The 70,183-nt window shown below is 54.4% G+C and overlaps 1 protein-coding gene across 3 annotated transcripts; it reads right to left on the reverse strand.

Annotated features, from left to right (window-relative positions):
* Positions 1-8,607: 8,607 nt before the first annotated feature.
* On the reverse strand, positions 8,608-48,732 carry LDAH (lipid droplet associated hydrolase). Of its 3 annotated transcripts, none has more exons than XM_056814987.1 (7): positions 48,626-48,732; positions 39,975-40,130; positions 36,423-36,569; positions 25,071-25,240; positions 17,240-17,480; positions 10,410-10,492; positions 8,608-9,218 (listed from the first exon to the last, which is right to left on the reverse strand). In XM_056814987.1, the coding sequence occupies exons 2-7, from the start codon at positions 40,126-40,128 to the stop codon at positions 9,021-9,023; spliced, it is 993 nt and encodes a 330-aa protein (XP_056670965.1). In that variant the 5' UTR covers positions 40,129-40,130; positions 48,626-48,732; the 3' UTR covers positions 8,608-9,020. The 3 variants fall into 3 exon arrangements, with proteins under 3 accessions (XP_056670965.1, XP_056670984.1, XP_056670975.1); XM_056815006.1 differs by lacking the exon at positions 48,626-48,732 and adding an exon at positions 48,405-48,606; XM_056814997.1 differs by lacking the exon at positions 48,626-48,732 and adding an exon at positions 48,389-48,606.
* Between the last annotated feature and the right edge of the window lie 21,451 nt (positions 48,733-70,183).

The raw sequence follows: 70,183 nt of genomic DNA on the forward strand, positions 1-70,183 counted from the left end.
CATCCTCAGTCCCAGGAGGCTGCCTCGGCTGCGGCCGGTCCGTGGGTCTGACCTTGACCTGGCTGTGAGGGAGCTGTGATGGGCCATTGGTAAAGCTCTGCGGGGGACCACAGCGCGAGGCGGAGCCCGCAGACAGTACTCTGGGCACGTCGGGGGCTGCCCTCCCTGCTCTGCCCTTATCTGCTGGCTGCTACTAACGGGCTGGAGCGCTCTGCTCCCCTGGGTGTCCACTGACAGGCGGCAGGGTACAAGGCAGCAGCTCGCGCGCCCGGTGCCCTCGCCTCCCCCTCCCCACCCCGCTCCGCGCTCTCGTCCTTTATCTCGGGCACGCGCCAACTCTTAGTGGCCCCTCTACCTTGGAGAGCCGCTGCGAAGCGCCCAGCCCCGTGCTAGAAGCCACAACTACAAAGGACAGCGAAGCCCCTCCTGCCCTCAAGGGGCTCCCAGGCGAGACAGGCGGGTGGGAGGAGCCGCCCCACCGTCCTCAGCGCCCTCAGTGGCGGGGCTGCGAGGCGCCAAGACCTGCGGAATGAGCCACCCTGCGCGGGGGGTGGGGGGGGGGGGAGGGAAACAGCTTTCCTTGACCCGGAGCTCAAAGAACCCCCAAACGCCCTCCCCACCACTCCCTTCCCGTCGCTGGCTCGGGGCAGGGGGTGCCCCAGGGCTCTGGGCCTGGAGTCCAGCAGACTGGAACCTCCGATCTGGCTGACTGTGGGGCCCTGGACAAGTCACTTAACTCTGTGTGCTTCAGGTTACTCATCTGTAAAATGGGGAGAAGAGCACCCACCTCAGTGGTAAGGATCAAATGAAGTACTGTTCAGTGTTTAGCCCCGTGCCTGGCACACAGTGGGTGCTTTCTTACTAATGCTTGTTTCCTTGCTGTTGGATCTCATCTTGTCATTTTGATCAGGATCTGGCCATTCCCATACTCTCCAGGCCAGTGATGGTGGATCTTTAGACATCCCATACCTGCCTCATCCCCACCTTACCCCGGGCTGGGGTGAAGTGAGGGCATTGGTGGAGAGGGGAAGGGCAGGCCTGAGGGCTCCATTCCCCTCCCAGCTCTGCCACATGTGAAACACTCCCATCGGACTGCTGGGCAAAGGGGCAGGGGCAGGGGCAGGGGAATGGGAAGGGGGAAGGGGAAAGAGGGAAGGGGAAGGAGGGAAGGGAGCAGCTCCCTGAGGCCCTCTGCTTTTCTAGTAAAGAACTCTGCTGGGCAATGGCTCACACGCCCACAAAGAGGGCTCTGCATGCCCTTTTTGGCATTTGTGCCACAGGTTTGCCATTACAGTTCAAGACTGTCTGATCCTGCTTAGACTGGAAGCCACTCAGCCAAAGCTACAGAAGTATTGAGACCCAATGCCATTATTCTTCACTTTCCAGATGAGCCCAGCAGAAGCACCAAGGTCTAGAGCAGGGCCAGGCCTGACCCCAGGCAATACTCCTTGGCCACTTGGGCACCATCCTCCTCCTCCTCAGGCCCCACTTTCCCACAACCACTGGCTGGCCCATCTCCTCCTGTAGCCCCTCTTGGAGGCTCAGCCTTCGATTGGTTCATCTCTGTCACCCACCATTCAGAAGACAAGGATTCTCTGCCCTCTCTTCATGTTCCTTTCTTCCCATTCCCCAGTCTCACCCCCATCCCTGTCCCAACCCAACCCTGTGCCCTGAATTCAGCCCCTCTCGCCCTGGGGGTCTCCTTCCTGGTCTTCCCAAGAGCTGCCTCCCTTGGGATGACTGGCCATGGCCAACGCTCCTCTGCTTGCCAGCACTGGCTCTGCCCAGTCTATCATGAGCGGCCTCCTCTGATTGGGAGAATTCTCCAAACCGGTGCCAGCCTCTTGGGGTGATCTCTGAGCTCCACCCGCACTTCTCCACTGGCCCAGTCAAGCTGGGCATCCCAGAGATGTCCAAAAGTCAACATGTCTAACGCAGAACTGCTCTTCCTCTTTGGAAAAACGTCCATTGGATTTGGGTTTCAAGCTATTCTCCATCCTCCCCTTCTTGGCCTTTTCTCTCCCTCCTCCTGCCGCCCCGAAAGCAAGAAAAACAAACTTCCTTGTTACAAACACGTCTAGTCGAGCAAAACAAATCCTGCCATTGGCCCCGGCCAAAGAAAATATCGGAGTCCTGGAGAGCCTATCACCTCGGGAGGGGTGGGGGGAGTGTTTCATCACTCTTCTTCCCTTCTTTCTTCCAAGCTCCCACATGGCCATCTTCATTGTTTCCCTGCTTAGTCACTGCAGGGGTGTCACCCCCCCCAGTGCTAACAAGGGGCCACAAGGCTTCCTGCGTCGGACCCCAGTTTGTGCCTCCTGTCTCATGCTCGAGCTGGCGCTCCACACTGTTCAGCTCCCAGAGATCTGCCTAGAGCGGTGTTGGTGAAGATGTGGCACACGTGCCCTGGCGGCATGGAGGGGGCTGCTTCGTTCCCCCCTCCACTCTGCCTGAGGACAATGTTCCCATGCCCTGCCCCTCTGGCAAGCACATCCTCCCTTTGCTCTCTGGGGTACTGCGGGGGGGTTCACAGTGGCTTGAAGGTGCCATTTGGGCATGTGCTCTCTAAAGCGTTAGCTGACGCTGCCCTAGTGAGCTCTCACCATCTCCCTCTCCTTCTCAGGAGGCTCCAATCACTCCCTGCTGCCTCTGAGATAAAGAATCCTTGGTCCTGGGGAGCTGGGAGAGCCCCCTCCGCACCCTGGCTCCATCTTTCCTTTCTGGCCTCATTTCCTTCCCCAGAGGGGTTTCCAACCACAGCCCCGGGTTCCTCATCCACCTTCGTGGTCCTCCCCTGTGCCTGGGCTGCTCCCTCCTGAGCTGGGCATCCCAGAAAGCCCAGGCACAAGCACCACATGCAGCACAAAGCCTTTCCTGATCCCCAGGCTGGCGCCCTCCAGAGCCAGCTTCCTTGTCTGTGACAACCTGGCACGAGCTTCTGTTCCTGCTGCACAGATTCTTGTACGGATTGGTTGTGTCTGGAATGCCCTATCTGTGCTCCCTCAAGCCAGCACAGAGCCTGGCACACAGAAGGGGCTCATTGAGCTGCGGATCCACTTGCCCAGCTTCCAAGTGTTGAGGACCAAACGGGAACCCGGACAATCCTACCTCCGAGTCTGGCACGCTTGCCACTGGGCATCACTCTCTCTAAGGCCTGGGCAGGGGCTGCACCCCAAGAGGAGCTGAGAACCAGGGGTGGCCTGGCCCAGGTGTCCCTGCATTTTCTAGGCACAAAGATCCTGCTTGCTGGCAGCTTCGGAGCCTAGCTTGGCCTCATTGCCCAGGACGCCATGGGCAGCAGGCACACGCTGCCGCCTGGAGCCCCTCAGCGGCCTGCACAGGAAGGTAAATACATCCAGCTGGGCCAGAGAAAACAAACAGGTCTGAATGTGAAGGAAACCGCTTCCCCTTGAGAGCGCAGCAACAATCTGGCTCGGTCTGGTCATTCCAGATGCCAGTGACGGCCAAACGGTGCTGCCTGCCCCGAACACGGATCTGGCTTCTTTGGGCTACTGAATGCCCTGGCCCGGGGGCAGATCCTGACCCCTGAGCCCCACTGGGCACTGACAAGGATGGGACGAAACCCACATCTTCTCCCTCCTGCCCCCTGGTAGTGCCCCTGGGCTGGCTGCCTCGCTGGCACCATCAGCCCCTCTTCAGCCCATCTCCAGCCTTCTAGGAAACACGTGTTTCCTTGTAGATTAAGGGAGCATCTGGCTCCGGGCCATCCCCATTCAGCAGTTAGTGGCCTGTTCCCTTCTTCCCTCTGGGTGGGCTCCTGGCTGTGGGGGGCTGTGGGGGGCGCAGAATGCAAGGTGTGCAGCCGCTTTCCCCAGAGCCTGATTCCTGCCCCGAAGGCTGGGGTGCTGGTGCTACTCCCCCCCCATCTGCTGCCCTCCCAGCCCTCCCAGTGGGCTCCCGCCCTGTTGATCTCCAATTCCTTTGAACAGCGGCTGGGGTGGGAAGGAGGAGCCGTGAGGTCCCTTCCAGCCGAGGCTCTGGGGATGGCAGACACCCCCAATCCAAAGTGGCTGCTTAAGCAAGCCTGGCACCTCTGTGGGGGCCAGGGAGAGAGAAGCCAGATGAGGGGCTGGCAAGCAGGGGGCTCCGACGCCTCCAGAAGAGGTGCCGTAGGTGCCGCTGGCACTCCCCGGCTCACATTCCCAGCCGAGTTTCCTCTGTCTGTCTGTCTGCGGGAAGGGAGGTCCCTGGGCACCTTCTGCCAGGATGCCCCAGTGGACTTTCTCTGTTGTAGCTCACCCCCATCATCTGCCCATCCAGCCATGGGTTGGCCCCCTCGAGGACTTCCCGATCGAAGAACCGAAGGACCAGACCTCCCTCACGGCCCTCTCTGGCTCGGCTTGGCCCGGGAGGCCTCCCAGGCGCTTCCACCGAGGCTCATGGCTGATTTGAGCTTGTTTTCCTCAAATAATAGTCGGGGACCCCACCCTTCCCTCCTCGGCTATGGGGACCCCTCTGGGGCGAGGAGTCTTGTTCCTGTCCAGTAAAGGCACTGTGGGCCCCCCGAGTGCCCCAATGCTGAGTGGGGCTTCAGGCAAACTGGCTGACTTACTTGGGAAGTGATCTGGCTCCTCCCCTTCCTCTGGGCTCCGTTGAGGGCCACGGCATCCCCTGGGAGGCCTCCAAGCCCTCCTCCGGCCCCCCCTGGGTGCCCACCCCCTGCTCCCCCCGACCTCCCCACGGCCCGCCAGGGCTAAGCTCCTTCTGCCCGTTCCTGCAGGGGAAGCCTTCACCGGCTCCGACGCCTCGCAGGCCCGTCTGCCGCCACGGTTGTGCCGATGTTGGCTGCTGGGTGAGCTGCCGCTCCAGCTGCCCACCCTGGGGATGAGCGTCCCTCCCAAGCAGCCCGGACATCCCAGGGAGCAGGCTGGAAGGGCGTCCACATGCGCGATCCCAGGCCAGAGGCGGCCCTCTCCGCCTGTCTGTCCGTCTGTGCTAGCAGGAGGCTTTGGTGCTCCTGGCGTGGGGGCTGCTGGACCCTGGCCCAAACCTCTTGGCTCGAGGCCACTTCTTTAGCCCCAGCCCCTGCCCAGGGGGCTAAAGCTGGGCCTCGCGGTCCCGAGTGCCCAGGGTGGGGGCCCTGGGCTTCGGCGGGGGATGCTTCTGGCCGGCAGTGAGACCCTCCTTCCCTGGCAGGCCCCCCCCAGGGTGGGGGTCCTTGTGCTGGGCCCCAGATCTACATGCTGGCTGGTTGGCAAAGGAAGAACACAAGACACAAATAGACCCATCGGAACATTTATTTCCTTTAAAATTGTCTTCTTTGATGAACAAAAATGGATTCCCCCTTCCCTCCCTCAACTGCGGGGGGGGGGGGGGCGGGGCGGCTGCAACACTCCTTCCCGGAAGCCCCAACCACAAGGCTGGGTCCTGTCCACGGCCACGTCTCCAGAGCCAGGAGTTCAAAGTCGACCTGGAAATGATGCCGGTCTTGGGCCCCAGCCCCGGGCTCTCCTGGGGTTCCCTCTCTAAGGAGGGGGCGCACCACTGGGCCAGGCCTAATCTGGCTGGCCTGGGGACCCGAAGAAAGGCCAAAGCAGCGGCTGCCCTCGAGGAGGCCGCGGGAAAGCGACCTGCCCTCCATAATGGGGCCACTGGAAGGCACTGGGGGGCCAGGGAGGACAGACGGGGGATCTGAGCCGAGGAGGGGGGCATTCTTGGCCCCTGCAGCCAGCAGGCCAGTGTAGGGGGGAGGAAGGGCCCCAGGGAGAACCACGATGATTGGACACCTTAGAGCTGATAAGGATGTCCGCCCAGGGCAGAGTGCTCCTGGGAACCCCAGAATGCCTCTCCTTCGGCAGTGACCAGTGGAGAGCTTTCTTCCCTCTGTTCCAAATGGCCACCCTGACAACAGCAGCTTCCACAGAGGGGGCCTCACTTTTTTCTCGCCGAACAAGCTTTTCTCTTCTCTCCCATCCTCCGGTTTATAAGATGAAGAAAAAAGGAAAACCCACATCCTTGTGGCCCATCGGTGAAGGCTTTCCCAGGTTTCTCTGAACCGTCCCTTTGCCCACTTCCTCAGGCTCACCAGACTAGACTGCGAGCAGCTGGAGGGCAGCAGCCATCCTTTGCCTTTCGTGGCATCTGCAGCACTCGCCTGGCACCCAGAAGGCACTTGCTGGATGTTTGCTGACGGACTTCCGAGCCCCCTTCCTTCCCGTATCTTGTTATCTGCCTTGAGGTTCCTGACTGTTTGTTCCTCCAGACTTCTAGGGCCATTCTCCCTGGCTTGATAAAGTAAGGCTTGAGTAATAAGTAAATTAACCTAGTTTGCCCTGCCATTTTTGTTATGTTGGCTCAGCCTATCCATGAGCAGTTACTGTTTGTGAAGAGCTTTGAGCATCAAACAGAGGATGTGACGCTCCACTCTGGCACTAGGAAAGGCCATCCGTTGGTCAGGAGGTGACGTGGGCAGCCCTAAGCCTTGGGATAGTGTCTTTGGGAGCTGGACAGGAGCGGGGGGATCCCTGAGGAAGGAGGGATGGAGAGACACTACTGCAACAGTCTGGGGGAGAAGGGCTGGGGTTTTACACTCCAGCACGGGCTCTGGGAGTGGAGAGAAAGACGAGGGAGATGCTGGAGGGAAAGAAGAAACAGCTGGATATGGGGGGGGAGGCGGAGAGGGAGCCAAGGACGACTCCAAAGGACTCCAAGGTGGCCACGCAGAGTGCCCGAAAGAACCATGGGAAGCCGGGCTCCTCTCCGAGGCCCCCATCCGGAGCTTCCGCATCCCAGCTCTGACGATCGCTTTACAGACCGACAGAGTGGACAGCCGAGCTCTGTGCTCGCACGAAGCCATGGGATGTGGAGGGTCTCCTCTGGCCTTACTGGCACTGACCAGGGCTACCCTGTGGTCGCTTCCAGCTTGTAAACAGGCTCCTTCCCACTAGACAGCGGCCGCGCTTCTTCCTTTACAGAATGACTTGGGGTGCTTCACTGACTTCCCTCCCTGGACGAGAGAAGCCTTCGCTGGACAGGCAGAGAACGCAAACGCACAAGCCCCGGCGTCCACGCTTCTCTGCACGGCTTCCTTCCCTGGCCGTGGCCACTGGCGGCTCTTCTAACAGGCTTTCGGTTGCCGTAGGGAACGTCCTGTGGGTCGGGCTCCTTCCGCTCTCCCTAATGGCATGAGGGTCTTTCCTTGATTCTTTGAAGTGAACCCGCTCATCCTTCCCTTCTTCCAGCACGGCGGCAGCCCATCACCAAGGTGCGCCACCACGGGTCCAGCCATTCTGACCGATGGGCATCCCGCATCGGTTCTTCATCAGCACCGAGCTGCTCCTCCTCCTCCTCCCCATTCCCTAGGACCCAGCCCAGGGAATGGCACTCGCTGGGCGTCATTCCAGAGTGCCCCCCCCCCCCATGGCTGGATTCGTTCCCAGGCCACCGACGGCATACCGGCGACCCTCGTTTTCCACGTCCCCTCCTTAGCCAGTCTGATAGGTGTGAGATGGCACCTTGGAGAGGTGCTGCTTTGCATTCCTCTGTTAATAGTGACCTAAAGCATCTCAGGACCGCATGCAGCTTTGGTTCTTCTGTGCGTGCCCTTTGGCCATCCAGAGCCACGTACATTTGGCCAAGTTCTCCTCCGCTGCGGGAGGCTTCTCTTCAAGAACAGGGCCTGATTTTCCCCCAATCCTGGCCCCGTGGGCTGTGGAGGAACAACCCCCTTTGGATGTCCTGCCGTCAAAACCACTCCTTTCCCACCTCTCCCAGGGCTGCCTCACTGGCTCCTCAATTCCTCTCCTCTCCCAGGTCACGTGTGCATGTTGACTATCTGGGTAAATGGGGGAAGATATCGGTCTAGATCTACTTTCTGCCACGCGACTCCGTTTCCCCCCACATTTTTACCAGATAGTGAATTCTTATCCCCAAATCGTGGATCTTTACATTTGTCAAACACAACGTTACTCTCGCCTTTAACACGTTTCAATAATGATTGCCTCACAGTAGTTTAATATCTGGTCCTACAGTCACTCTTATGTTTTTCATGAATTCTTTTGTTATTCTTCCAAATGAATTATTTTTTCACGCTCAATAAAATAATTTTTTGGTCATTTAATTGGGACGGCACCGAATAAGTAGAAGAGTTTGGGCCCGGCTATCATTTTTATCATTTTGGCTCTGCCCGTCCATGCACAATGATGACTCTAGTTATTGAGCTCTGACTAGAAAGTGATGGTTATGAGGCTCGTGTAGTTCTTGGGTTTGTTTCGGCGGGCACAGTCTCAGGTATTTCATTCCATCTCTGGTCATCTTATTTTTAAGGGTTTCTTGAATTAAAATGTCATTTAATTTAGAATATTTTTGCACGCTTACAAGAATCACGTCGCCCCATCGTGGCTGACGCACAGTTCTGCCGGGCTGGACACGGAGCGCCGATGAAGACCTACTGCCTACCGCGGATACTACCCGGCTACCTCAGCGAGGCACCTTTGCCGGCTCTTCCTGCGGGCCTTGCTTCGGTCTACGCAGGCACGCGAGCGCTTTGTGTGGTCTACTCTGAACTCTACTCTGACAAACGCCGCCCGGTTCTGACTAACCTTCTGGCGGAGTCTCGGCGTTTCCCACATAGACCATGACACCATCGGCAAAAAGGGAGAGTTTATTCCCTCCGTGTGCCCAGCGCTTCTGTGGGCGGCCATTTCTGCCGCCCCCGGAGGATGCTGCTGCAGGTGGCCCCCTGTGCTCGGGGCGCACACCGGTCTATTTCGAACTCGGGACCCTAAGAATGATTTCCGCCCTCCGTGAATGGCGCTGCGTCTGTGGCCTCGGCTCGGATGGGGGCTCCCTGAGACCCGGGGGGAAGCTCGTGGAGGCGGCGAGGCCGGGGTCGGCGAGACTCCTGGGCGCGCCGGCCTCCACGGCTCTCCCACGGGGGGGGCCGCCCTTCCGAACGCCCTTTCCTCATGTTGCTCCTTTCCCGATAAAGTCACCCAAGGAGATGGCCGCCAAGCCCGCTGGTCCGTCTGTCCGTCCGTCCGTCCGTCCGTCCGTCCGGGCTAGAGTTCGGACAGCTCGCCTTGGAGCCAGTCCCTAATCATGGCGGCCATCTCCTGGCTGGAGCTGAGCGAGGTGACGAAGGCGTGGTGGATGCCCTTCTGGCACAGCCTGATGTCTCCGCTGGGAAAGTCCTTCTTAATATCTTCATAGTACTGGACGGGGCACCACAGGTCGGAGGCTCCGTAGTAGAAGGTCAGCTGGAGGGGCGGGCGGGGACACGGGGTTAGAAGCGGCCGGCCCAGAGGCCCCGACAGCACTCTCAGGGAGGGGCCCTGCCCCCCCCCCCCACAGCACGCTCAGGGAGGGGCCCTGCCCCCCCCCCCCGACAGCACGCTCAGGGAGGGGCCCTTCCCCCCCCCAGTGGCTGCCCGCCTCCCCCCCCCCCCGTGACTCCCCCCCCCCGGCTGCCCACCTCCCCAGACGCGAGAGCCTCGCTCCGCCCCCCCGGCGGGGCCCTCGGGCTCCTGGCTCCATCCGCGGCTCTCCTCCAGGCCTTGAAGGGGCCCAACGCGAGCACGAGAACCGCCTCACCATCCGTGCCTGCTCCGGCGCCCACGTCCGGGCTCTGGGCTTCCACGCGGCTCTGCTGCTCCCTGCCCGAAGGCCCCGGCCTGCTCCAGGAGGCCCGGCCGGCACGGATGCCTCCGGGAAGGGAGCAGCAGATCCTGAGGGCGAACGAGTGCCAGGGAGCCGGCTACGGGGGGGCACCCCAGGAGGGCCCCGGAGGAGGGTGGCCAGGAGGACTCCCGGGAGGAGGCTGCCCGGGAGGAGGATGCCCCGGAGGAGGATGCCCAGGAGGACGCCCAGGAAGAGGCTGCCCAGGAGGAGGATGCCCAGGAGGAGGCTGCCTGGGAGGAGGCTGCCTGGGAGGAGGCTGCCCTGGAGGAGGCTGCCCGGGAGGAGGCTTCCCCGGAGGAGGCTGCCTGGGAGGAGGCTGCCTGGGAGGAGGCTGCCTCGGAGGAGGATGCCCAGGAGGACGCCCAGGAGGAGGCTGCCCGGGAGGAGGCTGCCCGGGAGGAGGATGCCCAGGAGGACTCCCGGGAGGATCCTGCCCTGGAGGAGGACGCCCGGGAGGAGGCTGCCCGGGAGGAGGCTTCCCCGGAGGAGGCTTCCCTGGAGGAGGCTGCCCAGGAGGACGCCCGGGAGGAGGCTTCCCCGGAGGAGGCTTCCCCGGAGGAGGCTTCCCCGGAGGAGGCTGCCCGGGAGGAGGCTGCCCGGGAGGTGGCTTCCCCGGAGGAGGCTGCCCGGGAGGAGGCTGCCCGGGAGGAGGGTGGCCAGGCACTGGAGGACACCCCAGAGGAAGATGGAGGACAGCCAGGCCAGGAGGAGGACGCCCGGCGACCACACAGCCCGGCCCCACGTCCGCCCGCAGCCCCGTCTGTACTTGCCTTCTTCAGGTGCTTCTGGATGGTCGGGTTGTCTCTCTCCAAGACGGTCCTCATCTCTTGGCTGCCCAGGTACATGGCGTTCGCTGCAAGGAAGCACACGCCGCAGATGAGCCAGTGAGCTCGCTTTCCTTCTCTACATTCTCACCCTCCGCTTTAGATCAAGGCAAGGGCCAGGCAGCGGCGCTAAGCCGGGCGGCTCCGGGGCTGCTGTCCCTTGTCTGGGGTCTTCTAGTGAAGCTCACAGAACCGGGCTGGGGGAGGGGGACCGGGCTTCTCAGCCCAGAACCCACGCAAGCCCGCAGCGAGCTGCAGGGACCCGGAGATGGCCGGTGAGCCCGCAGCCCCAAAGGCCGAGCGGCTCTCTGCGGCCAGTGGCAGCCCCGGCTGTGGGGATGCAGACAGGCAGAGCCCGAGAACCTCCGGTCTCCTCTCTCTAGACCGGGCCACCTGGCCTTGGAGGGCCCCATACAGGGCCGGAGGGGACCGAACCTGGGCCGGACAAACAGGGTCAAGGAAGCCCTTCACAAATGCTTTTTCAGCAACTCAAAACAAATTGGGGAAAAGTCAGAAATGAGGGAGCAAAGGGGAGGCTCCCTTGTAAGGCCGGAGATAAGGCAAGAAGGCCGGGAAGGGCTTCAGGAGGGAGAACCCCAAGTGGAGCCTGGATGACTCCCGGATTGCTCTGAGGCTCCGGGGGCTGCTTTCCCTTCAAGGAAGGACATGGGGGATGTTTTTCCAGGGATGGCTGGCATGGAGGTTTTCACTGCTCTCAAAAACCAGATTGGAGCTGGAGGAGGGCAAATGACTGAGTCTGGAGAGTAGGAAAGGCCAAGAGGATGCTGGGAGCTTAAAGACAGGGATAAGCTCACTCCGAAGAGCAGGGAGCTGCCCAGACTCTGGAGGTCTTCCAGGATATTCCATGTTGGGGGCCTGAGGGATGCTTGGGGACACTGAGGCAGGTATTAAATGGTTGAGGCCAACAGTCTTCCTACAGACCTAGCGAAGCAATATTCTGACTAAACCCAAGTTAGCAACGAAGACCTTGAAGTATTTCAGGGGCGCAGGAGCCTCCCTTCTGTCTCTGATCCTCCATAGTGAAGGAGACGAGAACCCCGGTTCCCTGATTCTTCTGAAATAAGAGCCCCGCATCACAACTAGTCAGCACTTTGCCCCAATAAGCGATTAACCTGGGGTGACGCTTAATGAACAGAATTCTGCTGAGACAAATAGAAATCTAGGAACTCTTTTGTGAAGGAAAGGTCCACACTAGGCAGTAAATGCAGCCTTTTCCTCCTTGCAGCCTAACCTGGCATCTGCAGCAGGTGTGATCCCTCAGAGAAGCAGAGAGCCCCGAGCCCCAAAGGCAAGTCGGGTGGGGGCAGTGGGGCTTGGAGACGCGCTGACCCCTCGTCCATCCAAGCGTATTAGACCAAGGATGGCTCTACCCAACGGGGCTCGCCGAGAGGCTGGCACCCCCTCAAGCAGACGGGCAGCACCCCAATGTGGCTAGAACGTCTCCCTGCCGCCCACCGTCTCTCCTTGGGGCTGCCTCTGGGGTGGGATCTTGAATGATGTAAGTTCAGGGTATATAAACAGGGGAAACCCCCCCATTCAGCACTCTTAGATTCTGAGGGAAACCTGATGTGTTTCAGATTGGCTGAAGAATATTTGCTGGGTCAGGCAACAGCTCCGGCCATTTTGGCCCCTGGAAGCCGATCACGGCAAATGCTTGGTGGAATGCTGGGGCCAGTCCACAGTTCTACCAGAGCCTCAGGGTGCCCACCTCGCCAATGGCTGGCGGCGTGCTGAAGCCTCAGGGCTGTTTTCTGGGCACTGGTCCTCTTCTGACCACTTGAAGCAGCCTCTGCCAGCCTTCGTTGGCATGGTGTGTTCATGTCCTCTGGAGTTTGGAGGAAGGACCGGAGACCAGGGGCTCCAGGTCTGTGCGGCGAGCCAAGCCAGGGGCTTCCTCCTGAGGGGCACAAATGGGAGCCTTCTGAAGAGCCCATGTGGACGCCGAGGGAACTTGCCAGCCCATGAGACGGCTCGAAGGAAGCTGGAGGCGAGGCTGGGGAACAGGGACGGATCAGAGAAGAGCAGGGCACGTCAGGGCACGTCAGGGATGCTAAAGCTGCGAAGGCTCCTCTCCCCCGGCCACGCTACACGGATGGACGGATGGACGGACAAAAGAAGCAGCTTCCACGTGCCTAGCACTCGCTCACTGCTGAAGAAAGAAGTCGAAAGAGGGAAGCGCCATCTCCCCAGTGAAACGAGATCGTGGCTCCGTGGCTTCCTGCTGGATGTGGAGTCCCCTCTCTCGCCCAAGGATGATGCCTGGCACGCGGCAGGCACCTACTAAGTGCCGGATACCTGATGAGCGGCAGAGGATCCGGAGGGCTGAACACCGGGGGGCCAGCGCCGACGTGGGGCAGTCCAGCTCTGTGCCCGCCTGTCCCTGGCCCCACGGGGCACTGCCACAAGCTAGAGGAGGGAGAAGCTGCAGAAAGGCTGTAAGGCAGGCAGCAGGAGGAAGGTCTGTCCTGAGAGCCCCCCTAGCCCAGAGGGGCTGCCTTGAATGGGAGGGAGGGAGGCGGCAGCTTCTTCCCCCTCTTTGGGGCCTTCGACCCTGATGGATGACTGGCAGAACCTAGAATGTCTTAAGGTGGGGGCCGCTGGGGGCCCTTCCAGTCCTTGGGTTTGGGTCTGTCGCGTCTTCAGCAGGAAAACCAAGTCTGTGAAGAGATTCCTGCCTTGGGCGAGATGCCGGGGCAGAGACGGCCGCCGTGAGGAAGAGACCCGCCAGGAGGTGCTCCTGAGCGCAGAGCCTTCACCTTCTCCGGGCAACGGCCCGTTCTAGGTCACGCCCTGGAGAAGGGTCGCGCCGCGCAGCAGCCGAGGGGCTCTTCCCTGCGGAGGAGCTTCCTGGTCTCACGGGACTGGCGGCCACCCAGGAGCCGGGCCAAAATGGCGCCATGACGGCCCGCCTTCTCCCTGCTTCTGCCATGACCGGAGCCAGCCCGGGGCCTCGGCCTGGCGCGAGAAGGCCACGAGCGACAAGGCGTCCAGGCGGGCATCATCCGAAGCCTTGGAAGGAGGCCTCAGAGGGCGGGCGGTGTCCGGGCCTTCCTCGGTGGGGCGGAGAACGTGCGGGGCTTCCGCCGGGGGACGCTGTGGGCTGTGCAGGGACTCTGAGGGAGACAAACGCTGGCGGAGGCAGCGGCCAGGCTGGGGGCGGCTCTTCCTTCTTCTCCCGGGGCACAGACTGCCGGGGGGGCACGGTCCTGTGTCGGGGCCTCCCGAGGCCTCGTCGGGGGCACGGGCTGCTCGAGGGGGGGCGCTGTCCGGGGGGACGGGGCGCTCTGGGGATCCTCCCCACTCTGCCAGCTCACCCTGGGCCAGAGCGCCCGAGCTGCCGGGCGCGTGCAGGAAGCGTCGCCCCGATTCAGAGCAGCCCCGGGAGGGCGCCCGGCGCACAACGTGCCCTGCCCGGCCGGGGCGGCGGCCGCTCTGGGGAAGGGCGACGCGAGGCGGGGGAGAGCCCGACGCACGGCGGGGAGGCCCCGCCCGGCTCTGTCCTTACCAAGGAGGGGGGACGTGATGGCCAACTGGGGAAGGGCAGCGAAGCGGCCGGCGCGCTCAGGCACCGGAGGGAGCAGGAGGGAGCCCAGAGAGGGGCACAGACGGCGAGGCGCTGGCGAGCAAGAAGCGCGCCCCGGCTCGCTCCCGGGGGGCCTCCTTTCCCTTCCGGGAAGAGGGAGATTCGTGGGTGCTGCCCGCCGTCAACTCCATTAACAGGAAGAGGCGCATCAAGGGAAGGCATCGCCCGCGGTCTGTCTCAAAGCAAGAGCAGGTGCTGGCAGCAGGACCGGCCAAGCTGTGCATTCTGGGTGAGCGGGGGCTATCTGGATCCCAGGCGTCTGCTGGGAGAGAGCGATGAGATCCATGGAAGCTGAGGGGGGGAGGGGAGGGGAGAGGGGGGAAGGGGGGAGGGGAAGGGGGAGAGGGGAGGGGAGGGGGAGGGGAGGGGAGGGGGAGGGGAGGGGAGGAGAGGGGGGAGGGGAGGAGATGGGAGGGGAGGAGAGGGGGGAGGGGAGGGGAGGGAAGGGGGGAAGAGATGGGAGGAGAGGGGGAGGGGGAGGGGAGGAGAGGAGAGGGGGGAGGGGAGGAGATGGGAGGGGAGGAGAGGGGGGAGGGGAGGGGAGGGAAGGGGGGAAGAGATGGGAGGAGAGGGGGAGGGGGAGGAGAGGAGAGGAGAGGAGAGGAGAGGAGAGGAGAGGAGAGGGGGGAGCAGGCCGCCTCCTGGGCCGCCCGCCTGATCCCTCCCGAAGGGTCCAGGAGGCCTCGGAGGCACCGCGATGAAGCTCTGCCTGCCACGGCCTGTCCTCCGAGGAAGGCCGGGCAGAAATGGCAGCCCACACGGGCCGGCCTGGCCTCTCCTCGTCTCGCCGCACCCTCGGACGCCTGGCCGGCTCCCTCCACAGCGCGGCGCAGCGGGCACGGACAAGACGGGCCCCTGCGGGGGAGCCTGAGGCCCGGCCCAAGGGGGGCTCTCTGGGGTGGGGCCGGGTCTCCTCTCCTGGGCCTGGACTCGGGCGGGTGTCCGAGAAGCCAAGCCGGGGGAGCCGGCACGCCTGTCTGAGGCCCCCTCCGGGGCTCCTCCGGGGTCCTCCTCGCCTCCCCGCCAGGCCGGGCACTCGGCGCTCTCCCAGGGAAGCGTGTTTGGAGCCTGTGACGGGGCGGCCGCCTGGCGGGCCCAACCCGGAGTTAGACCCGAAACGAGTCGTCTCGGCCGCGGGGGCGGCGGCGCTCCGGTCCAGGCGCCCTGCGGGAGTCCGTGTGGAAGGACCGTCTGTCCGTCCGCTCCGGCTTCTGTCGTTCTTTGGTTCAAAAAGGACCCGGACGTCCTGGGGCGCGGACTGGGGAGCCAGGAGCCCCTCCCCCGCCGGCCCGCGCAGGACGCCGCCGAGAAGGCGCCAGCAAACACGGCCCGATTTGTTCTGACCGACGCCCGCCAGTCTGGGAGAGCCGGAGCTCTGCAGCCCGAGGAGGCCTGCGCCGGGCTGAGGCTCTGCCCGAGGGCTACCGTGCGGCGGGACAGGCTTCCGGACCCGGACTGTGGGCGCGCGTGTGAGACAGACAGGCAGACAGACAGACACAGAGACAGAGAGACAGACAGACAGACAGACACAGACAGACACACAGACAGACACAGACAGACACAGACAGGCAGACACAGACAGACACAGACAGACACACAGACAGACACAGACAGACAGACAGACACAGACAGACAGACACAGAGACAGACAGACAGACAGAGACAGGCAGACAGACACCCACCCACAGACAGGCAGACACAGACTGACAGACAGACACAGACAGACAGACAGGCAGACAGACAGACACACCCCCACAGACAGGCAGACAGACACAGACAGACACAGAGACACACAGACAGACACCCCCCCACAGACAGACACAGAGACAGACAGAGACAGACAGACACAGAGACAGACAGATAGACACAGACAGAGGGCCGGAGGGCAGGAACATTGGCCTGCAGCTCCTCCACACAGAGCCCCGGGTCGAGCCTTGGACACGGCCTTTGGCCGTCTGGCTGGCCAGGCCGAGGAGGACCCGCCATGCCAGCCGAGAAGTGGTTCTTGATCCCAGAACGGGCTTTCCAGACTCGGGTTCCGGGGCTGGTGAGGGCGGACGGCGGCACGCAGCAAGCGCAGCCCGGCCCAGACGCAGGGAAGGCCGACGCGACGAGGGCCCCGGAGGGGAGGAGGCTGAAATGGAGACCGTGGGGGGGGGGGGGGGCAGGGCCGAGGCTTTTGGCTGAAGGGGGCATCCCCAGGACCCCTGCACGGCCTCCAGGGACCCCCCGGCACTGACGTTCTACGTTCTCTCGGGCCGCCGGGCTCCCCACTTCTGCACAGCAGTCCGGCCAGGCCCGCCCCCCCAGATGCCCTGCAGCCAAAACTCTCTCCCCTCCATCGTTGGCTCCGAGGCCGGCAGTTCCAAGCGCAGACCCGGCCGCCTGTGCCGTGTGGCCGTCGGAGCCCCTCCCCCGTCGGGCGCTCTGTGGCCTTCCTGGGCTCCCCGTCCCACTTGGGCCCCGGAGGCCCGCCTTCCCCCGCTCCATCTCGTGGCCTCCCTCGCGCCCCCCAAACTGGACGTGTCTTCTTGAACCCTCCCTTCTGCCTTAGCAGAATCAAGCCTGTGTGTCGGTCCCAAGGGGGGGGGCGGCGAGGGCCGGGCAGTGACTGCTGCAGGGTCACACAGCCCCCTTCCTACGCCGTCTCCCCTGAGGCGAAGGCTTCTTTGTATCCCTGGGGCTGGGCACAGGGGTTGGCACAGCAGCTCTTGCTGGAGAAAGAAGGCCCAGACCTGGCGTTCCCCTTGGCATTGCAGCGCCCAGTCAGGAAGTGCCACTCTCAAAGCTGGCGACAGCTTCCCGGTACCTCGCCGTCCCGGAGACCCGCCGGATGGGTGGTGATTGGGGGGGGTCTCCAGGGGCAGAGGGGGGGGCCTGCCGAGGAAGGAATGTGGGGCAGACGGCTGGGGATGGGCTGCTGTGGAGTCGACTTCTGCCCCTTGCCCTTGCCCTGGCCATCCAGCGGCGCCCAACACACACGCGCGCGCGCGCGCGCACACACACACGCACACACGCGCACGCGCACACACATGCGCACACACGCATGTGCACACACACGTGCACACACACGCACACACATGTGCACACACATGCAGTGCACACACACGCAGCGCACACATGCGCACGCACACGTGACACGTAAATGGAGAAACCTCCCTAATCTGCTCACCGACGCAGCTCATGTTAAGTGAATTCATCAGCCGTGCGAGGACCGAGTTCTCCATGTCTACGTTTTGAAGAAACATGCTGGCCAGCATGGCCTTGAATCTCACTGGCACCAGGCTGAGCCCAATGAAGAGTGGCACGTAGAGGGCATAGCGAAGCCAGCAGAGCAGCGGCGTCACCACCCTGCCGTTGGGGGACTTGGCCATTCTCTCGATTGTCGGGAACAGCAAGAAGGCCCGGAGAACCTAGGAGCAGAGAAGATGGCGCCATGAGCACGGCATCCCAGCTTTGGAAGGCCCAAGAACAGTTTAGGAAGCGAGCTGACCACCATTTCCACAGAAATACCATCATAGAGAGCCCCCCCCCCCCCGACCGCCCCCCCCATGGGGTCTGGCTCTCCTCTGGGGCTAGTGGGGGGAGGGTCGGGGGTCCATCTGGCGGGGTCTTCCTTGTCGGGGAGAAGCCAATCCCCCATGCCGAGGAGGGCAGGTGCCCCCCCAGATGCAGCATGAATGGGAGGGCAGATGTGGAACCCAAGGGCCTGAAGGGTGGCCTCATGTGTAAGAGGCCAATTAGGAATGTGGGTGATTCACGGCGGGGCCACAAGAGGGCAGCACACCAAGCAAAGAGCCGGCTTCCTCTCTGGCATTGCTGCTCTGCTCCGGTAGGCTGGAGATGAGGATGCAAACCAGTGGGCCGCTGTGTGTGAGTGTGTGACCAGAACTCTGTCCCTGGAACAGGCTTCAGAGAAAACAAAGCCTTTCAGTGGATTTTGCATCCTCTCTCACTGCTGGGAGTCCCGAGTTTGGGCAGGGCCTCTCGCTGCCTCCGCCGCCGCCGCCCGGCACATGTGGGCCCGTCCTTTCAGTGTGGGGTTTGGAGTCCCGTTAGAGAGGCTAAAGGAAGCAGCAGGCTTGATTCGGTCGGCCTTCTCTCCCAATTCCTCCCCCTGGGACAACCGTACATTCAAGGATCCAGAGGCGGTGGGAAACGCTGAGGGAGCCGCATGGCTGCCCAGGCCCATGAGGTGCCGACCTTGGAAGGACCACAAGAAGGAAGGAGACGACTGGACGTTGTGGGCCACGTCGGAGCGTGCAATGGGCAAGCGTGGCTCGTCTTCATTGCATCCTCACAGTTCATGGCGCCTTGGTTGGGACCCTCCAATGGAACAGGGATCCCCTGGCCAGATTCGTACTCGCACCCCCTCCCCCCCCACTGCATCCTAAGCCTAGCTTGTTCCAGCCCAGGGGCCCACATGGAGAAGAACCCAACAGGTGCTCTCCTTTCTAGCATCCTCTCCCTCCACGGTGTGACAGAAACAGAAGCAAAGGCCATTCCACCACACGTTAACATTACAGGTGTTCTGGCAGCACGTGGCTCAGGGGACAGTGCCGGGTCTGGAGTCAGGAGGACCCGAGTTCAAATCTAGCCACAGCCACATGCTCGCTGTGTGACCCTGGCTAAGTTACTTAACTCCTCTTTGCTTTCATCCACCAAAGAAGGAAATGGCAAACAACCCAGAATCTTTGTCAAGAGAAGCCCTGGGTGGTCTGGTCGCAGGCTCACAGACAACAGCACACGTTCTGTCACATCTTCATCTACTTGTCAAACGTCTCCCAACAGCACCAAAATCGGGTCAGCCCCGAGGACCCCCCCGGACGCTTCGGCTGCCCTCATGGCCTCTGCAGGAAATTCTTTTCCTTCCTCCCAAAGGCTGTCCTTTTCCAGACTGTCCTTAAGCAGCTGGCAAAGAAATAAGCTTGTGCGTGAAGTCGTTCCTAAGAGAAATGCAAATGAAGCAACATGCGCCCCCCCCCCGCCCCCCCCAGAGCAGCCAGAAGAACCAGAAGGACAGCGAGCAACGTGGGAGGAGCTTCGGGAGTTGGCCTGTCGGGGCAGCGGGGACAGCTCTGGCCCTTCTGGAAGGTGCGGTGGAGCCCCAGGGCCCGAGAGGCCGTATCTTGGGGGGCCCGAGAGGCCGTATCTTGGGGGGCCCGAGAGGCCGTATCTTGGGCCCGAGTGGCCATATCTTGGGGGGCCCTAGAGGCCGTATCTTGGGGGGCCCTAGAGGCCGTATCTTGGGTCTGAGAGGCCGTATCTTGGGCCCGAGAGGCCGTATCTTGGGGGGCCCGAGAGGCCATATCTTGGGGGGCCCTAGAGGCCGTATCTTGGGGGGCCCTAGAGGCCGTATCTTGGGGGGCCCGAGAGGCCGTATCTTGGGGGGCCCTAGAGGCCGTATCTTGGGTCTGAGAGGCCGTATCTTGGGCCCGAGAGGCCGTATCTTGGGGGGCCCGAGAGGCCATATCTTGGGGGGCCCTAGAGGCCGTATCTTGGGGGGCCCTAGAGGCCGTATCTTGGGGGGCCCGAGAGGCCGTATCTTGGGGGGCCCGAGTGGCCGTATCTTGGGCCTGAGTGGCCGTATCTTGGGCCCGAGAGGCCGTATCTTGGGGGGCCTGAGTGGCCGTATCTTGGGGGGCCCGAGTGGCCGTATCTTGGGTCTGAGTGGCCGTATCTTGGGCCCGAGAGGCCATATCTTGGGGGGCCTGAGTGGCCGTATCTTGGGGGGCCCGAGTGGCCGTATCTTGGGCCTGAGTGGCCGTATCTTGGGTCTGAGTGGCCGTATCTTGGGGGGCCCGAGTGGCCGTATCTTGGGTCTGAGTGGCCGTATCTTGGGCCCGAGAGGCCGTATCTTGGGGGGCCCGAGAGGCCGTATCTTGGGCCCGAGAGGCCGCGATGAGGCTTGCAGTGGGAAGAGGTCAGAGAGGAAGGCCCACCGAGCGGCCTTTTGGTAGTTTCCAAGGATGAGAATGGAGACAAACGGTGATGGGGGGGCAGCTGGTGAGCAGGACAATGCGACAGAGAATGCAGAGGACACACCTGGGAAGGCTTATGTGAACGGACGCAGAGGGAGGGAGGGGGGAGCGCAGAAGCGGGAGCACAGCGATGCCATGGCGGAATTCTAAGGCAAGGGGACTTCGCAAGGTGCAGAGCGCCTTCCTCTCGTTCCCAGGGGCTCTGGGGCTGGCGGCGGCCCTTCTTGCGCTTGCTCTTGGGCACGCTCGTGCCCCCCCGCCGTGGCCGAGGGCCCGACTTCTGCAGGCTGTGAGCTCCCCCTTCTCCCCTCCTGCCCCTGGACAGGGGCCCAGGACGCTTCCCTCTGCCAGGGAGGCGGCTACGAGCCCCCCGCCCAGCCCTGCGCCATTTCCCGGCGCTCTCGGCCCCTGTTCGGTCGCCGGCTTCTTCTAGCTGCGTTGTGTCCGCGTGTCTCCGATCCATGCGGGATGGCGCCGCTCCTGCCTGGGCCACACGCTCCTCCGGGGCTCCGCTCCGCTCTCGGCGTCAGTCTGTCCGGCAGCCCCAGGCTGCGGCCGTCTGCCTGACGCTTCTCCGGCATCGGGGCGCCGCCTGCCCCGTTGTCCGGAGAGCTGCCTCGGCGGCACACACGGCCGCGCTCCGGCTTCCACTTCCTTTCCCAACTTCCCCGGCCACTCGGCCTTCAGAGCGCGCACACCTCCTGCACATTAGAGCCCCCTGTGACACAGTCTGGAAAGGGGGGGCCCTTTTTGGGGTACACGGGTCGCCTCAGCCACGTGCCTGTGAGCCGGGTAGGGCGCCCCTTTCTGTGGGCACTCGGGCTGTCCGTGCACAGTTCTGCGCCTATTGAGACGCGGCTTCTCCCCGGCGAGACGCGCCGGGGCCGGTGGCGGCGTCCTTCCGAGAGCCCACGGGCAGGCGACGTCGTGGTTTCAACGAACGTTTTAGGGGAAGGGCGGGCGGGCGGGCGGGCGCCCCTCCGCAGGGGCCGCCCGTGTGTCCGGGCCGAGGCTGGCCATCCAGCGCTGTCAGAGGAGCGCGGCAGGGACGGGCAGCCCGTCGGGCCGCTGCTGCTGCTTCATCCTCCTCCCGCGCCCTTTATCAGCCCAAGGAAAGGCCTGGGCTTTGCCGCCCACAGAATTCCGCCATTTGCTCGTCTGGTCACGAGCAGGCCGAGCGTGGGTTTTCCCGAGTCAGTCAGTCTGGGATTTCTGGCCTAACCCGACGCGCCGAGCACCTTCTCTGTGCCGCCGAGTTGGCCTCTGCCGACTCCTTCCGGATTTCTGAGCGCGTCCACGAGCCTTTCCCGTCGGCCTCCGTCTGAGCATCGCCGCGTAGGAGGCCCCGGGCGGGGTCCGCTGGTCACTCGCCGCCTGAGGGGTCCACGCGGGCGTCCAGCGGCCCGGCGCGCCTTTCTTTGGGGCTCCCTTTGCAGACGGCGGCGCCTAAGCGGGCGTCTCCTGCTTTTGTGGGGCGGAGCCTCTCTGACGGAGCCTCCGGCCCCCTCCTCTCCATCAGACGGGCGCCCACTGTCAAGCGCGGCGGCTTCTTCCTGCTTCCTGGGCGGGGAGTTGGTCCGTGCTCTCGGATGGGCGGGAGGGCTCTGCTCGGCGCTGCCCCCTCCGTTCCCCTCTTCAGCCCTCCTTGCTAGCGGAGAGTCGGTGCCGCTCCGGCGGGTGTCCTTGGCCAGCCCCAACGGGCGGTTCCCAACAACGTCCAGACCCGGAGCGGCCGGGGCGACAGACCCCGTCGGGGGCTCCATGGATGCGCCCCAAGCTCATGGCCGACTTCCGGCCCAGCCCGCGCCGCTGCCCTCTCCTGGAAGGGGAAAAGGGACGCGGACGTCCGAGGAGCCTTGGCCGCTCCCGGCCAGCCGGTGCCCCAGAGGCGAGCCAGAGCCGGTCCTGGAGGCCGCGAGCCTGGGAGCGGCTGAAGGGCTCCGACTGGGGGGGGCGAGGAAAGCCCCCTTGGGTGGGGCCTGGAAGGGGGTGGCCATCCCGCCAGGCACCAGTCGCAGCCTGACCTGCTTCCCGTCCCAGGAGCCGCTGGAGGTTCCTGAACCTCCTCCCGGGGGTCCGGCTTAGCCCCCCTGAGGCCATCCAGCATCTCCGCACACCACGACACACCACAGGCCCCAGGACGCGGCGGAGGCGCTCAGCGGCTCCAGAGCCAGGCCTGGAGACTGGTCCTGGGTTCAGATCTGCTCTCAGGCACGCCTTGGCGGGCGGGTCCCTCCCTGCTCCTCTGCCTTGGCCAATCCCCAGGACTGAGTTCGAGAGCACGAATGAGCCGGACGTCTCGCCTGGGCTCTCGGAGGGCCGTTAAGCGCCTGGACCCGGCAGAGCGCACGGGAAGGTGGGGGAGGCCGTCCAGAGCCCCTTCCAGAAGTCCTCCTACGAACCCGTTTAACATCGCGCCGTGCTCTTCTCAGGGCGCCAGGCCAGAGTGCGCGTGTGCACGCGTGTGCGTGTGTGTGCACATGCGTGTGCATTCTTCCCTTCTTTGGCCAGGGCTCAGTTCCCGTGTCTGCTACTCCCCCGTCCTCGTTTTTAGCCTTCTACGTGCGCCCCCCACCGGGGCGCCATCATTCTCCCGCTCTCCGTCCTCGTAAGCCCATTGGCCCCTCGACGGGCCCCGGAGAGGACGCGGGCGAGAGCTTCTCGCTCGCCCTCCTCAGCCGTCCGCGCGCTCCCGCGGCGTCGCCCCGGGGCCGCCGGCGGCTCCGCCTTGGCTCAGGCCAGTCGGGCCCTGGGAGGCCCCTGGGAGGGCCCGACGGCCTCTCCGGGTCAGCGATTCACACCCTCCGCCATGTTTCCGGCGCCTCACGGGGCCGCTTCCTGCTCTCTGGTCCGGGCTGCTTCCGGGGACTTTGTGGCTTGGGCGCTCCGGCCTCTCTGGGCCAGCGTCAGCGCCTCCCCCGGGCTCTCCCTGCCTTACACACATTCTCCAGCGTCCTTCCAGGAATCCCGTGACGCTCCTCTCGAAGGCTCTGCCTCTCCTGGGTCCGGGCCTCGAAGCTATCTGTGCCCCGAGCTGAATCCATGGGAGACCCTTCGGTCTCGAATAGTGGAGGGAGCCAGGGGGGCCCGAGCGACTTGGGGAGCAGCCTTAGCTAAGGAGGGAAGGCAGAAGGGGGACGTCTTCAACCCCCTCCTCTCGTCCCCCCTGAACCCTGCTTGGAGAAGGGGGGGCCTCCTCTCGTCCCCCCTCTCCATTCTACAATACACCCCGTCCCCACCGCCTGCCTCAGACCTCTGCTGCTGATGAGCTGGGAAAAGGCCCGGGCGGCCCAGCCTGCTCGTCCCGGCTCCCCTCCGATGGCGGCTCCCCTCCAGGATCGGGCCTGACCCGTCCGGCTTCTCCCGAGCCACAGTCACCAGACGCTGCTCCCGTGCACGGTGGCTGCAGGCAGCGCAAACGCCTTCGAGGCTTGGATGAGAGTCAGCAGAACGGTCTGCGCAATCCGGTCAGATGTGATCCCGTGTGACACAAGTGTGCAGCGTGCAAGACACACCCGGTGTAGGGCGAGGCTGGTGTGACACGAGTGTGCGGCGTGCAGGACACGCAATGGTGTAGGGCAAGGCTGGTGTGACAGGAGTGTGCGGCATGCAGGACACGCCCGGTGTAGGGTGAGGCTGGTGTGACACGAGTGTGCAGTGTAGGGCGAGGCTGGTGTGACACGAGTGTGCAGTGTAGGGCAAGGCTGGTGTGACACGAGTGTGCAGTGCAGGACACACCTGGTGTAGGGCGAGGCTGGTGTGACAGGAGTGTGAGGCGTGCAGGACACACCCAGTGTAGGGCGAGGCTGGTGTGACACAAGTGTGCGGTGTGCAGGACACGCCCGGTGTAGGGCGAGGCTGGTGTGACACGAGTGTGCGGCGTGCAGGGCACACCCAGTGTAGGGTGAGGCTGGTGTGACACGAGTGTGTGGCGTGCAGGACACGCCCGGTGTAGGGCGAGGCTGGTGTGACAGGAGTGTGCAGCATGCAGGACACGCCTGGTGTAGGGTGAGGCTGGTGTGACACGAGTGTGCAGTGTAGGGCGAGGCTGGTGTGACATGAGTGTGCAGCGTGCAGGACACGCCTGGTGTAGGGCGAGGCTGGTGTGACATGAGTGTGCGGCATGCAGGACACGCCTGGTGTAGGGTGAGGCTGGTGTGACACGAGTGTGCAGTGTAGGGCGAGGCTGGTGTGACATGAGTGTGCAGCGTGCAGGACACGCCTGGTGTAGGGCGAGGCTGGTGTGACATGAGTGTGCGGCATGCAGGACACGCCCGGTGTAGGGCAAGGCTGGTGTGACACGAGTGTGCAGTGTAGGGTGAGGCTGGTGTGACACGAGTGTGCGGCGTGCAGGACACGCCTGGTGTAGGGCACACGGTGGGTGAGTGACAGGCTTGTTTTACACAAGAGGGAGAGCAGGGGACGAGGGGAAGACGGACAACAGCAGAGGGCTCGAAGGGGGAAACAGGCAGGTGAAGGGCCGCTTCCACACGCCTCTGAAGTCCGCTGAGCCAGACGCCCCCGATCGAAGCGCAGAGGCTCGAGGCGGCCACCTGCCCGGCTGCTTCCGCCTCCTGTCCAGCTCGTGGCTGCCATCTTGCTTTCTGCCCCCTCCGCCCGCACACCGACGGTCCCCCGGGGAGCGACGGTGGCTTGGCTCTCGGGGCTCGTGCCCCAACAACGAGTGCGGTGCCTGGCACACAGGAGGAGTTAGAGAAAGAATTGTGGCTGGGCTGCGGTGTCTCCAGAACCGGGTCAGGAACTGGGCTAACTCCCAGAGCTGTGGGATCGTCTTGACTTCTGCTTCCTAAGGGAGCAGCCAATGGGCCCACTGGGCAAAGTGTTGACCTCAGAGGCAGGGAGATCTGTGTTCAAATCCTGCCCCTCTCTCCCCCGCCCTGACCACCAGGGTGGGACTGACCCTTCGCCCCGCCTCGCCCAGGGGGGTTGTCAGTAGCCTCTGAGAGGCTCGATAAATAGCACCTGGGATCATGATGGCCACCAAGAAGGGAGTCTACGCACCGGGAGCTGCGGGGCTCGCTTCATCATCTCCAGCAGGATGTATGCGCCGATGGAGTGGCCGATGAGCACCAGCTTCAGGGACCCCGGCACGTAGCGCCTCAGGAAGGCGAGCTTGTGCTCCACTTGGCCCTCCAGCCCGAAGACATCATCCGTTGTCCCAGGACCAGGGTCTGCAGAGGGAACACACAGAAAAGGGTTCCCAGGGATGACCCCTTCTGGGAAAAGTGGCCAGTGCACCCCCACTGGTGTTGGCGAGCCTGCTGCCACGAGATGCAGCCCAATGGCATTGGCAAAGCAAACTCCCGAGGCAGTCCAGGAAAAGGCTTCACTATAACTTGGTGTGCCAGCACAGCCCTGCCTGCCCCAGTGACAAGGAGGACTTCCTGTCAGAAGTCCCTGTCCTCTGCTGCCCTCCCTCATCCTCTCCTGGCTTCCTCCCTGCTCCTTCTATGGTCCAACACAAGCCCCCACCAGCCTGGTCCCTCCCTTCCTAGGCCCCCGGCCCCTGCCATACTCCCTGCTCTCTTGCACATGGTAGGGGCGCTGAGGAGGGATGGAGCTCCGCCCCCCATGCCCCATATCCTCGCCCTGGCACAGTGATGGGCAATAAGTCTGCCTTCATGAGTTTGTTCTTGCACATCTCCTCCCTCCGTGGCTCGGACCCGATGGAAGTCTGCTGCCCAGAGTGTGGCCCCTCTTCAGGCCCCCCCATGCCATGGTGGTCCTGTTGGGGCAGCCTCTCCATGGCTCTCCTGCACTGGGGTTCTGCCCTCAGTTCTGGGGCTCGCGGTCCCCTCCCAGGAGGAGAAGGGGGTGAAGGTGAGTGAGTGCCTCCGCAGACTTGCCACGGTCACCCCCGCTGGGCCACCTTATCTGCTGTTGGGCCCTTTCTATTGGAGACCGCGGGTGCCAGTCAGCCCTGGGGAGAGAGAAAGGCCAGGCCCCATCCTTGGGGAGATGACACTTCATGGGGGGGGGGGGGATGTGCTCATGACATGCAAGAGCAAAGCCACTGAGGTAGGAGGGTGAAGGAGGCTGCTCTCGTGGAGGTCAGCGGCTCGAGGAAGCCGCCAGGCCGGGAATGGCACCAGGCTCCGATCTGGCGACCCTTCTCATGGCCTGGGTGCCAGCCACGGACCCGTCGAGGCCCCCTTCGGCCCGGAGAGGCTGTCTGGTTGCCGGGGCTCCGGTCTCTGGCCCCCGTCCTCGAGACAAGTCACGGAGCCCAGAGGCTGGAGGCACCACGGCCGAGCCCACAGACTGCCTTCTGGCCGCCTCTCCTTCTCTTACAACAACCCCGTCGGCGAGCCTCTCACTACGGAAACAAGGTGTGAAGACTTGAGCCGGGCCCGGCTTGGCAGCAGGGTCGGCCTCTGCTCGGCGCCAGGCCGAGCCACCCACCACGAGCCTGCGCCGTGCCCTGCTCCGCAGGCTCCAGGGGCTCCTCCAGGGTCGAGCCTCTTCTCTGCGCCTCCCCTCGTCTCCTCGCCGACGCTCCCCAGCACTCCTCCGTGCGGCGCCGCGGCTTCCGGGCTCTGAGCGCCCCTCCTCCGCCGGAGCCTCGCCTCCGCTCAGGATCGGCCCGGCAGCGTCTCTTTCCTTTCTTCGCGCCGCAGAGTAGGCGCTTCGCACACGTCAAGTCCTCGAGGCGGCCACGGCAGCTCACGGCCGACGGTGCCGGGGGACCGGCGGGGCCTGGGGTGCCGAGGCAGCGGCCGGAGGAGCCCGACACCCCCGGGGATCGCAGGGCCCTCCACTGAGGCGGGAAGCTCGAGGGGGCTCCGCCAGCACAGGGGGAGCCTGCTGTGTGCCCAGGGCCCCGAGGGAAGAAGCACCGGACCCAGGCCCGACGCAGAGGCCCCGCTCTGCTTCTCTCCCTTCAAGAACCCTGCGTGCGGGACGGAGCCTCTCTCCGCCTCCGACGGCCTCATCTGGGAAGGGGGTCCGTGGCTGTGGGTGCCCGGGCTCCCGGGGCCCGGACTCTGCCCCGCTCGGCCTCCTCGCTGACGGCCTCCGTCCTTGCCAGGCCTCCTCGACAGCCCCTGGGAGACGCCTGCTCGGGGGGCCCCCCGGCCTTCATCCTGAGGCTTCCTCTGGCCTCCACCCTGCCCTTGAGCGCTCTAGCCTGACAACTGAGCTGCGGCAGGCCCTCGGGGCTCCGACTATCGGCCGGCCGCGGTCTGTGCCGTGCACTTGGGAGGCTCCGTGTCGCACCCCAAGTAGACGAGGCGGTGCGGTGGGTGGCGCCTGCTCTGCCTGGCACTGCCCAGGGCTCCTGCCAGGCTCACGACGCGGGCCCATGAGGGGCGATGGCGAATGCCGATCCTGAACATGAGCAGAATCATTCTCCTGGGCACAAGCGCCGTGCCAGGCTTGGTGCCCGGGCTCCCGGCCAGCCTGAGGCGCGACAGAGTGCTGGTGAGCCCAGGAGAGCTCCCAGGCCCTGAGGCGCAGAGAGACGGTGCCAGCCTGGGCACAGCGGCGCCACGGGCAGAGGAAGCGGCAGCCCCCACTGCTGACCCCACGCCGCATCACACGGCGCACGGCGCCCTTCCAGACATCAGTCAGACTCTGTGGAACGATGCCCAGCGCCTTAAGAGCCTGCCAGGACCCTTCCAGACCCAGACGCCGCCCTCTTGGGCCAGCTGCCCTTGTCCAGGCTGTACCATCCGCAGTTGGAGTGAGGCTCCCCGGAGGCTTTCATCCAAGTCTAGCCGAAATGTTCACCAGCTCCGGGCGGTCCTTCCTCAGAGACCGCTTGTGAGAACGCTCCAAGCCCGGCCACTCCACGAGGCCAGAAGCTGCCAGGCGCTGCTGCTGCCCGTCCTCTGTCCTCTGCTCCATGGTGCGCCCCTCGGCTACCCTCTGGGAAATCTGCTTCAGGCAGCACTGCCGCCTCCCCAAACACCTCCTCAAGGCTCCCTGGACCCCCAGGCTGGGCCTTCACTTTCCATGGAAAGGGCGTCCTTTGAGGGCAGAGCCCAGGCCGGGGCTGCTTTGGCCTGCTCAGGCTTGGCACGGGGCCAGATGCACACAAAGTACAGAATATGTTCTTCTTACTTTTCCTCTTCTTCCTCTTCCTCCTCTTCTTCTTCCTCTTCTTTTTCTTCCTCTTCCTCTTCTTCTTTTTAAAAAACCCTTACCTTCCGTCTTGGAGTCAATACTGTGTATTGGCTCCAAGGCAGAAGAGTGGTAAGAGCTAGGCCATGGGGGTCAAGTGACTTGCCCAGGGTCACACAGTAGGAAGTATTGGAGGTCAGATTTGAACCCAGGACCTCCTGTCTCTAGGACTGGCTCTCCATCCACTGAGCTACCCAGCTGCCTCCCTCTTCTTCTTTTAATGCTTCCCTCAGAATCAATTCTAAGATAGGAGAGGAGTAAGGAGTAAGGCAGTTGGGGTGAAGTGACTTGCCTAGGGTCACTAGGCAGTGTTTGAGGACGAATTTGAACTCAGGCTCTCCCATCTCTAGACCTGGCACTCTGTTCACTCTGCTACCTAGCTGCCTGGCTTAATACATCAAGGGCTGGGTGATGGGGGTTCAGTGACTGGCCCAGGGTCACACAGTGAGGAAGTGTCTGAGGTCACATTTGAATCCAAGCCCTCCCATCTCTGGGCCTGGTTCTACCCAATGAGACACCTAGCTGCACCTGGCTCAATACATTCTTGCTGGCTGCCTGGAAGACATGGCTCTCTTCCTTTTTAAAACCAGGCTGGAATGTGGAACTGTGCCCAAAGGGCGCTAAAAGACTGTCTGCCCTTTGATCCAACCCTATCACTGCTGGGTCTGTACCCCAAAGAGATCATAAGGAAAAATACATGTACAAAAATATTTATAGCCACGCTCTTTGTGGTGGCAAAAAATTGGGAAATGAAGGGATGCCCTTCGATTGGGGAATGGCTGAACACATTGTGGTATATGTTGGTGATGGAATACTATTGTGCTCAAAGGAATGATGAACTGGAGGAATTCCATGGAGACTGGAACAACCTCCAGGAAATGATGCAGAGTGAGAGGAGCAGAACCAGGAAAGCATTGTACACAGAGACGGATACATTGTAGCACAGTCAAATGTAACTGACTCTGCCAATAGCAGCAATGCAATGACCCAGGTCAATTCTGAGGGACTTATGAGAAAGAATGTATCCACATCCAGAGGAAGAACTGTGGGAGCAGAAACTTAGAAGAAAAACAAGTGCTTGATTATAATGGGTCAATGGGGAAATGACTGGGTATGTAGACTCTAAGCGATCACCCCAGTGCAAATATCAATAATATGGAAATAGGTCTTGATCAATGATACATGTAAAACCCAAAGGAATTGCAAGTTGGCTACAGGAGGGGGTGGAGGGAGGTCAGGGAAAGAATATGAATCATGTAACCATGGAAAAATATTTCAAACCAATTAAATTAAATAAATTTTTTCATAAAAGAAAAAAAACCAAACCAGGCCAGGACCCTTTGGCATTTTCCATCAGGCTCTCAGAGCCATCTCTCGGCCTAAGGGCAAAGGCTGCCCAGTTTGGGGACCCGTAGTTCCTGGTGCCTGCTCCCTCCCTCCTGCCTGAGAGCCTCGTGCCCTGTCTGCTGTTGCTGTTCCTTCCCGGCCAGTTTCCAGCAATCTCCGCTATTGTCTCAGACCCCTGGGTTCACTTGCTGAAGAGCTGGCAGGATGGTGCCTCCACATGCCCTCCCTGACCCCCAGCTGGCTCCTTGGGCTTCCCTGGTCAGTCTAGCTCAGCCACCCCCCCCCCCCCAACAAGAGGTGCTGGTGCTGTGTCAAACATGCTGAGATCTGGAGACATGTTGGGATGCATGATGCAGCCCTGGCCCCCTGAGGAGCATGTGATCTGGCAGGGAGACTTCATGCAAAGAGATGTGCAAACACACAAAGGACACATAAGGGTCAGAGAAGGCTGGGAAGGCTTCCTGTAGGAGGTGGCATTTTAGGGAGGGCCTTAAGGAAGCCCAGGAGTTCAGCTACCCAATAAAGAAGGTGAGGGAGATGGGCAGAGAGTGTGGCCAGAGCGGAGACCTTGAGGAGGTCCTGGAGAGGGGGCAGAATGCCAGAGAGAACTTGGAGGCAACAGGGAGCCAGTGAGGGTCACCCCTGGCCTTTAGGAACATCAGTCTGGGGGCTAAGGGGCCCGGAGTGGGAACAGATCACCTGGCGTGAGTGGATGGGGTAGGGAAGGCACTGCCCTTCCTGGGCCTCGAGAAGGGACAAGAGGTGTCCGGTAAGGGTGTGGATGCCTAAAAAGTAGCCAGATATGCAAGCCTGGATGGGGTAGGAAGGGACGCTTGTGAAGCCCCACGAGATCCATGGGAGCGGAGGAGGAGCCAGCAAAGAAGAGAAGGAGTGGGCAGAGAGGTAGGAGGAGGTCCAGGGAGAAGAGTGCCAGGAGGAGAGGGGCCCCAGAGGCTGAGAACAGAGAAGCAGCCCCTCAGTGGCCCTCTGCAGCCTCCCAGACAATGCCCAAGCTCCCTAGCGGGCTCTCCATTCCAGAACCACCCCACCTTCCTCCTTTCAAGTCTCGTCCCAGCCTCTATCCTGAGGGCACTTCTTCAGCCCCTCCTAGTGTCCAGCCCCGGACTACATATTTACAAATGTCTCACCAGTCCTTCCCAGGAGTCCCAGGAGGCAGCTGCTATGATGACATCCATTCCACAGCTGAGGAAACTGAGGCCGACAGAGGTGTAGGGACTTGCCCAGGATCACTGAACTAGGAAGGAGGTGAGCCAGAGCCGGCTTTAGGCCAGGTACCACCCCAAGAGAAAAGGACCGGCCGGCCAGGAGACAAACTGAGCCAGCGTAGGGTGCCACATAGAGGATGGTGGCCTTGTCTGGGGTCAAGCTCAGACTGGGCTTATGGACGGAGCAGGCAACAGCCCAGAAGGCCTGGCCTCCCAGAGGGAGATGGCCCTGCTCTGCAGATATTCCTTCACATTGAGGTTCAAGGCCCTTTGTGGGGACCCCTGAGAATGGAGTTGAGGAGCGGGGCTTGAGATCAGTATTGATTCTAAGACAGATGAGGGGTATGGGCTAGGCAATGGGGGTTAAGTGACTTGCTCAGGGTCACACAGCTAAGCTAGCAAGTGTTTGAGGCTAGATTGGAACCCAGGACCTCGTGACTCCAGGGCTGGTGCTCTAACCACTTAGTCACCCAGCTGCCCCCTGAATCTCTGAATCTTCTTCTGCCCTCTCCTGCACACCTTTCTCATCCCTCACACAGATGCCATTAATATAGAATCATGGGATTTTGGAGAGAGAAAGGACCACAGAAAGGACAAGGCTCTGAAGATGACTAAATCCTAAGGGTGGGCCAAGGCCCTGAGCTGGTCTGACACAGGCCACCTGTTGCCAGCATCCCTAGAGAGAAGTCAAGATGGCGGACAAAGAGGAGCCCGTTGGGTCTCCCTGGATCATAGCACATAGAAGGACTGAAAGCTCGCAGGCCCCCAGACTGAGGGGCACAAGTTTGGGCCAGACACCACCCCGAGGGCTAGCAGAGCCCAGCAGGAACAGAAAGTCCAAAGAATTAGACCAAGAGAATGAGCCAAAAAAGAAAAGAAGAACCTGACCCTAAAGGGCTACTGCAGCGACAGGCAAGCTCAAGACACAAACACAGAAGCCAGTGACTTGAAAACATCTACAAGCAAAGGCTCAAAGGAAAATGCAGACCATTCACAAAAGCCAACAATAATTCCTAGAAGAGTTAAAAAAATGAACTAAAAATGATTTTGAAAACCAAATGAGAGCTGGGGAAGAATGGTATGAACAGAAATTTAACAATCCAGAAAAAGAACTACAAAATCTTACTGAAGAAAATAACTTGAAAATTGGAATTGGCCAAGTAGAAACTAATGTTTTGAGACATCAAGAAATAAGCGAGTTACAAAGTTTGAAAGAAACAGAAGGAAATGGGAACTATCCCATAGGAAAAAGAATGAACCTGAGTAGCAGATCAAGGAGAGGTAGTTTAAGAATCACAGGACTGTGTACAAAAAATGAGCCTCAACATCATAGTTCAGGAAATCATAAAAGAAAATACTCTCAACATCTCTTAGAACCAGAGGGCAAAGTAGGAATGGAAAGAATCTACCAGTCACCTCCTAAAAAAATCCCAAGATGAAAACTCCCAAGAATATTATAGCCCAAACCCAGAATTCTCAAGTCAAGGGGGAAAAAAATACCACAAGCTGCCAGGAAGAAAGAATTTAAGTGCAGACGAGCCAAAGTTAGGATCACACAAGATTTAGCAGTCACCACGTGAAGAGACAGAGAGCTTGGAATATAATATTCCAAAATACAAAAGATATAGGCTTATAACTAAATAAGTTAATCTGAAAGAATGAGTGGATAAAAGAACAAATAGTAGAATTTCATTAAAGATAATGACAAATGAACACAACTACAAAACACTCTCCACACAATTAAAACTAGACTTGAGCAATTGGAAAAACATTAACTGCTCATAGGTAGGACGAGCCAATATAATAAAAATGACCATCCTACCCAAACTTATTTATCTATTTAGTGCCATACCCATGGAACTTCCAAAATTTTTTTTTTACTGAATTAGGAAAAAAACATAAGAAAGTTCATTTGGAAGAACGAAAGATCAAGGATATCCAGGGAAATAATGAAATAAATACAAAGGAAGGGGGCCTTGCAGTCCCAGATCTCAAACTATACTATAAAGCAGCAGTCATCCAAACAATTTGGTACTGGCTAAGAGACAGAAAGGAGGATCAGTGGAATAGACTTGGGGTAAATGATCTCAGCAAGATAGTCTATGACAAACTCAAAGACCCCAGCTTTGGGGACAAAAATCCACTATTCAATAAAAACTGCTGGGAAAACTGGAAGGCAGTATGGGAGAGACTAGGAATAGATCAACACCTCACACCCTACACCAAGATAAACTCAGAATGGGTGAATGACTTGAACATTAAGAAGGAAACTATAAGCAAATTAGGTGAACACAGAATAGTATACATGTCAGACCTTTGGGAAGGGAAAGATTTTAAAACCAAGCAAGAGCTAGAAAGAGTCACAAAATGTAAAATCAATCATTTTGATTACATAAAAAATAAAGATAATGGCAAAAATGAGACTGCATCAAAATGTGAGAAATGTAGACAAAGCAGTATTTGGGGGAAATCACTAAATATTGATATTAATATATGTAAGAAAGAGCAAATTAAAGAATCAGGCATGCAACTAAAAGCCCCAACAACTAGAAAGTCAACAAATTAAAGCCTCCCAATTAAATCCCCAAATAGAAATAACTGATAATCAAAGGATACTGACAAAATTTTGAGCAATAAGAAACCATTGAAATAGAAAACACGAGGAGCTGTTAAAATTAGATAAACAATGAGCTAATTTAATTTTTATAAAGAAGGAAATTAAGTTACTAGTATCAAAATATAGAAAGTGGATTGAAAAGTAATAAAGGGGGGAAAGCAGTTATTAGGAGCTTTTTCTTCTGAACATAGGCCAATACAACTGATTAACCAGGAGAAATGGATGGCCATTTTATAAAAAAGAAACTACCGAGGCTAGAAGAACAAGAAATAGAATATATACGTAACTCTGCAATAGAAAAATAACTGAACAAGCCATCAATGAACCGGAATCAGCTGGATTTATACGGAATGACATCAAATGTTTACAGAACGATTCCAACACTACATAATCTGAAAAAAACGAGAAAGGCAAACAAATAGCTCTTCCAAAGTTCTTCGGTGATGTGAATGTAGTCTTGATACCTAAGCCAGGGAGAGTCAACAGAACAAACCATAGACTGATTGATTTCCCTAATGAACATTGATGACAAATTAAACAAACAGGAGCAAGGAGCTTACAGCAATCCGTCCCAAAGATTACACACTGTAGCTAGGCTCGATCTACCCCAAATGGAGAGCTGGTTGATTGTTTGGTGGTTGTTCAGTCATGGAAGTCATACTCATCTCTTCGTCACCCTATTTTGGGTCTCTCTTCTCCAGGCCATGTTATAGATAGGGAGATTGAGGCAATCAGGGCTAAACCTCCCCAGAGCCACCCAGTTAGTAAATGTTTGAGGTCAGATTTGAACTCCTAAAGATCTGTTTTCCTGACTTCACACTCTCTGTATCCACTGTACCACCTAATGGACCCAGTTCAATATTAGAAAAACTCTCAACGGAATCGACTGCGTTAATAACAAAACTAAGAACACCATCATTATGTCAAGAGATGCCAGAAAAAGCTTTTGACACAAGGCAATTGCTATTAAGAACACCAGAAAGTGTGGGAATAAATGGGGCTTTGCTTAAAGCAGGCAGCTGTACTGTGGACAAACTAGAAGCCTTTCCAGGCAGGTCAGGGTGCAGCAAGAAGAGGGAAGGAGAGTTTATAAGTAAACAAAGATAGAGATGTTCCCAGGCAGTAAAACAGACAATTCTGATTACACAAAATTAAGAAGTTTTTGCACAAACAAAACCAATGCAGCTAGAATTAGAAATAAAGCAGGAAACAGGAGTGGGAGGATCTTTGCAGCAATTTCTGAAATAAAGGTTTCATTTCTAAGACATACAGTGAATGGAGTCAAATTTATAAGAAAATGAGCCTTTCCTCAACAGTTAAATGACCAGAAGATACAACTAGGCAATTTTCAATGAAAAATTCAAGCTACCAACGGCCACATGAAAAAGTTCTCTAGCTCATGATGGCTAAGACAGCAGACAAGGAAAATGGCAAATTCTGGAGGGGCTGTGGAAAAAGAGATACATGAGGGCACTGCTGCTGGCGTTGGGAACTGGTTCAACCATTTTGGAAAGCAATTTGGAACTATGCCTAAAAAGAACTTGACCTGTGACCCAGCAACACCACTATTAAAGAGGATCAAAGGAAGGGAAAGGAGCCACACGTTCCTGAAATTTAAAAATAACTCCGTTTTCTGTGGCAAAGAATTGGGAAGTGAAGGGGTGGACAGCAGTCGGGGAACAGCTGAATCGGTCACGGTCCAGGGCGGGGTGGAATGCTCCTGAATTGTAAGGGTGATGACGGGGACAGTTTCAGGGAAGGCTGGAGGAACTCAGACGGTGGAAGGAGCAGGACCAGGAGAACCGAGAAGGAAGAGCAATACTCTACGGCTGAGCAGCGAGCGGTCAGAGACCTGCTTACTCTGAGGAAGACCATCCCAAGGAAGCCACCTCCGGAGAGAGAGCTGGGGAGATCAGAGCTCAGGCTGCAGCAGACTGCTTTACAGATTCATCTGTTCCTTCCTTTGTTCGCCTTCTCAGCGGAGAGGGAGAGATGGGGGGAAGAGAATCTGGAACTCAAAAATGTTTAGAAAATGAATGTAGTCAATGCTGTCCGTCTGGCTCGTAGCTGGAATCTCCTGTATGTGGAGAGAGCAGGGGCGGCCTCGGACTCTCTATTTCCCCCCAGAGCTGGGCCCGTAGGGAATGCCTTTCCATCATTCCGCCCCTCCATGCATTGCTGGTTCACTCAGATGTCTGCAAGGAGATCAGCAGCCAGCAGAGCACTGGACGGCCACAAAAAATGCCTCTAAGTATTTCTGTGCCTTGGGGTCCTCCCCCCGTCTTTAACCTCTTTGGGGGATGGGCCCAAGGGCGGTCTCCCCGATGTGCCCCCGAGTGACTCTTGGGGTACGCACACGTGCCCAAAGCCGTGAATTCTCAGCTTCTCCAACAGTGTCGGCTCTTCCAGCCCAAGAAGGGTGTCAGGTGAAACTGGGCCTTGACATCTCGTTCATGCAGTGGTGAGCTCGTTTCTTCCCTTGAAAACTGCCTGTCCACCACTCTGGCCATTTGCTTGTTGGGGAGCAGCTCTCAGGCTCTATTAGCGCCACGGCTCTGGCATCAGAGTTAGGGGCTAATCGAGCCACTGCACTCCAACGGTGAGTCTCCTTCCATGACGGTCCTCCCCCATCGGGGGCTCCCTGTCCACTGGGTGGGATGAGCCACAGAGCCCCGACGGCCCCGGCAGTCTTGACCACTCGCTCAGCCTGGCCTTGTCCTTGCCCTCCACGCCCGCCTTCCTCTTCTTCCAGGGAGACCGTGAACGTCTGAGAAGGACTTCGGGGCTCTCCTGTGGCCCCTCGTGCTTCTCAGTCTGGCCTGTACGCGTAGTTGATAAAGTACCCCCGATTCAGTGACCAATAATGGAGAAAAGCACATCTTCTGTAGAGGACCGTCTCGCCCACACTCGCCAAGACGCAGAGACCCTGCAGGCTTTTGCCCCTGCCCACCATCCCCTGGCATTGCCCAACCGTTCCCAGAAAGGGCTCCGGAGTGACCAGGCGCCTGGCAGGCAATCGTCCGTGGAGTGGTGGTCACTTACCTTCGGGGCTCTCCTCGGTCACCTCGACACCCCTGGGGGCCATCACGTGGCCAGCATGGCTGACGACCCACACTGGGTGGTGCTTGTCCAGGGTCAGGTAGAGAGCCTTGGCAAAGGACAGGTAGAAGGCGGGGATGCCGGGGTTACCTGTGAAAAGAAGGGTACAGTCACGATCACTGCGCACAGGTGCCCGAACTGATCCCAGGCCGAGACCTTTCCCCAGCGCTTTCCCCACCTCATTTCCAATGTCAGCCGCAGAATTTCTGCGGAAGCATCTCCTTCAAAGTCGGCACAATTCTCCACTCTTCCGCAGTCTCTGCGATCCTTCTTACTCTTTGAATGGCCCGGCAGGCCCTTTAGGTCGAGGACAGGGGTCTACTGGGCACTTGTGGGCACGGCTGGCCGCTGCCTGGAGCCTCCTTTCTGTCAGAACCTTCCCAGTTTCCCCGAGAACTTTGTTCCAAATCACGAGTCTCCGGCCCCACAATGGGGTTAGGGCTTCTCCCAGCACTAAGCTACTCTACTCCCTTGCAGGTGTTCTCAGTTGTGAATTAGTGGTGTATTCTCTCTCGGGGTCCAGGTGTCATTCTGCTGCCAGAGGCCCATAGGGATGCCTCTGTGAACTTTCGATTACTCCACCCTACTTAGCCTAACAAAAATCAGGAAATTGTGAACTTTCGATTACTCCACCCTACTTAGTCTAACAAAACCAGGAATGTCTACACCCAGACTTAAGGATTAAGTATTTAGGAGGATGACCTATGACAGACATGTGCTAGCAAATGACAAATCAGAAACAACTGACAGACCCCTGGGCTGTCCTAAGTCAAGCCTAAGATATCATTGGTACATGTGAGACGCAGGAAAGTGATGTAAAAACGGTTTATATATTTCGCATCACTTCCTCTCTCTGGCCTCTTGGATGGCGGAGAGGTGGCTGGCAGTAGCTGGCTGAGCGTGTTGGCATCTTGGTGTGGCGGCTGCTATTGTCCGGTTTTAGCGATGAGTTTTCCTTGATACCATACTGGAGGAAGCCTAGTAACCTAGTTCAGGTGAGGCTCTTCTCTGAGATCTCTCAGAGTTAGGTTGATTTTTCTCTTCTTTACCTTCCAAACACTAGCCTCTTGGAGAAAGCCTCTAATCTTCAAGGACCTTGTGGATCGCCTGGCATAGGCTGGGCAGGAAAAATCCTATACCTTTTCCCTCTCTCTTCTCCTTGATTTCTTTCCTATATATTGATTAAACCACCACATATTTCCAAACTGACCTGGGTATTTTATATGGGATATCCCCTGGTGACCAAAAAACCAAATTTAGATTGTCACAACCCTAAATTATCATTACATCTGCCCTTTGCCCCTCCTCATGCTCTGGGCCACTCCACCTCCTCATCAGCAGGGTGTGAACCCTGGAGATGTCTCCATCCTGCAGCCCTTTCTTCCATTTGGGGAATGAGGAAATTTCCTATGGCCTCCTTAGGGTCACTTCATTCAAGGCTCCGCTCCTCCCTCTGGACTCAGCTCTGCCTTCAGCTATTTCCTCTTGGCCTTTCCTCTGCTTTCAGCCTCCAACCTCATCATTCCCCTGACCACCAAGGATCTTTTGATGGCCAAATCCAATGGCTTTTCCTTGATCCTCCTTCCCCATAGCCTCTCTGTAGCCTCAGCCGCTGTGGATCTCTCTGTCCTCCTCAAAACTCTCTTCTCTAGGCGTTCAGGATTCCATCTCATTGGTTCTCCTCCCGGTCTCCTTTGCTGGATGGATCTTTACCCAGGTCATGGCTGGTAACTGTACATGTCCCCCAGGCTCTCTTCTCTGCTCCTTCTAGACTTCTTCACTTCGGGCTCTCGTCGACTACCTTGGACTTAATGATTGCCTCTGCACTGATGATTACCCAGACTTCTCTCTGCTGACCTCCAATCCATCATGTCAACCACCTTTCAGACATCTCGAAAGGGATGTCCAGTAGACATGAGAAATTTGACGTGTCCAAAACAGAACTCTTGATCTTCCTAAACCATCTCTTCCTCCCCACTTCGCTATTACTGTCGAGGGCAACACTCTTCCCAAAGCCCCCAGGTTCACGCTCAGAGGCATCCTGGGCTCCTGGCTCTCCCCAACCGCCATATACAATATGGTGGCCAGGCCATCGACTGCAACTGTGTAGCACCTCTCAGGGGTGCTCCCTTCTCTCCTCTGACTGTGCCCCTCCTCACCTCATGCCTGAGCTGTGGCAGGAGCCTGCCTTAGGGCTCTCCCCAGCCCAGTCCAACCTCCATTCAGCCCCCAAAGGGATTTTCCTCATACATAGATCTGACTAAGTCACCCCCAACTCAAGAGATTCACCAGGCTCCTTGTCCCCCTTAAGAGCCAATCCAAGACACTCGGCCTGGCTTTCCGAGTCCTACTTCATCTTCTACCCTCCAGGCTTCTTAACATGACCCTCCTCGTCCATCTAGCGACTCTGGCCTCCTGGCCATCCTCGTCTCTCCCTCTCTCTGTCTCTCTGTCTGTCTGTCTGTCTGTCTGTCTCTCTATTCTCTCTCTCTCTCTGGCTGTCGCTCAGGCCCCAGCCTGGGAATGTTCTCCCTCCCCTGCTAGGACCCTGACCTTGATGGCTTCTGTAAAGTTCGAACAGAGATCTCCCCTTCCGTGCCTCAGCCAATTACTCAGGCCAGACCCAGGTTGTCTGTACGAATGTGTTTCTTGTGGTTCCCCATTAGACTGTGACCTCCTTGAGGGCAGAGACTGTCTTCTGCCTCTTTTCTGAACCCCAGAGCTTAGCAGCGGCCGGTATGCAGCAGGCGCTTACTAAACGTTTACTGTCCGAATGACGTGAAAGGAATAAAGTAAGCATCACGGTTTTAACGGCCAAGCTCGGGCCCCCAGAAGAGAGCCGAAAGCCTGGCTGCATCCTGTCCCTGGAAGGGGGACATGAGCGTGGCGAGCCGCGTGGAAGACGATGCGGCGGCTGGTTCCGCTCGGTTCTCCCTCCCTCCCCTCTGCCCTTCGGTTCTGTTGCAGGTTCTGTTTAAAGAAACGGCTTTCCGAGAAACGGAAGTGCCGGAGAGCTCGGGGGGATGACAACATGGAAACGCTCGGACAAAGAAGCTCTGGAGCCTCCACACCGGCTTCCGCCGGCTCAGGAGTCGATGAGAATTCCCGAAGACAGAAGCTGTCTGAAAACGGCCCGAAGCTCAAGGGAGCCCCAGATCTCTGGGACGGAAACTGGGCAGGAATCGCCGACATCAGACACTACTGCGAAAGCCCCAAATCCTCCGTGGCAGGGAGGAAAAGTCATCGCTGCAAGACGTGTGCAAGAACAGCTGAAAGGCGGCAGGGAGGGTCTTTCTAGTCTTCTTAAAGCCGTTCAATCCCATGTGCTGGGTCCCGGGCGGCAGAGAGGCACAGGGGAGGCAGCGGGCTTCGGGGACTTGCCCAGGGTCACACGGCTGGCAGTGTCCGAGGCCCCCCGGGCCCCCCCCTCCGCGTCTGCACCTGCCCCCTCCAGTCCTGTTCTGACGGCTGGGAAGGTCTTTCTAGGCTGCTTACCTGCAACGACGAGGACAAGCAGCTTGGGGCTGCCCTGAGAGCCGGGGCGCAAGAGGTCGGTCCACGGCCCAAACTTCAGGACTTGGGTCTCGGCTCCGCGGCAGGCCAGAAACTCTTCCTGCACAGGAACGTCTTCGTCCATTGGCGCGTCCATCTCTAAAGGGGAGAAACAGAAGAGGAGGTGACTGAGAGTGAGCCGGAAGGGCTCGAGCAGGGAGAGACACGTCCAGCTGTCCCGACTGTGCTTCCTGAGAGCCCGGGTTGCAAGAACAACGGAGCTCACGCCACGTGGATTCCACCGGCTGGCGGGAGAGCAGCCCATTCAGAAGGCATTTGGGCCCTGCAGCCTCCATGCCCTGACAATGCTCAAATGGCCATCAATCACCTATACTGGCTTCAGGGTCAAGTGGGGCAAGAGATCCGGGAGGACAGCATGGAAGAGACTCCAGACCCAAACCCACTGGTCTCTGCTTGACTTGGGAGTCTGCTGCACCCAAAGCACCAAAGGCTTTCCTCGACTGCTCCTGCTATCAACAGGGTGCCCGTGGAGAGAGTGGGCTGTCCGGCTATCATCCCTCCCTCTAACCAGGGGATCGGTCATCTTCCCTTCCGGGGTCTTAATCCTGTTACCTCCTCAATCCAAGCCACCCTCCCCATAGCTGTACAGAGGCCAGGGGTGCCGCATCACCCCTACTCCATCAGCTCCTGATTCCCAAGAGCTCCCTGGAGGGTGCTTCTCCTGCACCCCCAGCACTGGGCACCCTGCCTTGCCCACAGGAAACACTGAGTGCTTGAGTGAGTCCATCCTTCCCTCCTTCCCTCCTTCCTTCCTTCCTTCCTTCCTTCCTTCCTTCCTTCCTTCCTTCCTTCCTTCCTTCCTTCCTTCCTTCCTTCCATCTTTCTCTCCTTCCTTCTTTCCCTCTTTCCTTCCTTCCCTCCTTCCTTCCTTCCTTCCCTCCTTTCTCTCCTTCCTTCCTTCTTTCCTTCCCTCCTTCCTTCCTTCCTTCCTTCCTTCCTTCCTTCCTTCCTTCCTTCCTTCCTTCCTTCCTTCCTTCCTTCCTTCCTTCCTCCCTGCCAGCACGGCGTTTGCCCCAGCAGACTGTCAGCTCCTGGAGGGCAAGCTTGGGCTGCCTTTTTTCCACTGGCCCAAGCCCGGGGCCTCCTATGGAAGAGGATTCCTAAACGCTTCTCGATGGCTCGAGAGGAGGCTCTTTTACGCTCAGCCGCCCCTCATCGTCCTTCCTAAGGTTTGCACGTGGCCCTCCTGCCAGCTTCTGGAAGAAGCTCTCCATCCATGCCGATGTCCTCTCTCTTGGGCATTTCCGACTTTGAGGGTCAGCCTGTATTAAATGATGCTCGCTGGCCCTTGTGGAGTCTTTTACAGTTGCAGAGGGCTTTCGAGCTCTTGTCTCGTTTATTTCCCTTTAACAGATGAGTAAACTGAGGCTGAAAGGGCTCCGATGGCCTGGCCAGAGTCATGTGGCTGGTGAGCTGGTGAGGCAGGATTTGACCTCCAGATTGGAGGAATACAGGACAGGCACTCCAGCCCGAAGAGCCTCAGACACCCGCCTGGCAGCCACGCTCTGTCCCTGGCGCTGGCTCTTTTTCTCACAACCGTCTTTCTTCTTTCTGGACTTTCCTGGCCCCGTTCTGATGAGCCAAGAACGCTGACTCCGGGACAATCTCGCATCGATCGAGTCTTCCCTCAGGATGAAACAGAATCTGCCCGAGTCCGGGCATGCCGCACGGCGCGAGGCAGAGCCGCACGGCGCGGGGCAGAGCCGCACGGCACAGAGCAAAGCTGCAAAGCGGCTGAGCCGGGATGATCTTTGCTGGAGACTAACGAGGACAGACAGACAGACAGACAGACAGACACAGGACCATCCTCGGAGAGAAATGCCCCTCCCCCCTCCCCCCAACCACGGGTGTCGCCTCACCCTCAGCCAAGCAGCAAAGACAGGACAGAGGGAGCGGTGGTGCAGGAATGCCCAAACATAACGTGGGTGCAGCTGGGAACCTGTTGGGCCACTCCTGAGAAGGAGGTGGAATTCCAGGCCTGCCCTGTGGCGGAGCTCCCTGGACGCCCTGAGGACAAGGACAGAGACCCCTGGAAGTGCAATAGGTGGCCGAGCCCCGAGCCCCGAGGCTGGGCCGCCTCAGCAGTGCGCCTGCATCGGATGGGGCTGTGGGAAAGGGGATGAGAAGAGCCGAGGGCAGCCTGGGCAGATGGCAGGCGTGGAGAAAGGCGGAGCCGGGCAGGGCACCCGCGCCCATGAGGATGGCGCCAGCCCGGGGGGCGGATGCTCCTGACGATGGCAAAGACCCGCAGAGCAAAGCGCATGGCGGCCCCGTGACACGGGACGAGCTGAAGGAAAGGCTGCAGTTCCAGCAGCGGAGGGGGAGCAGCCTCTGGAGCAGGCAGGAAGCCAAAGCTAAAGGGCCGAACTGGGGGAGGCCAACGGGCCGGGCGTCTGCCTTCTTCCGGCGCCCTCACCAGCAGGCTCCACAGAGCACAGATGGCTGGAAGGCAGCGGGAGAGGTCGTCCAGCCTCCCTGAGGACAGCCCAGAGCGGGAGGCAAGAGGCCAGGGAGAGCCCCACAAGTAAACGGGGAAGAGAATCAGACGCTCAGGAAGGCCCCTCTGGGCACCCCCCTCCCTCTGTACCACGGGAGAACTCTGCCGTGACTCGGTGGGGCAGCTGGAGGGTAGGAGGGGACACGGGACGGGTTCGACACAAAAACACAGTCCCACGAGGGCAGCGGGAAGAGAGGGACGGAGAAGCCAGGAGACAAGAGGGACAGAAACAAGGAAGAGTCGAAGAGCAAAAGAGGCCCCAAAGAAGGCCAGGAAGGACTTCCGCCACCATCCGTCGGGGGGAGGAAGCAGGAGGGAGAGGCCAGATGGGGGAGGAGGAGCCCAGGAAGCGGCAGGAAGGAGACTCATTCAGAGCACCATCATGGGGCAAAGGGGATAAGAAATCTCGACTAAAGGTCACATTCCTCAAGCACAGCAATGAGTCAAATGTGCTGGTAAGCGGTCAAAGGCTCGAACGGGCCGTTCAAGCCACTGCGGCCCCACCCCAAGCCCACGGGATTGGCCAGGAGGACTCGAGGGAAAGGGACCGAGACCTGGAGGGGATGCTGGGACGGGAAGGTATTCTCGGAGGGATTCATGTTCGGGAGAGCCCTTTGGGGCCATCAAAGAGCTCGTAGCACCCTTTGGCCCAGCCGTGCCCAGGGAAGCCCAAGGGGGAAGGACCTCCACGCCCAGAGAGTGTGAAAGCAGCTCTTTTAGGGGGCAAAGATTCGGAAAGGGAGGGGACCCCCACCAACTGGGGAATGGCCGAGGAAAGGAAGACGACTGCCGGGAGCAATGGCAAGGCAGGAGGAGCTCAGAAACCCCCGGAAAGACACGAACCGAAGCCGAGTCCAATGGGCAGAACTGGGAGGACCAGGCGGTCTGAACTGGACAGGGAGCCACTGGGAATCACGGCGTTCTGGGCAGTCCAGAGATCCGGACCTCTTCCGAGGGGTCCCTGCTTTCAGGGCAAAAGAAGCGAGTCCGTGGCCAGAGCAAAGCCAAGTCCTTCCCTTCCTGGACATCGGCTCTTGAGTTTCCTTCCGCAGAAGGATTCCTATGGAAGATGCTTTACGGTCAGCTTGGGCGAACGTTTTGATAGGGAGCCTCGAATACAGGCTGCAAGCAGAGAAATGGGCCCCATGTAGGAGAACACGAGCCTGGCAAAGGGTCCAAGGCTGGGAACAGGCAGACTGTCCCTGTGGGCTGGCTTCGAGGGGCGGGAGGGGTGGAGGGCAGGACTTGGCCACTGCAGAGACTCCGCACGTGGAAAGATAAAATCACCTTTTCTCTGATCCCTCGATTCCGTTGTTATTCCTGACGTCATGGCCGAACAGGCCCATTGCGCCTGGCTCTGTCGGCTCCCTGGGACCAAAGGGCCGCCTCTGAGCCCAGGGGCCCCTCTTCTCTCCCTCCCTGGGGGGCCTCCTGAGCACCCCACCCTCCCCGCTGATCTCCAGCCTCTCCCCTCCCCATCCTTCGCCCCCTTCCCTCGCTAACAGTTTGCGGCTCCCCCGTAGAGCTTATTTGTCCAGAACTTGCCCCCCTACCCCCCCCCAGCACCCTGCGAGGTACCTGAGGACAAGAACCGCCTTTTCCCTCCTTTCATACCATGCCCAGCCTGGGCAGTTACGGGCCCGTGGAGCGGCAGCTCCAGCCGTCGGAGCTGTGGCCACGCGGGGAAGCCGTGGGGCTCGGGGGGACGGCGAGGCTTTGTTTGGGTCCTGCAGCCAGTGAGGGATCCGCGCAGGGGGCCAAGTCCCTGACAAAACCGGGGCGAGCCCAGAGCCCCGCGGCCGCCCTGGCCCGTTCCTCACGCTCCGTCCCTCTCTCTGGTCATCTTTGGCCCCTCTCGCTCCATCCACTCCACCAGGCTCCGCTGAGAGCTCGAGGACTCCTGTCAGCCGGCCACGCGCCACCGAGGCCACACGCATGCCCGGCGATCCGAGGCGCCGAGGGTGCCAACGCCCAAGGGAGACTCCCTTCTTCCCCGGCGCGAGCCCCCGTCTCCCTTCTGTCCTGGCTGGCCCCCGTCTGTCCTTCAGGGTTCCCAGAATCAACGTGTGGGGCTGGTTCTCGTCTTTCCTAAGTGGGGCCCCGCTGACGCCTCGGGGAGCCTCCGTCGATGCCGTCACCGACATCGCCAGGGCCAAGCTCAGCCCTCCGGGCCCGGGGAACCTGCGCCCAAGCAGGGCCGCTTCGGGCCGCCCTCGAAGCCCTTCTGGGGCCTCTCCTGGGCCCTGACGGCTGCCCTCATTGTCACTCTCTCGTTCTCAACGATGGCTGCTGGCTGCCCTTTCCTCCCCGGCTCAGGTGGAGGCAGTCGGGGTTCCGTGGCTTGTCCAGGGTCCCTGCCAGGGTTTGGGCTCTATTGGAGGGAAGAGGAGGCTGCCTGAGGCCAGGCCAGGCGCTCGATCCTCCTGCCGCCCTTCCTTTGGAGAGGAGGGTTTCCGGGAGCCGATCGCCACTTTTCAGGGTACACGACTGGCCCGTTTTGAGACGGAAGAGCTCGAGGAAGGGCCCGTCCCTGCAGACGTCGTCCGTGCTGGAGGTGGCGGCAGGGAGAGCGGCCGAATGGGGCAGAGTCCGGCACTGGAGGCTGCTGAGCCAGCTTGGCGGGGCCTCTCAAACTCCGAGAAGTCCACCTTCCCCGAGCCTTGGTGACTCCCACCTGCCTTCCTTCTCTGGAGCCTTGCCCCACGTGCAGAAATGGGTGCTGGAGGAGGGACACCGGCTTTGGGTGCTGCTCCCTGGCTCTAGGCACGAGTTGGCAGGCGGGAAGGCCCTCTGAGCCTGGGCTCTGTGGGGGGGCACAAGCTGGCCCTTCCCAGCCCCCCAAGAGCACCCTTCAGCTGGACCCTCGGGTCTGCGTCATCTCATCGTGGGACGCTGGCAGGCTTAGGGGAGGCTGCCATGGGGAGCTTCAGTTTGCGATGGAGCTGCCAGAGTGAGCCGGGGGGTGGGGGGTGGGGTGGGGGTTCTACACCGCTTGGCAGCCCGTGGCAGGCAGGACCCGAGGCTGAGGCTTGGCCGGACAGAATCAGTGACCGCTCGGACAGAAAAGCAGAGAAGACGCCCAGAGGCTTTCGTGGTCGCCACCTCCACCAGGAAGGCTGCTCACAGCAGGATGAGGAAGAAGCAGAGGGAGCGAAGGCAGGCAGAGGAGAGGCCGAGCGGCCCCGTGTCCCCGGAGAGCCCGGGGAGGCAGCCGAGACTGACCAGGGAGCGCCGCCCCGGCCCTCTCAGGACGAGACGGGGCGACGGGCATGGGCAGAAGGAGGAATCACGCCCCTAATCGCTGCATTGGCTCCCCGATCCCCAAGGGGGGCCCCACGTGCACTCGCTCCAGTGAAACCGTGGCAGGATGGAGGACAACCTAAGAAACGTTCCTCTGGGAGAATCGGCGTCGCTCATGGGCAGGCGGAGCCGCCTCGGTAAAGGCGTGCCGGTCATTAGAGCTGTACAAAGCCCCAAAGGAGAGCCGACAGAAGCACAGATTGCAGCCCATGAGAAGGGGCTGCCCCGGGGAATCGGGGAGGGGGCGCCCGCTGGGTGCCAGGCTAACCCTCACAGTGTCCTGGACGGGGAAATGCTGTTCTAAGTCCCATTTTAGAGCTGCCAGGCCGCGCCGGCACCACAGAGCCACTCCAGCCCGGGGTGCTCAGCCGGCAGGACACATGTACGGGTGCGCCCACCCACCCACCTCCGCACGCCTCCCCCAAACAAGCGCGCTCAGGCCAAGGGCAGCCGGGCAGCTGGCCATCCTCAGTCTCAAGAAGGCTCCGTCTCCCTCCTTAGGGCCACCCAGGCCAATTCGTGCCATGCCCAAGGCACCAGGGTTGGGGGAAAAGCCAGGTAGAAAGAGCGGCCTCCCACCAGGGGCGTCTCCCCTCCATGCCGAGCCCCAAGAAACTGAGAAGAGCAGGGCCCAGGGCCCGCTGGGCAGGAGGTGGGGACCCCTGGGACCTCGGGCCCGTGCCAGGTGGCAGGAGCGTCTCCTCCACCTTCCAGGCCCCCGCGGGCACCCAGGTCCACGTCTTGCTCTGCAGGGACCCAGGGTGGCTGTAGCCCCTGGTGGGGGTCATTACACCCCCTCCCCCCCATGCACTTGCCTGTCCCGTTAGCACAGGCCAGGACATCTCTAGCAAAGGCCTTTTCATTCCTTCACTGCCCAGCACCGCTCGGGATTCCCTGGGACAAACAGGTTGGGGTGCCTAACCAGGGCCATGGAAAGAGCAAGCCACCCCCCTCCTAGCCCCAACCACTGGCCCTCTGGGGCCACAGCTCCCAGCGTCTCTGTCCCCCTCACCAGGAAGTCTGAAGGTTCTAGAGCCACGGTCCGGATGGGGGGCCCCACGGTACCTCCCCTTCATCCCCTGGTTTGCCTTCTCCCCCTCCCCATTAGACTGCACTGTTCCGGGCACCTCCCAGGCTGGCACTGTGGCCGGCCCCTGCATCCGAGCCGGGGGACGAGATTGTGGGCTTTCTGGAGGCCGAGCTCCCTGGGAAGAAGCATCCCCTGAGCCGAGAAGGAAGGAAGCGCGGAAATGCCAGCCCCCAAACTGAGTGGCCCCGTCCTGCTCTCTGCCCACGGCCAGGGCTTAGAGTCAGCAAGGGACTGCCCTGGCACCGGACAGAGAGGAAAGCCCTGCTGGAATGAGCCCCAGAGAGCAGTGCCACCATCCTGCCCACCGGAGGGGTGGCCCTGGGCAGAGAACACTCACCCCAGCCCCAAGCCCGGGGACACAGAGCCCCAGGGGAGCTCCACAGGAGACCTGGGCCGTCCTGGCGAGAAGGCGTTGGTGTCATCGCCCTTAGGATCACCCCTCTTACCTGGCACTCGCCCTGCCCCCACCTGCTGCGGTGCCCGTGAGTACCACCCTGGCAAGGGCTTGGCACAGCGCCTGGCACACACTATAAAGGCTCCCGCCAACCAGGCCAGAAAGGAAGAGCCCCTTCCTGGCAGAGCTTACACTGTATCCCTGGGAGCTGAGGGGAAGCCAGACAGATACAAAATAGATACAAAGAGAAGCCACAAAGCCACAACTAGGCCAAAAGGGAGGGCTCTGCCCAGAGGTTATTTCTGCAGGCCAGAGAGCCTGGGAGGGGGGGCAGGGTCTCACCTTCCCCTAGGGCAGGCGCAGGGCACCAGGGACCAGAAATGGGAGGAGGGAGCCGCAGGGATGGCCCTGAGATTCCTTTCATGTGATGAGGGGGCCCCCTTCCAGGGGGAATGCCAGAAGCAGTAAAGCTCCTCTGGCTTTCCCAATTCCTGGGCTTCCCTTGCAGCTCCTGGCACCCGGGTCACCCCAGACCTCCCTCCCCCCCCCCCCACACACAGGGGGAGAAAGCCAGGGGATGTCCACGTCTTCCCCCTCCCAGGGCCATGAGCTCTGCAGGGTGGCCAAAGCCAGGCACCGGGGCAGCTCTAGTGTCCCATCCAGGGATCAAAGGTAGACCGAGCGTGCTGGGGGTGGGGCGGGCACTGGGAAGGGAGCTGGGAGGACCAGAGGGGGGCAGCCAGGGAAGCACCCCCCCCTTCCGGGTCACACTCCGGCCGGCCCTCTCTCAGCCCTCCACGGGGCTTACAAAATGCTTCCTGCAGGGGGTCCGAACCCCTTGGTTAAGGCCGTGGGCCAAGATGGGGGCAGCAGGTGGAAGGACCGTCAAAGCTGGCACTCAGTGAGCACCAGCCTGGGCAGCGCTGCCTGGGGAGGGAGGGTCAAATCTCGGCCTCTGGCTCCATCTGCCCCGGCCCCCCTGACCCGCCCCCCAGGGATGCGGGGGCCCTCGGGCTCAGGACGGGCTCTGAAGGCCGGGGGCACGCATCCCTTGCCTGAAGTGCCACACACCAAGAGGCCTCCGAGGGCTCCGCCGGGTTGCAGCACTTGGGGCCGGCACACAGCAGGCGCCTAATCCATGCTGCCTGAGGGAGATCAGGTGCCGAAGCCCCGTTGCTGCCGGGGGAAGTGGGAGGGAGGGGGTCTCTCCCCTCAACTCCGCAGCCCTCCCTCCCCTCCCCTCCCCCTCCCCCTCCTCTACGACCCTCCCCGCCCCTCCCCGGCTCTCTCACCTGGGGTACCGCCGGCTCCCCGGCCAGCTGCGACTCCCGCCCACCGCGCCGCAAACACCGCCCACTGTGACGTCAGTGCGCCGACCCGCGCAGCGGCTGCAGCAGCGCGGTGACGTCGATGTGGGTGGGAGGAGAACCGACGGAAAAGTCGGGGCGGGCGGAGGTCGCCCTAGACTGGGCTTGGAGGCGACAGGGACCGCCTACGTCGGACAGTGCGCATGCGCATCCAACCGCAGCCCCAGCCTGTCCTTTCCTCCTCTCCCAGCAATTAGAGCTGAGGACCAAGCCGAGCCTTTCTGTCAGTCAGCCCTCAGCCTGCACCCATTGAATCCCCTGGGAAGGCTGGCACATGGCTGATGATCCCTCACTTCCTAGGCGTGGCTTGCCCTCCTCTGTGCCTGGCAACCCCCAGACCTGTACTTTGGGGGTTCCCGGCTCTCCCTCTATGCCTGCTCCCCCAAGGCTATTATTGGGGTGGCCCCCAGCCTTCCTGCGGGGCGGACTCTCCTGTGCCCCCTCTTCTCGGTGCTCCCCTCTGCGTCCCACCGTTCTTCAGAGGGCCGGAAGCTTTCCGACGGCAGGGCCTCTCCTTGCATGCCTGCGTGCCCAGAGCCTGGCACGCGCCTGGCACACAGCTGGAGCTTACCAAGGGCGCCGGCCCAGGGACACTAAGGCAAAGGGCAGGCTTCAGGAGTCTCCCAGTGGGACTCGAGACCAGGTGCCAATAGCCTTGTGCCCACCGGCTCCACCCCGGGCTGTAACGGAGCGCGGCCCAGCGTGGAGGGGGCTGGAAGAGGCGCCCGCCGAAGATGGGATTTGGGGGAGCTTTGAAGGAAGCCAGAAGGCAGAGATAAGGGGGGGGGGTGAGCGCCCCAGGCAGGGAAAATGCCCCGGACTGGGAGGTGAAGAGGCTGCTGGGAGGAGCACCAAGGAGGCCAGTACGCCCCGCCCCCCCCAAGTTGGGAGAGGACCAGGAAGGTAGGAAGGAGTCTGGCTTTAAAACAGACCCAAACAGCCGTTCTGGAGGGCAATTTAGAACTATGCCCAAAGGGCTATGATGCAATGGGGACCCTTTGCTTGGGTAATGCCACCACTGGGCTGTGTTCCAGAGGGAAAAAAAAGGAAGAAGATCCTTTTGGTAATCTGGCGTACGGTGTACAAAGAGCAGGATAACCATTTTGACCCTATTGGAGGATGTGGGAGGATGAGTAATATCCAGGAAGACTTGCATGAAAGTTGTAATCCTGCCCTAAAGACCTTGACAGTTAACAAGCAATGAGGAAATAAAGCGATTACTCTTTGCAGATGGACGCTAGGTGCTATACCTAGAAAACCCTAGGGAGGCAACCAGAGAACCGATTGGGACAAGGAACAACTTGGCAAAGTGATGGGAAATAAGATAAACCCATAAAGACCATCAGCGTTTCTTTGTCCTACCAATAGAGCCCAATAGCAAGAGAGAGAAAGAAATCCCAGAAACCATGTAATCGCAACCTCAAAACACTTTTCACACAAATAAAGTCAGCTCGAAACAACTGGAAAAACACTCATTGCTCATGGGGAGGCTGAGCCTGTATATATCTATATCTATAATATTTATATATTAACACGTAGAATGGTCATTTTATTACAAATAACATAAATATATAATAACATATAAATACAAACAAATGCACATTTTTATTATATATAACATAAATATATAATAATATATCATAAATACAAATAAATGCACATTTTTATTATATATAACATAAATATATAATAACATCATACATACAAATAAATATACATTTATTATATATAACATAAATATGTAATAATATATCATAAATACAAATAAATATACATTTTATTATATATAACATAAATATGTAATAATATATCATAAATACAAATAAATATACATTTTATTATATATGACAAATACATAATAATATATCATAAAAACAAATAAATATATATATTATATATATTTATATATATAATAAGTTGACCGTTCTACCTAGGTTAATATACTTACTTACTCAGTATTTTAATAGGAAGAGGAAGTTTGCAAAAGGACTTTGTGACATAAACTTCCCAGTGATTGCTGGAGAGTCACATGGCAGCCTGGGGTCAAGATCTGGGTGAAGGTTCCAAGGCTCCAACTGAAGAAAAACTCTCTCTGTCTCCTGAAGTAGAGTTTGGAGATTGGAGGTTTTCCCATCTGACTCCCAGGTTTCTGGCCTTTGGGTGACACCAGCTGAAGAGAGAGGGATCCTGCTTGGGCTGGCTGCTGGCAGCTAGGCAGAGGACTAAAGACCCACTTCTCTATTGGACCTGCTTTGGACAGTTTTCATCCCAAGATCTTGGCTCTCGTACTGGATGCCATTTGTGAGACTTGTGTTGGGGAAACTTAATGTCTTTAGGTTAGATAAATTAGGGTTACAAAAGGATTTCGTTTTGGGATTAATGATAGTCATTTTCCTCACTTTTCCCCCTCTTCCCCTCTCAACCTTCCCCCAAATAAACCTGATTATTTATGTTTCCTTCTTGTCTTTCCCTAACAAACCCCACTATAACAGCCTTGGCAGAGCCAGCTAGGTTTATTGTATGTTCATTGTATGTCTACAGTATTTACTAGCTATAGTCTAGTGACCATCGGAAGTTCAATTTGAGCCCACGTTCCAAACTCTCTGAACTGCCAGGAGCTGAGCGGGAAGGCCCCAAAGAATTCGGAGGGCTTGGCTTGCCTAGGGGTCATTTTGACTGCATCACATGCACCCAGCAACCATCTTGGAGCAGCCATTTTGGCAAAACTGTGGTTTTTATCATTTTGAAAAATTGTAACAGCTTGTTCATTTTATGTATAAAGGACATTGTGATAATGTTGTATTTAATTCTTCTGTAACAATGGCTTTAAACATGTCATCAGGCATGTTAAGCAATATGTGGTCTATGTTATGGGAAAATAGAATGTGTGGACCTTATGCTATATTTGTAAGTTTCCCAAACTTTTGTCACCTTGTATTTGAAATGGACTGTATGGAACCTGTACTGGATATTCAATTATGTGATATGATGGCCCATGTCCCCCTAACTGTTCTCTGTGGGTGTGTCTTGCACAAGTCATGTGCTTCTTTGTGTTTGTGGAAATCGGCTAAAGGATCTAATTGAAAAGGATTCTGACTTGAAAATTATGGTTGTTCACATGAAACAAGTGGATACACCAGGACACTTGATGAACAAAACTCTAAGCCTGGGAGGTGGAAGCATTGCTGATAATGATAACAGCAATATTAGCAATAATGGTAAAAGGCTAAATAGGTTGGAGCTGGAAGAGGCAGCAGGAATAGTGAATCTTTGTCCCCTTAGAGACTTGCCAGTGGTTACGAAGAATGAGGTACATAAGGTTAGAACTCGCAAAAGATTTTCCCTCGAGGACCTTGAATCCATTAAAAGGAGAAGTCCAAATGTTAGTGATGAGCCAATAAAGTGATTAAGGAGATGCAAAGGGCAATTTAATTGTATGACACTGATTTTAATGACTTTGCTCTCCTAATGAAAAAGGTCCTAATTAAGAGAGAGAGAAATAAGTTCATAGAGGAGATGAGGTCAGATCCTCTGTTACAATCATGGCCAGAGAATGTAAAACTGGATACTGCAGATGATGGGGTCTATGAGATACTTATTGCAGCAAGAGATGCAATACTGGAAGTTATGGGGAGAGATACAAAGAGACCCAATGCTTGGTCCAAGTTTGAGGCCATAAAGCAGAAAGTGTCTGAAGCACCTGCAGTTTTCCTGGAAAGGATAAGCAAGGCAACTGAAACTCTATTGGGAATGGATGCACTCAATGCAGGCACCATTGCCCACATCAAGCATAAATTTGTGAAAAATGCATACCAAGGGTCAGACAGTTCTTTAAGTCTAATTACCCAGATTGGGAAGAGCTTGATCTGGAGGAATTAAGGAGAAAGGACACTTATTTAATGAATGATCCAGAAGAAAAAACTGAGGATAGAGATTCCATTGTTGAAGAATTAAAAAGAAAATTAAGGGAAGCTGAATTGAAAGCAAAGGAAAGTGAAATTAAGGAAGTAAAGGCAGTGGCTGCTTTGAGATCTGTGCAGCCAAAATATAATAATAATAACTATAGGCCTAGTGAAAGGAGATCAGGTCCTAGGCACAGTTTCCTTTGTGACTGGGTTGGACATCTGTACAGAGAATGCAGGTTCAGAAATCAAGTCAGAAGGTGAATTAATAGGAATGGTGGTTTTATTAGACAATACAATAATTGGAGTAATAATTATAATAACAACAGATGAAATAACAATAATAATAGTAATCACAACAGATATTTTAATCAATGCCAAAATGCCTGATGCCAGGGCCAACAAAAACCAAATCTAGATACTATGCAATCATGGGTAAATTTTGTAGCTAGACCAAAATAAAGCCAGGTAGTAAAAGGTGACCAGAGTAAGGGAACCATTAGCTTATGAAGGTTTCCCCTAGATACATATGAAAATGAATCAAGAAATGAGTGTGGTATAAATGAAAATGAGTTGAGGATAAATGAAATTGATAGTAATGAAAATAAGGTCAATGGTGATACAAATGAATTAATTGAATCAAAGGAGGATATAATTAGTGTAAATAATTGCACAGAGAAAGAACATTGCAATATACATTTAATAGAATGTATTATATACATACTAATAAATGTAGAATAAGAGAAATTAATGAAGAATATAAACTAAATAGTAATAATGAAATTGTAAATGAGAACTATGATACTAAGATGGAGAATTTAAGGACCAATGAGAGTAATATAAAAGCTGATGATACAAAATCCTGGGAAAGTCATGTAATTCAAGCAGATGTAGGCTTGGATGGCCTGGAAATGACTGAACTGTGTACTGATGTTACTGTGCTTGCACCAATTCTTGAAACCTTCCAACCTCAAAATAGCACTGAACCCTATGTTTCTCTAACTATAGGGGATCAGATATATGATCTTTTGGTGGATACTGGAGCCAGAAAATCAGTTTTGCAAACTCTTCCTAAAGATTGTAAAGCTGTTGGTACTATGGAAGTGATTGGAGCTACTGGGAAACCAGAGAGAGTAGCAAAATTACAACCTAAAATGGTAACTTTAGGGCCTTTATCTGTGGAATATGCATTTCTTTGTATGCCGGAATGTCCAATGAACCTTCACAAGAGGGACTTGATTTGTAAATTATGGGCAATGATTCAATGTACTGACACTGGAGATATATCACTACAACTCCCAGAAGAATCTCTGAAAGCTTTTCCATTGCTGTTCTTAGATTCAGTCAGTGCAGAGGATGAGTTGGACTCCATCTATCCTATTCCTGAGGATATACCAGAAGATTTATGGTCAAAGTCTTCTAAAGATGTAGGCCTATTGAAATCAGCTATTCCAGTAACAGTGAAAACCAAGGAAGGACCAGTTTCTTGTGTTCCTCAATACCCTTTGAGTAAAGAAGCTATAGAAGGTGTAAGACCTATCATTGAATCCCTACTTCAACAAGGGATGATAATACCATGCTTCTCAGAATACAACATGCCCATATTTCCAATAAAAAAGCAAAAGCTAGATCAATTTGGCAAAATCGTCTACAGATTCATCCAGGATTTGAGAGCTGTAAACAATCATGTAATAAAGACACATCCTATAGTACCAAGCCCAGCTGTTATAATTTCATCCATCCCAAGTCAAGCAATACATTTCACCATGGTATATTTATGTTCAGTGCTTTTCTCAATTCTAATTCACAAGGATTCTCAAAAGATCTTTGCTTTCACATGGGAGAAAACACAATGGACTTGGATGCATCTCCCACATGGATTCTGAAATAGCCTGAGTAAATTCTCACAAATTTTGAACAGAGACCTTAAAACACTAACATTCAAGGAGAGTAAAATAGTATATTTTGTTGATAATATCCTCTTAACATCTCCATCTGCTAAAGTGTGTTTAAGGGATAGCAAGATTCTTTTGATTGAATTATATAAACATGGACATAAAATCTCCAAGGCAAAACTTCAGTGGGTATTGCCCCTGTTAAATTTAATTGTGATTGGACTCTGAATATTTATATAGGTGGTCCCTAGGGATTTAATTTCTAAATCCCAAAATGAATTATTAAAGTAAATGGAATTTATGGTAGTTTCTTTACAATAGAGGGAAGATATTAAGGAAGAGAGAAAAAAGGAGAGACAGACAGACAGACAGAGCGATTTCTGGCTTCCACTGATACCAGTTAGAAATTCTAAGACCCAGCCAGAAGAAAAGATGCTCAAGATGAAGCCTTTCCTGAAGGCTTCATGCCTCCAGAAAGGTGGGGTCACTAAGTCAGCCTTTCACTCACCAACAGTGACTGCCTAAAAGGAAAGCAGTCTGAGGTCTCCTGCACGAGTTCTTCCAGGGCTGAGTTCCTCTTCCAGTCTCTCCTCAAGTGTCTGCCCTCCAGTCTTTACTCTGAGTCAGAGTTCTTCCAATCCGAATCCCTTCCGTGGTCCTCTTTTTAAAGATCTTTTTCTCTTGTGTCACCTCCCCTAAATTTCATGTCTACTAATCACAGCAGATGCTCTGCTCTAGCCCTGCTCAGAAGGCAATCAGTCGATTCTAATTCTTTACCTACTATTGCACATGTGGGTCACAGACCTCTCACCTCATGATTAAGAGGGAGATTTACACCCCTGGTGATCAGATCTAACATGGGCAGATCTTCCCACTCAACTTCAAGTACTGTGCTTACATTTCTGCTGATTAAATCAACAAATATAAAGAGGATTACAATTCAATCTTCACAATCAAGGAAGAGCTAAGTACCTTCATTGTTAAAATCAGGGGAGAGCTAAGTTCAATCTTTACCCCTCACGTTGAATATCTTGGTTTTGTGTTGTCAGAGGGTTCCAGAAGTATTACTCAGAAAAAGAATAGCTGATATCCAGAAACTGAGTGCACCTAAGACCAAGAAGCAACTCAGAGCTCTTCTTGGAACAACTGGTTTCTGTATGCAATAGATACCTGGGTATAGTGAAATTACTAAATGTTTAACAAATCTAACTAGGAATACAGAACCATAACCTCTGAAACTCAAACATGAATATCTGCAAGCCTTAAGTAAGCTTAAAGAAGCCATTTTATATGCACCAGTTCTTGGAATTCCAGACTATACTAAACTTTTTCAATTATTTGTGACTGAGACCAAAGGAATTGCATCTGGTATACTGACACAGACTTTAGAACAAAGTTATCATCCAATTGGATACTATAATTTTCAGCTAGATCCAATTGCTGCAGGTAAGGTTCCTTGTTTAAGGGGTGTAGCTGCTGCAGCTGTGTTAGTTCAAAAGTCATCAGATTTAGTTTTGGGATGTCCATTGATGGTATTTTGTTCACATCAAATAGAAGCACTAATGAGGAAATTTAGTACTCAAGCAAATTCTGACCAACGAATATCTAAGCATGAAATTGTACTTCTAGGTAGTGAAAACATTGAGTTGAAGAGATGTAGTGTATTTAATCCTGCTACACTTCTTCCTGATTTGCCAAAGAATGGTGAACCATTACATGAATGAGTAGAAGTAGTAGATCTAGTGAATATGCCGAGGATGGATTTAAAAGACACTCCAATCAAAAATCCAGATTTGGTTTTATTCACAGATGGTTCCTCATATTTGTGTAATAGAATTCAATGTACAGGTGCTGCAGTTGTCACAAAATTTGAGATACTGTGGTATGGATCATTACCTAGTAACATTAGTGCTCAATGTGCACAGTTGGTCCCTTTAAAGCAAGCATGTCTCCTAGCTGATGGTAAAAGTGCAAATGTGTATACATACTCCTATTATGCTTTTTCAGTGTGTCATGCTACAAGAAAGATCTGGAAACAACGAGATTTTATTATTGAATTGGGGAAACCAATTGCTCATGCAGAAATAATAACTGACTTGTTGGATGCTATCCAGAAGCCTAAATAGCTAGCAGTAATCCATTGTAGAAGTCATACTAATAGCAGGGATTCAGTTGCTAAAAAAATCATAGAGCTGATATAACTGCAAAATTTGCTGCCAGAAATGCTCTGGTGTATGTCATGAAGTTATCAACTATAGAATCTGATGATCTAGAAAAAGCTTATATAGACTCAGAAATACAAAAATGGAAGGAGAAGTTTGGAGCAAGAAAAGAACATAGTATATGGATAGCAGATACTGGAAAACTGCTGTTACCAAAAGACCTGTATACCTATTTGTGTCAAGCCATCGGCACAAAAGGTCATTTTGGTACTCAAGCTTTAACTGACACTGTAAGGATACAATGGGTAGCTCCTGGGATAAGTACTGTAGCAAATAAGATCTGCTCAAGTTGTTCTGTTTGCCAAAAATTCAATCAAGGGGCATTCAGACAGAAAGGTTTAGGTGGTAGACCTTTAGCATATTGTCCATTTGAGAGTCTGCAAATTGATTACATCAGCATGCCAAAAGCTGGAAGATACAAGTTTTTCTTGGTAATTGTTGACAGATTAACCAAATGGCTTGAGGCTTGTCCATCAAATACAAATACAGCTAGTTTTGTGGTAAAAGTGTTGATTAAGGAAATTATACCTAGATTTGGAGTAGCACTAACAATATACTCTGATAAGGGATCACATTTTACTCAAGACATCCTGAAAAGAGTCTAAGAAAGTCTAGGAATAACAACAAAATATCATGTTCCTTATCATCCACAAAGTTCAGGGCAAGTGGAGTGTGTAAATAGGGAACTAAAGAGTATGGTGGGGAAGATCTGTGCTGAAACACATCTCAAATGGCCAGAGATTCTTCCCATAACTTTGTTTTACCTACATACCAGACCAAGAGCAGCTATATCTATATCTATATCTATATCTATATCTATATCTATATCTATATCTATATCTATATCTATATCTATCTATATATCATCCTATGAAATGTTCTTTGGACATACTCCACTACAGGCAAAAACTTGTAAGACAGTCCATACATCTCTCTTAGGAGATTTCAACTTGCTTCTTACTTAAGTGCTTTACAACAAAGACTAAAAGAATTACATGACATGGGAGAATGAATTCAAACTGGTCATTTGGATTATTCTCTGCATAATTACAAACCATGAGATATGGTATATGTCAAAAAGTTTGCTAAAAAATCAGCAACACAAGAAAATTGGTTAGGTCCTTACACTATTGTGTTAGTTTCTCCATCTTCAGTAAAGTTTTGGATAGAGATTCATGGTATCATTGTTCACATATAAAATTAGCACATGGTATTAATAATGAAAATGTACAAATCACCGAAGAAGAAAATGAAGAAGAGATTGCAGAAAGTTAGAATCATCAGTCAAACTGAGTCTGCAGTCAAAAAGATCAATAAGTATCATACCAATCACACTACCCCAAAATTATTTCAAAGAGCTAGAAAAAGTAATAACAAAAAGATTCTAGAACAAAAGATCTAGAATATCAAGGAAATTAATGAAAAAATGTGAAGAAAGGAGTCTTAGCTGTCGTGAACTTCAAACTATATTAGTAGTAGTCTCTCGGTAACCGAGGATGACGATTGTCTTTGTGCATTTTCATCTATGGTGTATAGATGAGTGTGCACAAAGACACTTGTGCCTGAAGGAGATTTAAGTGGAAGAGCCAATGCACAGAGACAGTCCCGCTCTCTCGGCGTTGGAAGCCTGGGTCCATTGGCACGAAAAGTCGTTACACCTGGAGACTTCCTCAGCTGCATTGGATGGCCGTGTTGTCCTTTGTGCTCCAACACGCCCTGAGCACTCCACAGTGCTTTGCTGTATTGCCATCTCAGCCTTGAACCTTCTTATTGGTTTCTTCCGTCTGTTCCGCCGAAGCAGTCTTCACATGCTGGGTGAGCAAAGCCCTGGCTCACCAGGGGTTGACGTTGACCCGATGGCTACCCTCACAAGGTTTAGCCGGCCTGTCAAAGCCGTTGCCTGGGGTGTGGCCGCTGCCACATGCTAGCAGCTACTGGGAGCCACAAGTGAGAGCTGGGTGTCAGGTGGGGGTCAGAGGCTGGGGAGCTGCCCTAGAAGGGCACGACAAGCCCTCCATACCAGAGATACTACCCCTCCCTGAGCACCCCATACACCCCTCAAACTATATTATGAAGCAGCAACCATCAAAACAATTTGGTACTGGCTAAAAAATCAAGAGGAAGACCAGTGGAATTGATTAAGTACTCAACATGCAATGGTAAATGACCACAGTGACCTAGTATTTTACAAACCCAAAGATCCAAACTTTTGGAAGAATAACTCTTTATTCAACGAAAACTCTGGGAAAACCAGGGGGGAAAGTATGACAGAAATTAGGCATAGAAAAGCACCTCATTTCACAAACTAGGGTAAAGTCAAAATAAATACATGATTTAGAAGTGAAGGGAGATGCCATATGCAAATTAGGGAAACACAAAAGAGTTTACTTGTCAAACCTATGGAAAGGAAAGAATTTAGGTCAAAACAAGACAGAACATTATAAGATGTAAAATAGGTAACTTTGAGTACATTAAGAAGTTTCTGCACGGGGGCAGCTGGGTGGCTCAGTGGATTGAGAGTCAGGCCTAGAGATGGGAGGTCCTGGGTTCAAATCTGACCTCAGCCACTTCCTGGCTGGGTGACCCTGGGCAAGTCACTTGACCCCCATTGCCTAGCCCTTACCACTCTTCTGCCTTGGAGCTAATACACAGTATTGACTCCAAGACAGAAGATAAGGGTTTAAAAAAAAAAAGCAGTTTCTGCACAAACAAAAGCAATGCAACCAAGATTAAAGGGCAAACAACAAACTAGGGAAAAATCATTATAGCAAGTATCTCTGAAAAAAGGCTTCATTTCTCAAGTCAAATTTATAAGAATACAAAGCATTCTCCAACTAACAAATGGTCCAAGGATGTGAAAAAGCACTTCTCAGAGGAAGAAATTAAAACTATATTTAGTCATATGAAAAAATGCTCCAAATCACTTTGATTAGAGAAATGCAAATTAAAACAACTCTGAGGTACCACCTCACACCCGTTATTAGACTGGCTAACATGACAAAAAAAAAAAGGAAAATGGTAAGTGCTGGAGGGGATGTGAAAAAATAGAGACGCCAATACTCTGCTGGTGGAGCTGCAAACAGATCCAACTTCTAGAGAGCAATTTGGAACCATGCCCAAAGAATCATAAAACTGTATATACCCTTTGACCCAGCAATATACTACTACTAGATCTCTATTCACAGAGAGATTAAAGATCAGGGAAAAGAACATATCTGTATAAAAATATTTCTAGCATCCCTTTTTGTGGTGGCAAAGAACTAGAAACTGAAGGGATGCCCATCACTTGGAGAATGGCTAAACAAGTTGTGGTATATAGTGGTAATGGAATAGTATTATGCCCTACAAATTGATGATCAGGATGATCACAAAAAAACCAGAAAAGACATACTAAATGATGCAAAGTGAAGTGAACAGAACCAGGAGAATGTTATACACAGTAACAATAATAATGTAGGATGATCAACTGTGAAAACTTAACCTTTATCAAAAAAGCAAGGATCTAGGACAGCTCCAAACGCCTCAAGGAGAAAAAGGTTTGAAGATTAAATTTAACTCTCCCCTGATTGTGAAAATGAAATTAGTTAACTCTCCCCTGATTGTGAAGATTAAATTGTAACCCCCTGCCCATTTTTAGATCTAATCACCAAAAATGTAGACATCCCACTTAATCATTAAGTGGGAGGTCTGTGACCCACGTGTGCAATACTGGGTGGTGACCCAGAATTAAACTGACTGCCCCTGGGAAGTCCTAAAGCAAAGTTTCAACTGTGATTGGTAGATGTAAAATTAGGGGAAGGCACAGGAAGTGATGCAAAAGACAGTGTCTTTAAAAGGGAATTACAACTTCCTGAGTGGAGTTCTACTTGGAGTTGAACTTCCTGTTCTTCATTGTATGGAGTTGAGACTGAAGAAGAATCTGCTGACTGTACCTGAGACCCTGTTTCTGGTGAGGCTGTTCTTAATCTCTTCCTTTGGACTGACATGTGGTTAGTGAAAAGGCTGACTCCTTTCCTGGATTTTCTTAAAAAAAAACCTAGCCTCAGGAGAGACCTACCTCTTGAGAGAGACTTCCCCAGGTCCTTGGCTACAAGGGCTGAGGCTTCTCTAGTTAAGGACTAAACTCCTCTGCCTGGGTTGAGTCAGGGGTCAGAGTAAATTACTTAATGCTTAGGCTAGATATCTTACCCTAACCTCTCTCTGATTTTCTTACTTCACTCTTTCTTTATTTTGTAAACACATCTCTTTGGAATAAGTTAAATTCCTGGTGACCTTATTTTAAATATAATCCAGTCCAACTTTTTAAAATTTATTTTATATAAATTTAATTTACATAATTAACCCCTTTTCCCTTACAAAGGCAATCCACTTCCATAGAAAGACAGATGGAATCTCAATATAAATTGAAACATAGCATTCTTCACTTTATTTTGTCCATGCATTTTTTTCTAGTGCAAGCAATACATGTCTTCTTTCACAAAATGATGACAATGGAAATATGTATTGTATGATAATATAAGTACAACTTATATCACATTACCTTTCTTCTTGGATATGGGGGAAGGGTGGGAGGGAGAGAGAGAGAACATGGATTACAAAATATTAGAAACTGGACACCGAAAAATTATATTATGTATAAAATCTATATAGAATTATTCACCATCTCAGGGAGGGGGAGAGTGAGGGAAGATCAGAAGAAGGGAGAGAATTTGGAATTCAAAACTTAAAAAAAAATGAATGTTAAAAATAGTTTTTACATATAATAGAGTAAAAAAATAAAATATTTAGTTAAAAAAGAAAAATTGCATTTATGTAATCTAGAAAAATAAATGTAATTTTAATTTTTAAAATCTTAAAAGCTAAATAAAGAAGTTCTATGCTTTATTATCCAGATAATAGGGAGCCCCAGGAGTACCCCCTAGAGTAGGGGAGTGACAGAGTCTGTTCAAGGTCTTTATATCAGTCCTATTTTCATGGTTTTCATGGCTATTTGTCTTTACAAGGTTCTTGCTGTTATAGAAATGTCTCTCCTGTTTCTGCTTTTTTCATTTCTCATTGGCTTATAAATATGAACTTGGAATAGCTAGAGGGAATGGCATCACTTAACTTCATTTTCATTTTACACAAACACACACAAAAGGTTTGTATAGAAATAGATGCATCTAACTCCACAGGGCCACAAGAAAGATGAGAATGGGAAGGAGTGTTTAAGAGGGATCATAGATTCAGAGGCGGATGGATTCTAAGCAAAACAAACTCTAACCTTGGAAAGGGCCTGGTGAAGAGAAAGTTTAAAAAGCAAAAAAGAGAAGAATAATCACTTAAGTGGGGATCAGATAGTATAGAGAAGAAAAAGTATCAGAGAATAAATAGGATAACAGAAATAATTTAATACCATAACTGAATATGAATGGAACAAACTTACCTACAAAATAGAGGAGATTAGCATTCTATTGTTTATAAGAAAGAGACTTGAAACATAACTATTTAAGAATCAACAACATGATGCAGCAGATAAAGTTTTCAGTCTGGAGTCAGGAAGACCAAGAATTCAAATCCTACACCAGTCACATACTAACTGTGTGACTCAGTTTCCTTATCTATAAAATGAGAATAATAATAACACTTAGCCCTGAGGGTTGTTGTGAGAACAAAATGAGATAACATTTGTAAAATGCTTTGCAAACCTAAAGTGTAATATTAATGCTATTTGTTATTATTATTATTTTTTAAACCCTCACCTTCCATCTTAGAATCAATACTGTGTATTGGGTCTAAGGCAGAAGAGTGGTAAGGGCTAGGCAATGGGGGTGAAGTGTCTTGACCAGGGTCACACCGCTGGGAAGTGTCTGAGGCTAGATGTGAACCCAGGACCTCCTGGCTCTGGGCCCGGCTCTCAATCTACTGAACAACCCAGCTGCCCCCTATTCGTTATTATTAAAACAAAGTATTAGAGCAAAATCTTTTATGTCTCATCTCAATTAAAAAAACCAAATGTAACAATAATTTCAGATGAGGTTATAGCATAAATAAATTTAAAAGAGATAAAAAGGGAAACAGTATTTAGCTGAAAGGTGACAATGAATTGATTTTTTTTCTTTTTAGTAAACCTTTGCCTTCTGTCTTAGTATCAATTCTAAGACAGAAGAGAAGCAAGGACGAAATAATTGTGGTTAAGTTACTTGCCCAGAGTCACATAGCTAAAAAGTATCTGGAGGTCAGATTTGAACCCAGGTCCTCCCAATTCCAGGCCTAGTGCTCTATCCATTGTGATACCTAACTGCCCCAACAATGAATTTATTGTAATACGTGGCATATGTGCACTGTATGGCATAACTACTATATATTTAAAAGAAAAACTAAATTAATTACAAGGAAAAATAATAAAAATACAAGTTGTTGAGGGGAATTTTAACTTACCCATATCAACCTTAAGTAAATCTAACCAAAAAAGAAACAAGAAAAAAGTCAAATACCAGAACAGAATTTTAGAAAAGTTAGAAATTATAGATACCTGGTGATTATTTAGTGGAAATAGAAAGTAGCACTCATATTTCTTACTTATACAGATCACCTTTACAAAAAAATGATCATTTTTTAGGATATAAACATCTCATAAAATTGCAGAAAATCCAAAATATTATATATATTCTTTGTTCTCCACAATTCAATAACAATTATGTTAAATAAAGGGCCACTGGAAAAATACTAAAACCAACTGGAGATTAAAGAATTAAATCCTAAAGAATTGGTGGGCCACTGGAGAGGTGGAGTCAAAATGGTGGAGTAGCAGGAACAAGTACAGCAGAGCTCCTTTGCATAGAAATCCTTCAGAAAGCTCAAGAAAATATCACAAACTGAGTACTGATTGGAAAACCCAAGAAAAAAGTCCCAGGGATCTAGCCCAGGCAAGCACAGGGAGACAGACAGGTTTTTGCATACTGGGGACCTCTGGACAGGAACATGTGGGTCCACCCAGCATAAGTCACTGGGAAAAAAGGAATTGCTCATGGTTAGGGTCAGCCAACACAACAAAAATGACAATATTAATAAAATGAAAGAAATGGGAAGGAGAATCTGGCACAATTAGATCTCAAACTACAAAGAAATAATCCTCAAAACAATTTGGAACCTGCTAAAAAATGAAGAATTTGATCCATGGAGCAGGTTAGGGTCACAAAAAAAGAAGCAAATGAGCACAGGATCTTCATGGCTGAGAAACTGAAAGATTCCAGGTTTTAGGACAAGAACTCATGATTTGACAAAACCTGTTGGGAAAACCACCCGACAGAAACTAGTTATAGATCAACATCTCACCCTTTATCCAAAGATACAGTTTCAAATTGTATTGTTAATTAAAATCTCTATAAAACCCAATTGACTTGGGTATTTGAATAATTGGGAATATTTCCCTGGCGACCACCTTATATTTGATTTTAAACCCAAGACACTGTAGTGAAACATATTTTCTGCAGTCAAATTTACTCACCCACTCTTATATCTATCACAGTTTATATCTTCCACTATTTTAACCACTACAGTTTAAGACCTCAACCATTTTAAATCTCACAAGTTGGACACCAAGCAAGCATAAACCATACAAAAAGCAAGGAAGAAGACATTACTGGTCAGATCTGTGGAGAGAAAAGAGTTCATGACCAAACCACAGACAGAAAGGATCAGAGAAGGCAAAATGGATGGTTTTGATTACATAAAAAATTTTAAAGTTTTTACACAAACAAAACCAATGCAGCTAAAGTTAGAAGCAGGCAATAAAATTGATAAATTAGTTAATTTGATAAAAAAAAAAGAAAGAAAAGAAAACTACATTATCCAAAAAAAGTTTAACTACAACAAGCAAAGAAAAAGTGTATTAGAAACTATTTTGCCCTGGTATATTTTGCCAACAAAACCTCAAAATTAAATGGAATGAATGGACATTTGCTCTAACAGGGATTTGCAGATGCTCATATCGTCCAATATGGAGAGATGTGCTTCTGAGAGAAAACATTCTCAATTCTCCTACCATGTGGATGGAAGTAACCTCTTTCCATTGTCTATGTAGCTGGAATAGGCTGAATGTTTAAAATGACTAGATTGGGTCAGTCTTGCTGTTTTTCCCACTGAGTCCAAGGGGATGAAGGCTATATTAATCCAGTGCAAGGGAATAAGGAAATAGTGAGTGAGGCAGAGAAGGTGATCTTCTCCTCTACTCCCCTTTTTGGCTCTTTGGTCCCTGAGAAAAAGGCATGTGCGTCTCTTTTATCTATCCTTTACGGTTCTAGGGCGCCAGGCATCTTGGTCTCAGGCCATGGTGACCTTGGAGGCTGAATCCCAGACCAGATGTTGCTACTGGCCTGGAAAGGCAATCAGGGTGCCTGGATGCCAGCTAAGGGGCCCTGAACCCCTCTTCTGCTCTATAGGAAGTGAGCAAAGTTGTGAAGCTAATGTCCTTCCCCTCCTCAGAGCCTGAGGTGGCAGAGGGATGCGGGTTATGTAGAGGGGAGTGTTTGTGTTTGTCCTCACTTTGCAGACCTCTGAAGGAAATATTCCTTTGTGGACGTGAATGAACAGTGGGTTAAGTGGAACTGGAGTGCCATCAGCTGAGGCTAAAGGCAGTGCCAAAGACTAAATATCCCCAACACTCATCCTCCTGTGAGGGTATTAGAGAGCCCCGAGGGAGCGGGAAAATACCCGCTCTTTGGGCAGTGGGAGCCGGGCTGTCACAAGTGCACGAGGAGAGCAAATATCCAGATTAAGAGAATAAGAACTAGAGAATTTAAACAGCTCAACTCAGCAGAAGAAGTTGGATAAGCTGTCAACAAACTTTGAAAGGGAAAACCGACCTGATCTATTCCTGAATGCACTCTGCCTGACATTTAAAGAAGAGCCATTCCTTTCAATGCCACAGAAACAATTTGCAAGAACTAGCCAAAGAAGAGCTCCTACCCAATGAACTTGATGGTGTCAATGTAGCGTTGGCATAGAGAGAGAAACTGAAAACTGGCCCGGCATCCCGAAGGACCAGTGACGCCAAAATGGAAATGGCATCGGCAAAAAAGCCAGGAACGCTTATCCACGAGGGCCACACTGGATTCACCCCAGGAATGTGCGGTTGGCTTCTTCTCAGGAAAGCTGTGCGCCAATGGACCACGCTAACAACCAAATGAGCAGAAATCATGTGTTTGCGTAACTATCTGTACAAGAAGCTTCAGACCTAATGCAGCGCTCATTTGTGCTAAAGACAAACCCACGTCTCCTTAAAACGAGAAATAGTATATATCTGAAGCCTAGAGCTCCCGTGGCATGCAATGGAGATACCCAGAATCCTTTCCAATAGCTCCAGGGGCAAACCAAAGATGCCTGCAGTTGCTAGAACTCAAGTGCTGGCTAGAGCAATAGCAAGTCAAGAAAGAGAGATGGAGGAAGTAAGCTGAGGCTTTTGCACCTACTAGAGAATCCTGGTAGAGTCCAGCAAAAAACCAACTGAAACAATAACTGCAACGAAGTTCCCCAGTACACAATCAATCCACCCCAATCCTCGGCACTGTTTACATTACACTCGTGAAACCCAGCCGAATGAATGGCCATAAAATACACCGAAATCCTCTTTCCAAGACATACACAAGAGCAATGACACACCGAGCCTATAGAAATACCAATAGACCGAAATAATCGGAAAACCATTATTTGATCATGGATAGGGCAAAGAAGTAGATCACGCTGACAACATTCCCTCAATTTTCTGCTCATTTAATACCACCTCGATCAAATTGTCCAAGATTTGCTTCTAGAAGTAGAAAGAATAATCAGGAAATTGATGTGAAGGCAGAAAAGTTGAAGAATCTCGAGGGAAATAGTGAAAAGGAGTGAGCATGAACGAGACGCCCTGTGACAGAGCAGTAAGTCTCAAAACCATGCTTCTGCTGTCATTGTTCAGTTGATTCCATCATGTCCAATTCTTCGTGACTCCATGTGGGGTTTGCTTGGAAAAGATGCTAGCGTAGTTTGCCATTTCCTTCTCCAGGTCATTTTATACACGCAGAAACAGCACATGAGACAAAGAGTGGAGTGACTTGACCAGGGTCACACAGCTAGTAAGTATCTGGGACTAAATTTGAACTCAAGAACATAAGTCTTCCTGACTTCCAGCTGAACAGTCTCTCCATGGTGCCATCTGGCCACCCCAAGACAATTTAGTACTGGTTAAAAATTAGAGATTGATCCATGGAACCAATTAGGTACACAACATACATAGAGAAGCAATTTTAGCTAGTACTTGAGCTTGTACTTGATAAATAAAAGTCCCAGCTAATGAGATAAGAATTCACTATTAAAAACAAACAATTAATTGGATAGGGCAGCTGGGTGGCTTAGGGGATAGAGCACCAGGTCCGGAGACAAGAGGTCCTGGGTTCAAATCTGACCTGAGATACTTCTAGCTGTGTGACTCCGGGCAAATCACTTAAACTCAGTTGCTAGCCCTTGGACAGAAGGTAAATAAGGGCTTAAAATACAAATGAACAACTCTGGGAAGAAAGCAGAGTTCACCCAATACCTCCTGCCTTCTCTAAAGAGAAGCTACCCCAGAGGTATGTGACCTCGATATGCAAACCTCCCTGCCGGTTAGTCTACGGCCAGCTCCAAGTTTGCGGCCATCGGAGAAGAGAGAGAATTCCGGAAGCCAAAACGGTTCATCTTGGCGGCAAGAAATTCAAAAGGTTTTCCACAAACAAGTTGAATGAAGCTCAGCTCCAAAGGCCCCCCCCCCCCCCCCCCCCCACATCCTTGAAGTCAGTTCAGAGAGAAGCGGCTCATTTGCAAAACGAGTTCTTCTTAGGCAAACCAAAGGGCCGCCGGAGGACGCACCCATCCCCAGAGGGATGGCGGGCCATTTACACGCAAGCCTCCGGGGCACGAGCAAGATCAGGAGCCCTCCTTACACACTGGCCCCGTGCGTGCAGAGAGTAGTGATCCTAGGGTGGAAGGAGAGGGTTTCAGGCAGCTTGAACTCTTGTTCCATCGTCCATTCCACTCTTGGTGTACCAGAACACAACTCCATGTGCCACGGGATCGAGGTGGCTGTCAGCCCGTGAGCACAACTTCTGGGACCAGGAGCGGGTCCAGATTTCTCTGGGGGGGGGCACAGGCCCTTCTGCTGTAGCGTGGGGGCTTCCCCACCAAGATCCCGGCTAACGGAGGAATGGCCACAACCGCTGGGATCAAAGGTGTTTGGAGAAAGGGTCTTGGCAGGCGTCGTGGGGCAAGACCAGCCTGGGCTTTACTGCCGGACATTGGGTCCCACCCAGGGCAGGCGTGCTCTGGACTTCAGGGATGGGCTGGCTTTGGGTAAGGGCCCCGGTTTGGAGTCAGCCTGACTGTTATTTCCATCTCCAGAGCCTTTGGCCAGGCTGGTGGCCTCGTTCTTCTTCGTGGTCTCTTCCTTTATAAGATGAGGCACGTGAGCCAGAGGAACTTGATGTCTCTTCCAACCCCACATACCATCTCTTCTTACAAGGATCAAGTCTTCGCCCGGGCGGTTCTATGTTCCTTGGGCCCTGTTTCTTAGGGAGAATCCAGGAATGTTTTTGTCGCCCCTCCCTTGGGCCAGGCAGTGGATAAGGGCTGAGGAGACCAAGTTGGGGAAAAGCTTCCTTCTGCCTCAAAGAGCTCCAAGGACAAGCCAGCTCCACAGAGGAAAGGCCCCAGAATCGAGAGGGCTTGGGAAAGCTCCCTGGAGACGCTGGGCTTCTAGATGGGAAGCCAGGAGGCAGAGAGAGACAAGGTGGGAAATGGCTCCAGTCATGGGGGGCGCCGAGTGCAAAGGCCCAGGGTGGGGAAAGGAGGCTTGTTCGAGCAGTGACAAGGAGGCCAGTGGCACTAGGTCACAGAGTCTGTGGGGAAGTGTGAGGCAGAGGAAGACCGGAAAGGCGGAAGTGGGAGGGTAGGTTAGAAAAGGCTCTGAACACCCAAGAACTCCTGAACTTAAACCCCACCGTCCCCCATTAAGTACTTCCAAGCCAAGAGGATCAGAGGGTCATTTTTTCTGTTGGGATATGGCTCTTCCCCTTTTGTTAACCCATCACAGAACAGACTAAAACAAGATGTCTTGGACCCTCCGTGGCCAGGACCCTTGGGGTTGCCTGGCGAAGCCTTGGGACTTCATGATGTTCTCAGATGCCCAAGATAAGACGCATACGTAGAAAATAAAACCAATTTGTTTCTCTAATCTAAAATCCTTCCCAGACAGTCTCCCATTTGAATATGTGAAAAGGGCCAAGAACAGCCAGGCCTTTCTCGGGGAAATGGAAGAGGGGTAGAAACCCAACCTTGAACAAAAAGCGTCTCTTGTCTCGCTGCCATTCTTGCCTTCCCAAGTCTCAAATCCCAAAGGCCCAGCTGGGGCAATTCTCCTCTCCATCCAGAAAGGACTGATACTGATCCCAGCGAGGGAGGCCCTTTGATTACTCCTGGGGAAAAATGAGGTTGAGTGGACATGGCCAAGGAACTGAGTCCTGACTGTGGCTCTGGAATGTTCTGGAAGGCAAATGGCACCTAACACAAACCTTTCTTTATTCACGATTCCTGTAAATGTGATTTCAAACCCTCCAGGAGTAGGAGGACATATCTGAAGGCTTAGAGTACTGTGCCAGGCTCAACATTTTCGCCTCCGGGCTAGACGTGCCTGCGTATTCAAATACCCACACTGAGAAACTTGCTGGATATTTTTACTGAACACATTGAAACCCTCCTCCAAGAGTTCCCTCGTCACCCTTCCTCCTCATTTCAAATCACCCAGGCAACATTTGCCTCTACCTCTTCAACCAGAGTTCCTCACACCGTGAAGTAGGGCTTCTCTCTGCCCAGGCAAATGTCTTGATTTTCCCAAGAGATCCGCCTTCTCCAGCAGCTTGTCTGCTCTCTCACTCCTACTCACTTATCTGCAGTCTCTTCCTGCCAATTGGCTGCTTCCCTATTGCCTACAAACCTCCTCAAAAGCCCTTGCTCGGTCCATCCATCCCTATTAACTTTCATTCCCAATCTCTTCCTTTTGTGGCTAAACTCCTTGAGAAGGTCATCAACAATTGGTGCCTCCATTCCCTCTCTTCTCACTTTCTTCTTAATTCTCTATATCAGGGGTCCCCAAACTATGGCCTGCAGGCCACATGTGCCCCCCCAGGCCACTTATCCGGCCCCCACCACACTTCCAGAAGGGGCACCTCTTTCATTGGTGGTCAGTGAGAGGAGGGAACACTGTATGTGGTGGTTCCACAAAGCGCAGCATTGTTCACATATAGTACTACTTCCAGTGACATAATCCTTTGTGTGGTGCCTTGTTCTAAGAGTAACTGAAGGAGTACGAGGCACCTCACAAAGGATTATGTGGCTACAGCATGGAAGATGTCAGCTTGGTGAGCAGCAATCTGAGGGAGGCGATTCCACACTGTGTAGACTGCTGCCCAG

The sequence above is a fragment of the Monodelphis domestica genome, chromosome 1 (genome assembly GCF_027887165.1).
Source record: "Monodelphis domestica isolate mMonDom1 chromosome 1, mMonDom1.pri, whole genome shotgun sequence".
Taxonomy (NCBI): domain Eukaryota; kingdom Metazoa; phylum Chordata; class Mammalia; order Didelphimorphia; family Didelphidae; genus Monodelphis; species Monodelphis domestica.

Bases quoted from the DNA above. Each gene is read 5' to 3' on its own strand.
- LDAH (XM_056814987.1), bottom strand. From the start codon at position 40,128: ATGGACGCGCCAATGGACGAAGACGTTCCTGTGCAGGAAGAGTTTCTG. The intron at 25,241-36,422 runs GTAAGTGACCAC...TTCCCTCTGCAG, and splicing joins GACCGAGGAGAGCCCCGAAG to ACCCTGGTCCTGGGACAACG. The intron at 17,481-25,070 runs GTGCGTAGACTC...CTCTGCTCCTAG, and splicing joins AGCGAGCCCCGCAGCTCCCG to GTTCTCCGGGCCTTCTTGCT.